This window comes from Simochromis diagramma, unplaced genomic scaffold (genome assembly GCF_900408965.1).
Source record: "Simochromis diagramma unplaced genomic scaffold, fSimDia1.1 OVJJ01000603.1, whole genome shotgun sequence".
In the NCBI taxonomy this organism is placed as follows: domain Eukaryota; kingdom Metazoa; phylum Chordata; class Actinopteri; order Cichliformes; family Cichlidae; genus Simochromis; species Simochromis diagramma.
In genome coordinates, this window is record NW_024387414.1 from 4,518,200 (window position 1) to 4,590,288 (window position 72,089).

A 72,089-nucleotide genomic window follows, 5' to 3' on the forward strand; every position below is an offset into this window, starting at 1 on the left:
ACATTTAGAGTGAATGCCATACTGTCAGTGAGGCTCCATTCCACTTGGGCAAAGCCCCTCACAGGCTCTCGTCTGCTACTTTGTACAACACAGAGAGTAAAATAATAGTTGTAGCAATGGGGAGGAATGAGACACACTAATTTAGTGTTAAGGTAAAAGTCTTTACTAGAATAAGAAGCATAATTTGGCAAGCGGGATGGAAAAGAATAAATCTCACCGTGTCGAAAGTGGCAAAGTGGAATTTTTTCCTTATGAATTTTAAACAAGGAACTAGAAGAATTCATATACTTAACGTATTCGAGAACTTCTTTTCACTCAAGAACCCCTCGAATGGAGCCTCATAGAAAGTATTTGAGGACGTTTACTGCAGTTTCGCCATTTATCTGAAACTTGCTCACCTGTTCGACTGCATGTGCGTGAGTAAACCAAAGGAAAGGCAGACCCATCAAAGCGTGCTGTGTGAGGCTACAACTATACTTCAAGGCCAAGTATACTCAATCAGAAATAGTACCACCTGTTTAATTTTGGAATTTGTTGGGCTATGTCTGACAAATCTTACAACTCTGTGATAACTCAGCATTTACGCCTAACGGTTTATTGGATTCTTTGTTATGACAGCGTTGTCAAGTTAGGGTGAATGCTTACATTTCCTTTCAGTATTAGTATTAACCACTGAGAATAGCTGTCAAAGAAATGGAAATCAAGTTGCGGTAAAAACAAAGCAGTGGGCAATTCAAAATTGTGACCCAATAATGGAAGTGGAAGTTTAGGTTTTCACAGTTCATTGTAATGAGCCAAGACACACTACCCCAGATAATTCAATCAAAACCATAAGAGTTAACCTCACAGTGGTTTATAGCAGAAAACTGTAGAGGCCGCTACATGAAACACCTGACAAAATGAACAAAAGTATTACATTTTAAGATAATCAATCTTGTGCTTTTGTGAATCTAATTAAAATGTGATTTTTAAAATGTATTTATTTATAAAATTTTTGCACCACTGAACATCCTAAAGTGGTCGTTCCTAAAGTGAGATTAGAGAGTTAACAAAACTATAAGAGTTAATGAGACTGTTACAGATTATTTGACTTCATAACTTTGGTGCCAACAGATAAAAAACAAATAAACAGTGTCTCAATTAAGATAGCCAGGATATGGCACAAGTCCATTAATGAGAATGCAGAGGCGCAGCAAAACAGTCTAACAACAGCATCTGAAACTTATTTTTCAGTATGTGCCCTCAGGTGAGTTTAATAACTCATCTTTAAATCACACCTCATAATTGGTTGAATATTACTGTTGATATTTTCCTACCTTCTGGGAAAGCTGCTGCTGCTGTTTGTGTGCCTGTTTCCCAAACCACCTGTGACCAATGACCTGGCGTCACCAGAAGCTGAAACGATATTATATTCTTTTTGTTTGTGGATCACTGAGTAATGTAACTTTTATTAGTTGTGTTTCTTGGGGTTGCAGTGATGCGACAGAGGACCAAGGGTGCTCTGTCTTTGCAGGAAGCACTAATTATCCCTCTAAGAGATAATAACTGTATTTATCGTCTGAGGTGTTCATTTTCTGAAGGGTTATTTATCAAATACCATGCGGGATTAGAAAATCAATTCCAAGTGTCACAAATTAATTTGCAGCCATCATCTCACTCGTTCCCATGAGACAGCAGGCAGCAGAAACACCTTACTAATGTCGAGAATGCTGTGGCATTGATTTATTTTTCCATATCTTCCATATCTAATGAAGAATGCTTGTGCGAGCAGTGACAGAAGAATCACCCTGTACCTGTGTGCAATCGGTGCTGCCGTAATAGTTTATCACTCAGTCAGCTTTGGGGGACACGCAGATGATTATTAACATGTTGTCTCCCATCAAGCACATTCCAAAGTTGAAGCAGGTTGAGCAATGAATTACAGCCAGAATGTTTATATGTTTGCAGCCAAGTACAGTGTGAATGTTTTCCCTCGTAATGCTCCTCATTAGATTAATCTGATGCGATATTCTGGCATTTTCCACTGAATCACAGCCAAATGAATTCTGACTCGCACCACAGCTTTTCTGTCATATGACTGAATCCTCCAAGGTTCAGTTAATGTCTTTGCAGTCATAAAATTCAGCAAGCTAGCAGTTGGTTCCTTTCTGTTGTGGCTTGTATGGTTTCCATAGATAATTTAATTAGAGGAATAAAAAACAATATATTAAATATACACATCCATCTAAACCAAAGCTTTAAAATTTGATGGCATATTAAATTATGTGTATACTAAAATTACTTGGCGAAAAACTTGATGTTTTACTATAATTAATAATAGTATAAACTCAGCTTTTTCCTGATGCATAATCATCATGAATACATTTTTCATCAGATGTGCCCCTTACTTATATGTGTGATTTTAAATGTGTATTGATCCCTATATAAAATAGCTTTGTCTTACTTACTTACCACTTTAACACAGTTAAACATGCTTCCATTTCCCTCGGATTGATATTATCTAGCCCTCAAACATTATTGAATTTGTTTGTGGTCGCATCTGTTTGTTGCCTGCAGAGCAAACATCAAAATGTGTTCTATGTGTTTGTCGTTTCTGATTCGTAGATAAAAGAGACCCCCCCAGTCCAGAGTTGAATGGATAATCTGTTTATATTACTGCTCGAGGCAGTTTCTTTGAATTAGTGCTTTACTTAATAAACACAGCCAAGTGGAGGGAAAGTGCTGCTTTCTTCCTTTACTATGTTAGTGAGTTGAAAAGACAGCATCACTCAAATGATCGCTTGAAGAATGGATTCACAGAGGGAACAAACCCCTTTAAATCAAAAGAAAATTTGAATTTAGCAGAGAATGTACGCTGGAAAACTAACGGCAATCACAGAACTGTACACAGCTGACAACAAACAAAAACACTGCATTTATTAAACTAGTAGCATTTTGCTCGTTTTTCCACAAAGAATGGCTCTTTTGAGTGAGCGTTTGACAGATGCCCTCTTTTCTAAGCCACTGGCATAGCTACAGCTTGCAGGCTTCATCTATTCGATAGCACAGCCATGCCAAGACTCTGGCATATAGCCTCACACTGCATCTGAGATAGCCTTTGTGATTTTTCAGTTTATGTGACATGAATACGAAATATCATGTACACCCAACAGAGGACAGCTGAATAGGATGTAAGGTTGTCTTGCTTGTACAGGGATAACAACAGACCAGTGGGAAACTATGCGTATTTTTAAATTTGAGGTCCCACTGCTGGCTTTTCCTGTCAAAGCCAGAAGAGAAAAGTGCTATCCAACTACTCACCCCCCTCTAAAGCACACATACACACACGTGTGTGTCGGAGAAAGAGCTGTGCAGCTTTCAGGGCTCAGCATGAGAGCATTTGATATTCATAGAAGGGAAGAGGAGGAGAAAGTGAAACAACAGTGGGGGCACTGCCTTACGCGTGATATTACATTGTAATTATGATTTGGATGCAGACACTGTGAAAGCACTGAGGGCGAACTGCAAATGGACAAAAATGTATGCACACATACACACACAGACACAAACTTTGGAACACATACAGCGCAAAAGGTGCAGTAATGGCACACACTCTTTGGGTGGAACCACTCGAAACTTCAAACTGCCCATGTCCACATCATTGGAGGAGTAATGTGGAGCGGGTGGAGTACGTTACATTTGGCACTTGTTTTTGAAAGCAAGGAGATGAGGTCCGTGAGCGAGCTCCATATAACCATCGACAGAGCTGTTCTGATTGGTTTGTTTACCATCAATATTTGCAGATGTCAATCTGGGCGCCTTTGAGAAAATGGATTTTTTCAGCATGAAGTAGAATGTTCAGAGAAATCGTTGGTGTTAGGACGGCATGAATCTAAGACTAAGAAAAAAATTGTTTCATATATATATATATTTATTGTGTGTATATAATATACACATGTATGTGTGTATGTGTGATGTAGATACGTGCTGGCAGACAGACAGGCAGGCAGGAAAGACAAACAGAGAGAGAGAGCGATTATAAGCTACCCAATAATATCCTGAATGAGTTCTCTCAAAAATGATTGATTTGGAGTATTTTGTGTTGCACGCTGGAAGCAGGCCAGCAAATTTTCAAATTTGATTTACAAAACCCATTTTCAAATGAAAAACAAAGAGTGAGACAGGTAGCAGAAGAAGAAGCCACAGCTGAAAAGAGAGATTTTGCATCATAGTATACAAAAGAAACAAACATATATGTAAAAATTGCAAATGCACTAAGATATATTTTTATCTTAGTGCATTTGCAATTGTATTAGTAAAGGTTTAGAGGAGAAAGAGAGAAAGAAGGTGCTGTCAGGCTCCTATGCTGGCACATCTACGCTGCCTCTTTTATCAAAGATAAGTAGTATTGATTTACTTTGAGGCTGTAAAAAGTATTCGTCTTAAGAGCTGACATTTAATAATCTCCACCTAATCCATGTTTTGCTGGGAGCCTCTTGAGATGCTGGTGAGTCCTCTATTGTTCTGTTTTCTTCTGCACCTACTATATACATAATGATGGAGGCTGATGGTTCAACTCTCCACTGGCTCCTTGCTATACATGCCAAAAATGTGAGATTCAGTGTTTAGCAAATTAAAGGTAAAGGAATCCAGCAACCATGGGGTAAACTGACTGGGTGTGGATTGATAGGATGCTTTTATTTATGTGTATGTGTGTGTGTTTATCTGTTAAAGTAAAGGTGCCATTGCATTGCAAATCAAATCAACCAATCGACCGACCAATCAATCAATCAATCGATCGATCGATCGATCACTAAAGCATATACTTGCACAGCATGTACAAAAATGTATAAAAGCAAAAATAAATAAATGAAAAAATAAATATGTAGGTTTAAAGAAACAAAAAACTTAACCACGAGTGTGACGCTTATTTTGAGCGACGAAAAATAATAAAATATAATTTTATTTTTATATTTCAAAATCACAATAATCTTCCAGTTTAGAACTACAAGTTTAAAAAGAACTAACACAAAAAATACACTTCAGCTAAATACTTGTCATTTATTTTCCCAAACCACACGGAGCCGCAGTATAAGGATTAAAGAGCAGCATTCGGCTCCGGAGCCGCAGGTTGCCGACCCCTGGACTAGGCCTTTCCATAAATCCTTATTTTTTTCTTTGCGAGACATTCTTTGGCGGATTTTCCCCAGTGCTTCGAATCATTATCCGACTCAAAGATTCGCTTCTGGTTCAACTTAAACTTTCAAATTTATACATTTCTCCTGGCCTATAGTGAAATCTATTCATCTAAAGTTTTGCAGAAATCAACTGTGGAAATGCCTGAAAGCCTTAGACAGTATCTCTTGACTTCTTATCAGTGCTGATTGGAATCTTTTAAGGTTTTCTGTTTTTGAAGAAAACCATCCTGTCAAACTTTTCCTTGTTCAGACATGACTTTTGATAAGAAATTAATTTGCCCTTAGCACTATACACTTTTTCTGATGCCAACCTTTTGGCTTGTATACACAAGAATTTGTGACCTGACTTATTCCAGGAAATTTTCCTCTTTGATGGTGGAAGTCGTTGATACCATTATTAGCCCTGTTTCCAAGGAATCGTTTCTAGGAAAGTGGATAAATTAGAGGTAGTGGAGTCTAAGGAGTTTGGAAAGAAAAGCATCTGGACTTCTTTAGGTTGCTTGAAAACGTTTCACCTCTCATCCGAGAAGCTTCTTCAGTTCTAGGGTCAAATGGTGGAGAGTCCTTCTCGGATGAGAGGTGAAACGTCTTCAAGCAACCTAAAGAAGTCCAGATGCTTTTCTTTCCAAACTCCTTAGACTACGATGACCTGGATGACTGAGAACCTTCACAGACATGGAGGTAGTGGAGTGTTCTTGAATTACATGCCAAATGACCACTGTCTTTTTTAACAGTTGTTGACTCTACCTCTGCTGCTCTTGTGCCGCTATCAGTGGCACACAACACGAACACTATCTCTTCCAAAAACACACAGATGAAAGCTGCAATATAATGTAATTTTGGGCAGTTTGATTGTTTTACTTTTTTTATTTGAATTTGATCGCGTGCCAGTCGGTGTAATCAAAATACGCTATACTTATACTTTATACTGAATGCAGCTTCTTGTATTCACTACACTATGTGTAACAATCTTTCCAGCAGCTTATGCTATTTCAGATTTCACTCTCATTTCAACGTGTACAGATTCTCTGCACTCTGCACTCTGTCTTGGTAAAAACTATGATCTTGTGATTTTCAGCACTGGCATTAGCTGCTTATATATGCTTCACCAGAGAAGGCATCTTGTAAACTCTTGATATTTCATTTCTATCATTGAAAATAAGATTGAAAATAACATTATAATAAGAAAATAACATTGAAAAAAAGAATAATTATTTGCTAGAAGTTATCAGCACATCTCAAAGTGTTTTCAAACAATATTATTTCAAAGAAACTTCAGCATGTCTGCACTTTAGCATATTCACGATGTAATAAAGTCTTGAATTCTTCATTACTTTTTAATTTTCCAAGGTCAATAGAGAAAGGACTGCTAGAGAACAACTGGACATATATGGAGTAAAATAAATCATCATATTTTGTAAAAAAACAAATGAAAAAAGAAAAGAAAAAGAAATCCTGACTACCCAATAGCCTCAATCCTTAGACTTATTTAAAGTCTTTGAATCTACCCTGCTGATGCTCTCCCAGGCATTCACTGCAGACACCTTCAGCTGCTGTTTGTTGTGGCTTCATTCTTTCTTTAGACTGGTCTTTAGAAAGTGGAAGTGGAGCTTAGCTGGCTCATGATAGTCCACCTTCACCGTGAAAAGCTCTTCAGTTGCTTTGGCTGTAAATTCAGGACCATAGTCCTCTAACACACCTAAATGCCTAGATCCACATTCATAAAGCATTCTTGACTCACTGTGTAATCAGAGAGATGCTTCTCTTTGTGAAGCAAATACCTGTGCATCTCAGTCTAAAGCATGTTAGTAGTGAAAATTTGTCATTTTCACTGCTTATGTTAGAAAAGAAAAACACTCTTGATTTTGGTTAACCAACTTCTAACAGCTGTGGTATCCTCTTTACTCCAACTATGATTCACTTTAAAAGGTAAACCCAAAGTTTTCAGTCAGATCGGAGTTTAAAGAAATCATTTTAAAGAATAGCATGACATACTGTAGTCTACAAGGTAGAAATGATAGATGGCAGGTAGTCCAATTACTTTTAAAACTTTGCAAACTGGACAGCTCTTACAAGACATAAACCTTTAATTCAATGTGATACTTTGACTTTTTATTTCATACGTAGTCTTTCATTTTTATATGTAATGTGCTTGACATGTAAAGTTAAACATAGAAACAGACACGGAATCCAATTATCTTGTATCACTGGGAATGCTGTCAGGGTTAGACAGATTTTCTTCAGCTGTTTTTTCTTGCATATAAATCAGTTTTCTGCTACTGTTAACATTTAAGCATTTCAAACAATACTGAATGTTTATCTTATTTATTGACTTGGAATTTTAGATTAAACTAAAGTCTAAAGTAAAGCCAGAATTCAAGACAAAACTATAAATGTAAAGCAAGCATCACGTTGATCAGCAAAGAATGAAAGACGGAAAAAGCTCTGCAGTCCTGCAATCCTGCTGTCATCTGACCCCAGATGATAAAGGCTGAACGAGGTGTGTTTCCTTTTAGATTTGCAGACATGTCACGAGAAATGGAACATCAAAATCAAACAGGTTCAGAGAGCTTGCACGCTGATACATTTGCCCCCATATCGTGTGTACTAATGAGGTCATTAACATTTCGATCACATTTCATTTCATGTCATGATTAAAATACAAATGGGATCAAACTTGATTGATTTCTTGTTAATAAATTCACCACAGAGGCCAATCTAACAGTTTGATTTTGCAGCTTGAAAACCCTGCAGTTTTCCATGCTCTGGTGTCTGAATTTGGTGAAAAAAATACATTGTTGTGTTTGATAAGCAAACTAACACTATCATACAGATTGTCACTGCAAGCGGACATAAAAAAGATTGCTGCTTTCATTGAGATAGTGCCTCCTCTCCACCAACATGAAAGTGTTAAAGAGTCCAAAGTGTTCTTCATTGTGTGTTTGTGCACAATAGGGCACAACTGAAAGGCTCAAAGAATGGTTTCTCGGTGGGGACTGTAAATTTCGAGTCCAACTTCTGTCCATTAGCGAAGCTATGCTTTTTCCCAGCTGCCCCGGCTGCCCGGTGTCTCAGTGGAGGTGCTCTGAAACACAACACACCAAATGAGATGTGACTTGTGCTGCCATACTGTTCTATTTATACTGAATGGGGCGACATTGAGGAAGAGATGCAAAAAAGTGCTCACCTGCTGCTTGATGAGGTCTGGTGGCTCTCCAAGCCCAAGGAGGAGGCTGTGTAATTTTCACCATCACATCTAAGGGTGTAAGGGAGACCTCACCCCCCTCAGTCCCTCCCTTCTCTGCTCAGCCGGCATCGCCCACCTTCCTCCCAAAGGCAAAGAAAAACAGCAGATAATTACCTGGTGTGAAATTTCCTCACAGTTAGGGTACCCACCATGATGTGGGGGTGTTACAGAACTCATATTTGACTGTGGTTTTGAGGACATGCAACAAGGCTACTGTGTTGATGTGGGTGTTGAAGGTGCCCTCCTTGGGGTAATCGAGTAATTCAAAATTTTCCTTTTTTCTTTCCATTTTCAAAACAACAGCCCAGAACATGTTTTGACTCTGAACCGAAGTTAAAACAATACAACTTTTAATTTCAAGATCACAAGAATGAACTAATTTGTTATTTTTGTTTTAATTGTATTTTATTTTTCAAACTGCTGGTTCATTTAAGACTTAAGGAAGGCTGTTTTTTTTTCATTGTTTTTATCAGTGTAAAAACAACCTAACCAGCACTAGCATTTATTTATTTGTTTGCCATCACTTTCCATGAAATATCATTGTCTGCAGTTGTCAGTGTGTGAATAAACTATTCCTATTATATAATTTCTCAGATTTTCTTTTCTTTCCAGGTTTCCTCTTGCTTTCGTTTCAGTCAAATGTCCATTATATAAATAATAAAAATAGTGATTATTGTTAATTTGACTTTTTTTTTTTTTACTAAAACATATACCATCTGGGTTTTTTCTTTTTCTTTCTGTCTTTGCTTTTTTGTTATAGAGCTTAGACAACTTTTACCAATAAATAGTTTTGTAAAACTTGATAAAGTTAATGTTCCTGTTAAATGTCATGACCATGTATTCTCTGAAACATTTGTGTACAAATAAGACTAGAAATTCAAATTCAAATTTGACATAATATACCTGAAATAATTTCAGTGGCAAACTATGTGGTAGGATTTAAAATAGACACCTGAGTAATGCTGGAACACCTGCAATAATAAAATGTTTCAAACACTGAGAGCTTCATTATGAATTCATTATGTGGCCTTAATTTTAAAACAATGGGAGATTACAATGATTTGACAAAAAATAAAATAGATACACTAAAGTATCCACTGACATTGACATTAACTTCAGAAAGCAGCAGTCAAAAAGAACCACAGCCATTTGGGATGTGATCACACCAGCTGCAGAGCCTTTTAACATGTTGTCGTTGCAACCCTTGAGACTGATTTGTGAGTTGAACTACATACCTGTGAAGATTTGTCTCTACATCTTGCACTGTTGTGATACTTTTGTGATAAAATCTGTCCATAGACAGACAGAGAGACAGAAAGACAGGTAATTTACCAAAGCTATATCAAAGTTCTCTTTAACTGCCTTTGTGGTAGTTCCTGCTAGAGTATGAGTCTTCAGAAGAACAGTTTAACACAGTGGCACACACAGACACACAGACACAGATCAGCAGTGCTTGGCAGTAGAAATGTTAGCTATTGAAAAAGTCAATGATGGGGTTTTGAGTCCATTTCCATGTATATGTGGTTGCTTAGCTCCTCTAGCAAGCATTGGTTCTCCAACACATTCTCATACATAGTGTCAAATACTGGTGTTGCATTCATTGGACACAAGGTGTCCAATGATGAGTGGACGCGTTGTGTCTTTTTTTTACTTTTACTTTCACTTGATGGTTAGTTTTAGGCCCCAAATACTAATGAATTAGGTCACCCTGAATCTTTCCTTAGTTATGCTGCAATAGGCTGCTGGGAAATTCCCATGATGCATTGAGTGTTTCTTCTTCAGTCTCATTTCTCGCTCACTATGTGTTAATAGGCCTCTCTGCATTAAATCATACTTGTTATTTATCTCTGGCTCTCATCCACAGCATGTGGTTTATCCTGTCTTCCTTCTCTCTCCCCAGATGGCCCCGCCCCTCCCTGAGCCTGGTTCTGTCGGAGGTTTCTTCCTGTGAAAAGGGAGTTTTTCCTTCCCACTGTTGCCAGAGCGCTTGCTCATAGGGAGGGGGTCATATGATTGTTGGGTTTTTCTCTGTATGTATTATTGTAGGGTCTACCTTACAATATAAAGTGCCTTGAGGCAACTTTATATATAAAATTGAAATGAATTCCAAGAACACAACAAATACACAGGATAAAAAAAATCAGTTTGCGCTTCCTCCCAAAGAGATAGCATGAATACTTTGAATAGCCTATGGGTTATTAAAATAGAAATCTTCTTATTGTTACTCCTTTGTTGCCTCAGTTTATTTCCTTTGCTTGCTACAGATTGGGTAAGTAGCTTGATTAGCGTGTCTTATTGTTAAGAATCAGAGTAAAGAATTCCATTAAACTGGCTTTTTAACGGATTCTTCGGTGTCTACTTCAGAGAAGTAAAATACACGCAATTCTTGATATGCTTCACTTCACCTTTTTGTGAAAAGAATATTTTACATTTCTGTGTTAAAATTAGTTTACAAAGCCGCTCTAGCAGGGATTCTCTACTGCCATGAATTATTGATTTCAGTGGGAATTTTCTCTCCATGCCATGAAGCATTATGAATATGTGAAGCTCTTGTCAGATGATGGTAAACTCCTCCTCCCGCATGTGAAAAATCCTGGTCGGCAAAGGTTCCATCACTCAGGCCTCATTTAGCCCATGCCCCTGTTAGCTTCAATAAATGCCAGAAATGGGAAGGAAGGGGAAAGAAGTGAAAGGGGGGAGTGTTGTTTAAGAGCGGGTCTGCAGTAGGATTAATGATCAGAGCTGCAAACTTGGCTTTTGCTTGCATCAGGTAATCAATGGCGTTGAGCGAGGCAGACGTGCCGGCCGGCGGAGAGGCTCGTCGAGCGCCGCAAGAGCCGAGACTAACCTCCTCTCATTTCTCAACAAGACAGAGAGCACCTCGCTGCCAAGCAGACAAGGTGAAACACTGTGGGGACCCGAGTTGAATGGCAAGGGCTTTTATGCAGTTTAATGATTTTATTAATCTGATGAGTCAAATGCTTGTGTTCAAGCCCCTGTAATATGTCATTTGTCTTAAGTGGCTGTTTTCACCAACTGGTTTTGCCCTTGACTGGGATTAGGTAGATATTAGAAATAGTGAACAAACAGGAAAATAATAAATGATACTTCAAGGTTGGTGCAGAAATAAAAAAAAACTGCTTTGTTACAAAGAAAACAGAACTGTGAAACAGCAGCACTTTTTTCTAAAAAAAGGATAGGGGTTATCCAGTAAAACTGAAGTACATTTATAAATACGCCAGCTCTGTTCTGCCTTCAGTGAGTTATTACAAAGCATTTTCTCTTCTGGGTTTCAAAGACGTAAGGCTTTGATTGACATGTTGGTTTGTTCCTGGTGTTTAATTGTATTTTCAAACATCTCGCGGGATCATAAGGTTGACTAGTTGTTGTGTTTATCATGTTTTGCTGCTTTCTTGCTTCCCTTTGATCTGACTTTTTATGCTCTTGAATAAATGCCTGCTTTTATTTTGCAAATGCACATTGCTTTATAATTGAGGATGAAATGGGCCTGTGCCACTGTAAGGCTTTTTTCCTTCATCATTAGTACCCACTGCCATTATGAGACACATCAAATCTGAAGGAAAGGGTCACCATGCTGACATTTTTAAGCTGCACGGTAATTCTTTTGAGAAATCTTTTAATGGAGTAAAATGTGCGATTGTGTGATGACTTTTGTGTATGCAGTGTTTTTCTTTTATCTGGACATTTAGTGTTTAATAAAGCTTGGTTGATTCATGGATTGAGTCACTGTTGGATGTTACTGTAATATAAATCATGTTTTAGTCTTCAGGAAAGACACAGTTGACTCCTGCTGTTATTTGAAACAAAGAACATGCATTAACCCTTGACAAACATGAATGACTTGTGTATATAGGTCCTTCTGCAGGTTTGAGGGGTGCATGGACTGCCTCCAGCACGGATATATAGCCAGGAACTTTCAAGTCTAACACACCAAAGCTCTCAGAATGACCTCTCCTGTCTACTCTACCAGCTTTTGTATTTTACCACATTAACTGTTAGCCATATAAACCACGGACACCCTTTGTATTAACTCAATCTATACTAAATTATGCTCGCTTATTACAATGCAGGTGTTTACTTTATGAAATGCAGATGTTATTTTATTATGGTCCATACTGTGACATTATGGTGCTTTAGTGATTTTTTCATAAAAATAAAGCACAGGCAGAAGCTGCTGGAGTCTTAATGCCATAAGTTAATAGCTTTATGTAGCATATTGCTTATTCTAAGGATATTTGTGCCCTTTGCACTTATTTAGTCTGAAAAGTGTGCACAAATCTAACAGACATGTTTATGTTTGCAAATTACTTCAATATTTCAAGACACTGAACTTTAATATTTCACAATAGTAAACACATGTGAGTTTTGATCCACAGTCTCTTGAGATTGTGCCTTACATTGCAAGACAGCACAAAAGGTGGTTCATTGCTGAGGCATAGTGGATCGATACAGAGTCATCAAACAAGAATGATTCACTACAGCTTTCTCGCTCACTATAATCTTTCGAATTGTTCATTTTCCCTCATTGCTTTCAAAGCTGCAATATAACATACTGGAAGGCTCCAATCTTAAAAATTGTCATTTTTACTCTTTATGTTGTTCAAGCTTTGTTAAATCTATAACTGTCAAGATTTGGCAGATGTATGCAGCCGGAGCAGATAAAGTCAGTCTAACAAAATCCTTTTAACCTTAACATGTTCTTATCATACAGCCAACTGTCTAAAAGGTGGGTCAGATTGGTGATGTAGCAGCCATTAGCTTGAGTGGGATGACCTTACAAAGGAAATCTGTCACAAACAAAGTTCTCTCAAGTATCCAGCCTCCAAAAACGCATGATCAATCGAGCTGAGTCAAGTGTTTTTACGAGTGAGATTCTCAGTCAAGAATGTCAGTCTGTGATTATACCTCCATCTATCATTGTGATGGGACTAAGTATTGGCTCTTTGTGACAGACTCTGAGGAATAGGACTCGACTTCAAGACAGACTTCACAGACTCACTAGATCAGCAGTCTGGAGCATTCACGAGAGACGACAGGCGCTCAGCTTTTTCCTTATCCTCTCAACAACCACTTAATTTATAGTCCAGGGCTTCCTTTTCTTAGAGTTTTGTTGCTGCTGTTTCTGTCCATCTTTGCCTTGAACTTCCAGTGCCCTTTCTTCCAAAGCCTGAGTGGTGATAAAATTAAGAACTGGATTACCTGAAACTGTACAGATCGATACAGAAGCATTAAATGATCTCTGTGAGAGAGAACTTACGCTATGTGTCAATGTACTTAAAAAATGATGGCATGAGATTTAAACTGTCTATATATATATATATATATGCACATACAAAAAAGGCACACAAAACTTACCTCAAAGTCCTCATGAATTTTCAATCCTTTTAGTTATTCTATGAAGCTACCTTTTTTCTTAACTTTGTCTTTCTCTGTGGAAGACCACAAAACAGCTTTCTGAAGAGGTGGGCAAGCAAATCCCCGCTGAAGAATTGACGCTCATCAAATAGACTGGTCTCAGTAGTCTATTTTTACAATTAGAAGTTAGTGAAGCTATTTATATCGGCAGCTGATGTCTATTTTCCTTTAATTTGTTGTAATTTGGAAGGAATCGACTTAATGCCTCGTCCGACAAGAACACATTTTACTGATATGGATTGTTTTAAGGCAAGCTTAATTGATGCTGAGTGTTGTAGCAGAATTCTCAATGAAAAAGCGATGAAACAACTGAAAGCTTGACAACCTACTTGGGTACCACTTTTCTTCTTCATGTTATTGGAGACTCTGATTTCAGAGACACAGCCTGTGCTTGGCTTTGGTTATTTTCTTGTCTTTTAAACTTGTTTCGATAAAACTAACAGTGGTCAGAGGTCAGAGGCCAGTACAGTGGAACAGCAACAAGGTTCCTGGTTCAAATCCTGGCAGGGGTTTTGCATATTCTCCTTGGAAATGTGCAGGTTTCCTCTGTGTAGCCCCACAGTCTAGGTATATTGGTCATTGTTCAATCAGTAATTATTTATTACAGTAATTTATTAAAGTCTGTTTATATATTCTGAATAGATCTGCAGGTCAAATTTGGTATAGATTCTTGCTATGAGGGCCTCGGTTGCCCTGGATTGAAACTGGCCCAAACCATACTATGAAAGCATGAAATGTGAACAGTAGTTAAGGGTCCAATCAGCCTACACTGTCTGTCATTCCAGACAGGTGTGTGCTTGTCAAATCACTATTTGCATGGTGACTTCATTTGAATAATAGTCAAGGAAAAAAGGCTGAATACTTCACTTTTGTCTGATTAAATTACATGTTTCACTGAATCTTAATTGCTTTTTTGTGAACCTGCTTATGTGATCTGATTTGCAATTTTCAGTGGGAATGGTATTGTATTACTTTAATATCAAGGAAAGTCAGACAGGGCAACAAGCTTTCCACAGTTTTGCTCTTGGACTTTTAATGGCATTAAATACAGTTCAAAGGATTCAAGGATTATTATTATCAAAAAAGACAAGTTAAATTATTCTCTCTTTTTTTAAGACATTAATGTGTTAGGTTTTTAAAAGTCAGGTTACCAAAACTGTGGGAAAAAAATCGTATTTTCCACTTCACTACAGACTACAAAAAGCTCTTTGCTTTTTTCACATACAGGAGACTAAATCCCAGGTGAAGGTCTATGAATATATGGGCACCTCTCCAGTGATCATCTGCTGTAAGATTGGCGCTTAAAATGCATGATCAGCTGTAATTAATCGAACAAAGTGATTAATCACATTTAGTTCCTTTTCTTTTTGCATGCAACCTGTCATAATCAATTATTTGTGGAATAAATTGTGACTCTGGAGATAGGGGTGGCAGAAGTGGAGCGGGGAGCCTGATGAAGACTGATGACAGCCCTAAACATGGGACATGACAGTAGGAACATGGTGGAGATTGAATCCGTAACCCTCCGAGCACATCATAAATTATCTCACTCAGAATAAAATGATTGATTTGCATCGCTTCTTGTTGCACCTGGAATTGCTGTCCTTCACAGGAACAAACCAGGTGGGTGAGCACTACATTCGCTATCATAAGCTATGAAAGAAAACACTAGATGTGTTATTTAAAGCCTGTCTGCAGAAATCCCTTTCTCTCTCTTTTTTTATCCTTGAGGACATTAGGTAAACACGTCTAGACACAGGGAGCAGCCTGTCACAGAATATATGGACGTGCATGTAAGTCATAGAAATTTGCAGATGCATATAGCTTCAGATTAACAACAGATTAACAGTGAGTTTCAGTCACAAACACTGAAAAAAAGTTTTGCACTCAGTAAAAGGCAAGTTCACAGAGCGATACTCTCCTGAAGTGACAGGTAGCTGATATGACACTAAAACTATAAGACTAATTAATAGCTAAATGAAATAAATGATGTGAACGTGTATTCTTTACTTTGTAAAGAACATTCAAGCCAGTGTAATTATTGTAATGTATTATTTCTATGTTGCTTAACAAAAATGAACAAGTATGTGCAGCTATGTGAGGCACTTATACAGTATATGGATGCTAAAACTGTAACACTCCACCCTCTCGTCCAAATATGGTCTAATATTAAAAACAAAAAAAGTGGTCAAGATGTAGAATATAAAAATTAAATATTCAGCATTGTATTATATGGCAATGTGTAAGCCTCACTTGCTTGTATTTAAACATTGCTAGTTATTTTACTGATCTGTTACTGTAATGTGGTCGTAATAGATGTGTTGTGTTTTTTCACTAATGTTAATGATGGCCGTAACTGTTCATTATGAGATCTAGAATACAGTGCACAATTTAGCATTTGACATTGATCGCTTTTAATCAAGTCCTCATTTAGATGTTGTGATAAAAAACGACTTCTACCACAGGTGACATAAAAGATTTGAATTTTAACCACAAAGTAAAAGCAACAGTTTTTTTTTTGAGTAGAAGTAAGAAGTTGTATCAATTATGTTTCATTGGAATTGTGTTTAGTTAGTGATGCTCAACAGGCCCAATGGTGTACCCCGTCTCTCATCTTGTGACAGCTGAGAGAGTCTCCAACAATGAACTGGACAAAGAGAAGAAAATAGATGGATATTCATGCACGTGTTATCGTGTTTGCTTAACGCTGTCTTGATTTTGGTAGTGCACAGTCCTTCATTCGATACTTTCATCTTCAGAAAAGGAAAACACAAACACTCCTTGTCTCCAAGCAAGAGGAAATGAAGGTCTAGATAAGCCCAGACAGAAGCCTTGACTTGGCACAGCCATCATAGCAGGTCAACACTCAAGGCGCTACACAGTCAAGACTGTCATCTGGTATCAGTACCTGCGTCTCTCTCAAACACATCAAACAAGCTCTCACACTAACCGAGACCATCCAGACCATATCGCGCGCACACACACACACACACACACACACACACACACACACACACACACACACTGATCTATTGATACACATATACATAGACTATATGCACACACACACACACAAAACTCACCAGGGCTACACAGAATTGTTGGGGCTAAAAAATCCAGGGGGTTGATGGGTAGTTATGGCAGGTGACAGAGTGTGCTTCACGCTCAGACAAATGGAGTCTGGCAGCTTCCCCTCAGAAAGACTTCAGGCTGTTTTTTCCCCCTTTTTCTTTTTTTATTACTGCCTGACTGACTGCTTCTGCCTTTTACCAAACATCTATTGTTTACCTCTGTTCTGTTCAGTCTCACCTCAGATGACAAGCCATCCATAGAGGGCCACTTCCCTTTCATTCGCTCCCTCTTTTCTTCCTTTCTTTCATCTTCTCTGTTTCCTTCCTTTCCTTTTGCACTGTGGCTTTTCAAGCCTTTTTGCCACCGTAATAAATGAGTTTTAAACTGACATGTTGTCGGCCTTTCTCCCATGGAAGTTCACCGTTTTATAATTAGGTCTGGCAAACCTCACTGCAAACTTGGAGTAATAATCACATGACGGGGAATAATACCTGTCCGCTCAGCTAACTACAGCATGTGTTTAGATTGAGATTTAAAAAAAAAAAAACTACCCGGAATATCAAACAGGAATGAGATACATTACAATAGTGACAGATGGCATTTGGATACAGAATAACTAAAGCATGCACTGATATTGTGAGCCTCTGAATATATATAAAAATCAATGTCGCCTTACACATCCGACATTTACTGTACATGAGCCAGCCTCTGCCTACATAAGATTTAGTCTGATTTCTCTCAAACCTGACATTAAAATACATCTCTGCTGTCCAGGCTGAAATTGCATTGATTTTTCTCTTGGTAAAATTAGATTGCCAGGCACATCACTTCCTCTCACAATATTTACATCCGAAATAAGTCTAGTGTCTGTAAGATTGCGCTATATGTTGTTATCCCTCACATTTCAAAGCAAGGAACATTTTGTCTTTCACTTTCTAATTGCATTAATGTAATTTATATGAGCTAAAAGCACAACTCGCTTTAATGACAAACTCTCTGATGAATTAATTAAGAAGTCTAGAAATGTGAGTCACATTTTCTAAAACCATTGCAAATTAAGACACTCATAAATTAGTGAAGAGAAGCCTTCTTTTCTGGTAACATCACATTAAATTCATGATAATGGGCACATGTGTGTGCTTTTTATGAGGATTTTGCCACACAGCTATAACTGAATACTAATCTGAATAGGAAAATAGATTCATGCTATTAAAATGTCATTTGGTTTTGGATTGTGCCGAAGTCTCAATCATAGATGAAGAACAGGCTTCATTAGCATTTGCCCCCCTTTTTTATTTAGGGAAAATGCAGCAAATGTGGTGTAGCTCTTTCTTTCTTTCTTTCTTTCTTTCTTTCTTTCTAATACTACAGACAGAACAATGATTGGGACATTACAATGTCATATTTTAATAAAATGTAAGTTAACTCATAGAGTAAACTACAACTTCTGTGATAATCTTGACGCCTTTTTGAGATGTTTGTTGTTTTTCGGAATGCATTGGCTAGTTTGTTCATTCTGAGGTTAATGGGCAATTTTGGGGGTGCTTCCAATGTATGTATCTCTGGATGGTACAGAAGGAATATATAATTTGGGCTCATTGTTTATGCATATGGACATACTTTAAAAGAAAAAAACAAAAACAAAACACTAACAACCAAATAACTTCCAGTATCAAAGATTTAGTCCCTTTGTCTTCTCTCTCTCTTCTCACTTTATCGAGATTATGTTTGAATGGAGCATAACTTAACCATTTGGCTGCACTGGATAGGCGTAGCAACAAACCATGAACCAGTAACATGGAATTTACTGGTGCAATTATCATTTGCATTGCCTCACCTTAAAACTCACCAGATGTACTGTAAAGGATGTGCTGTTAATCTTTCAGATACAGAGGATATTCAGCGTTCTCATAGAGACTGAGTGTCAGTGGGGTGGAGCTGTTTTGGCAGTGCTGGGAGAACAAACAACACATTAAGCCATGGAAGGTCATAAAATTTGGGCTAATCATTGTAAAGGACCTTTGCCTGTAGCCTGATGTAATTTCTGATGACTTTTTTATGTTCTTCTTTCAGTTTCCACATCCTTATTTTTCTCCATATTTATTTATTGAATTGAATTTACTGCATTGGCTCAGCAATCAGTCCAAAATATACTCTGTCTTTTGCCTTGTGGAAGCTGGGAAAGCCTCCAACTTTGAAAGTGGGATAAGTTGCCAAGATGGATGGATGGATTTTTCTTGGATCAATTATCAAGAGTTGATGAAGAACATGTCCATGCATTATAAAATAATAATGATGATGATAATAATGATAATAATAACCCTTTTTTATTTTAACTGTCATGAGCAGAGAACAGGCTTAAACCATACAGTGTGTCCCTTTTAAGTTGTGTACATGCATGTTTAATAAATAGCTCATGAAATTCAAATGTGACAAATTAGTTTGCATTCAGACCTGATGTCCACTTATGAGAGTGTACCTACTCTTAGAAAGCATAAGCAATAAAGTAAAAGATTGATTGTTGCTTTGAAACAAATGCCCTTATCAGTATTTCATTTTAAAATATTGGACCTGGGGTTTCATACAGCACAGGGGATATTAGGTGCACATAGATTCTGTAACCATTCCCAAGTTTGGGATTTTGAGCCTCCATCAGAGATTATCTGGATCCCACAGCAGGCTTATGACAGATTAGTTGGTAGATTGATTGATTTAATTTACTGGCTGTAGATGAATCTGTCTTACACATACAGGTGCTTCAGTGTGACCGAATCTCTGTCTCTGGTTCTAACAGAGGCAAAAATACATTTAGAAGGCAGCGCAGCAATACATTATTAAGTCCTGTGATGGTCATTGAACATAATGTCACTGAACTTTGACAAGTTTATTGATTCATAGTAAGCCTTTGTACAAACAAGCCATTGTTTGGGTTGTCAGCATATCAATACATGTAAGCAAGTGATTTTATTGGCATCCCCTGACATTCTTGATCTTGTAGTTTCACTTTCACCCACAAATCCTTCTAACAGCAAAGTCATCCTTATGAGAAATACTGTGAACATTTGTGTCTGTTTAGCTTCTGTTATAACTGAAGTGTATTTGTTCTATTATTGACCAATGCTGATTGGAACTGGCAGTGCTTGTGGCAAATGGCTTGTCATGCTTGACTGTTTGTTAGAGTGGAGGGAATCAGTCACATTAATGATTCTGGTAAGCTATAAGCCATTGTCTGTCAATCAACCAATCACAGCCCGCATTCTGACAGCACATTTTTCTGCTCCGAGGTGGTAAAATAATGAATATTTAAACTTACATTAATGGATTTCTTAACCACTTGGGGAACCGCAACAAGCTGAAAACATAGTACTGACATGTTATCACCTCTTTAGGGTTGTAAAGCAGATTCGAAACAACATTAATATTTACTTGGCATGCATTGCACCTGCACGTCATTGTGTCTGATTTAAAGGAACAGTTAAACTGTAATGTGCACATTGTATTTGATCTCTTATTTCAGTAAGAGCTCACAAGGAAAAAAATATTACTATTATTAGATTTTAAATTGGTCAAAGGTTACAAATAATAACAAAGAGGTAAAGGTGAGATGAAAAATAGACAACTGTGGGGTAAGGCATCTGTGTCATGCTCAGTATAATGAATAGAATTATTGATGGGCAATGATCCATCACTAATTCCATTATTGATGGATCATTGCCCAAACTGCAGGTTTTGCTTTCTTTTGATTGTCATGTTGATCAGAAAAAATACCCACCAAATGATTTTTAGAAATATGTGCATACATTTTGGAGGCGGTCACTTGAAATAACTGAAATAACACATTTCATGTTTTCAGTATAAAAGGTAAGACAACGTACTAACCAGGGAAATGCACCAGGGTTCTTTGTAACTAAGAATGTCAAAATAATTTCAGGAGTTAATTGGAACTGAAACGAGGATACACTATTGATCACCTTATTCCCAAAATGCATTAAACAGACTGTGAGTGTGTATGATAGTTAGAAAGCATCCATCTTAAAGGTGTTGAATAAAGTGGTAGAAAAGAGTGCCTGTACCTTGTAGTAAAAGGACTCTTGAGTGCTCATTTAGAGTAGAAAAGCACTATAGCAGTAAAAGTACATTTGACCTTATTTGTAATAGTAGTAAATGTGTTTGTCTGGCTGCAGTGTGATCCTGGGCAGGTGCCTGCTATTGGAGAGGGGTTGGAAGGAGAAATGTGATACCGTGACTGAAACAATGCACTGAAGAAGACTAAACTGCTCCACAAAGTTCAGAGCTTATCAGTGACAGTTTTTTGTGGCACTTCTCATGTGAATACATCATTGTTTTTTTTTTATTCATGGTTCATGTAAAATTGATTAGTGCAACTATCTTGGACAACTTTTCTTGAGTTGCTGTAGTCCCAGATGGACCTCGGCTTTTGATCATCAGCTTAGTCTTACTTTGTCTTTTCATACTTTGTAGAAAAATATTTCTTCATTGCTTTGTTTGGACTAGTGCCAGGTCTGCCTGCTGACTAGACGAGTATTTTAAGACTTTACCCAGGCTGTCTTAGCAGAAGCACACCATTTTTTTAAGTCTTCTGAGAAAACATCATAGACCACTGGCTATCACTTTTCTTAGTAAGGTGAAAATGAACCTTACCCATATATGAACATTGCATATAAGGATTTTGGACTAAAACCCTTTGAGTGTACTGATCACAGACCATGGGACTTGGAAAATGGTATAGACCCTGAAAACAATTTCTATACCCATAAGCATGATCAAAAATGTGAGTATTATACAAATGAGCAGTTTAATCGAAATATAATAACGGATAATGTAATATCAATCATACATTTTAATAGTAGAAGCCTCAACTCAAATCATTCAAAAAATCCTGGACTGTCTAGCACAGTTTTCTAAGAAATTCACTGTCATTGCAGTTTCAGAGATTTGGTTAGATGGGGATCAAAACTTAGTGAAGATTGGTGGTATTGCATCAATAGAAATAAAAAAAAGGGGAAGGGGTGTTGCCTTGTATACTGATAATAATTACAAATGTAGAATCATGAGCGAATTGTCACTAGCACTGGATAACATAATGGAGTGCATAACTATTGAAATAGAAGCTGAAAAGTCAAAGAATCTGCAAATCAACTGTATCTACAGGACCCCTGGATCTTGTATAAAAATGTTCACAGAGGAAATGCTGAAGATGTACAATCCCATTAACAACAAGAAAATGAAATTTATTTGTGGTGATTTCAATATAGATTTGTTGAATCCAACTGTGAACAGTGCCATCACTGATTTCATCCATACAATGTACAGCATTAGTCTTTATCCCTTAATCTGCCGTCCAACAAGAATAACCTCACATAGTGCTACACTTATCGATAATATTTTCACTAATGTTGCTGACAGGAATGTTGTAAGTGGATTAACAGTAAATGACTTAAGTGACCATCTACCAGTTTTTGAAACAGTACAGAGCTACACCAGGATTAACAGATGTGAACCTAATAAGAAATTAATTAACATAAAACACAAGAAGCGATTTTGCCGCCTCATGAAAGCTCAACACCCAAGACTGGAGTAACATCTATGTTCAAGATGTTGACGTGGCATATGAAAACTTCTTATCAATAATATTAACTCTTTACAATAAACACTGTCCCCTGGTGAATAAAACAAAGAAAACTGAAAACTGAGAAGAAAACCATGGCTAACAAAGAAGTTGTAAAAATTGTAAAAACTGGGCACCCTCCTAAAACTAAAACTATTAATGTAGCAAACTCCATGTTTATGAGGGGAGTAGATGAAGAGGAAATTATGGATGTAGTTACATCCTTTAGCTCAAATGACTCAAAATCAAATGACTGTGATGGCATTGCTATGGACTTAATTAAAGATATTATTGGATGTATTATGAAACCATTTACCTACATTTGTAATCTGTCATTACAAAGTGGTTTATTTCCTGATAAGATGAAAATTACATTGGTAGTTCCAATATATAAAGCTGGAGATAAACATCTTCTCACAAACTATCGGCCCATCTCTCTACTACCGCAGTTCTCTAAGATACTGGAAAAAAATATTTTACAATATATTATATAACTATATCACAAAAAACAATGTACTATATGAACAGTAGTATGGATTTAAACCCAAAAGGACCACGACACATACCTTAATGGAGTTTATAGATACAGTAACAACTGGTATTGAAAACAAAGAATATGGTGTCTGAGTTTTTTTAGATTTAAAGAAAGCATTTGATACCATTGATCACAACCTTTTACTTAACAAACTATGTACATATGGGGTCAGAGGGTTGGCATTATCATGGGTTAACAGTTACCTTAAAAAGCTTAAAAAAAAAACCCAAATAAATGCCATAAAGTCAGAATTGAAACCCATTGTGTGTGGGGTTCCCCAAGGATCAGTTTTAGGGCCGCTGCTTTTCATATTGTACATTAATGAGATATGTGCAATTTCAATGTCTTTGAAAATACTATTATTTGCGGATGATACAAACTTACTGTGCTGTGGAAGTAACTTGGAAAAACTTCTGAATGAACAAGAAAATGAATTAAATAATCTGAAGACCTGGTTTGACCATAATAAATTAACGTTGAACCTGAGTAAAACAAAATTCATAATATTTGACAATCACACATATTCTTCCAATAGTAAACTGACAATAAATAACACTGAATTAGACAGAGTATCTGAAATAAAATTCCTTGGTGTGATAATACATCACAAACTATCCTGGATTCCCCACATTACTCATATCAAAGGCAAAATATCGAAGTCTCTGGCAATTCTCTACAAGGTTAAGGATCTCATAAATCAAACGTCATTATAGACTGTCTATTGTTCTACTGCCGTACATGACATGCTGTGAGGAAGTGTGGGGAAACACGTATAAAACACACACCCATTCAATATACACTCTGCAAAAAAGAGCAATAAGGATAATAAATAAAGCTACTTCAAGAAAACCATCAAATCCACTTTTTATTAAATTAAATATTCTCAAATTTAAAGATTTGGTTGACCTCAGAACTGCACAAACAATGTTCAAAGCAGCAAATAAATCATTGACCCACAACATTCAGAATAAGACCAAATACTCATGACCTGAGAGGAATCCTTGTGTTCAGCAAGCCAGTAGTAAAATATCACAGCATTACAGTCAGAGGAGCTCGTGTGTGCAACACCTGTACACATGAAGTCAAGAAAAGTACATCAATAAAAAAATTCATAAGATTTTTCAAAAATAATAAATTGCATGAATATAGGAAATCTTCCTCTCAGTGACTGAGTTGTCTCATTGTGTCCTCATTTTTTATAGATCAAGGACAGAGAACCCCAGGCTTAAGTGTTCATTAAGGTGTTTTTCACAGAGATATAAAATAAGCTCAGAGATTAAGCGGGTGTTAAACACTGCGTGCTTCGTTTATGTAAAAATGTAGTTTGTTGTTGTTTTGGTTTACGTGCAGAAAATGGTTTTATTTGTTTATGTTCAATGTGTTAGACTTGTACATAGTTAAACATATCATGGATCAAATAATGTTGAATTCTGGATCTGGATTTGTAAGCAATGAAATTTGAAATAAGGGGGTAGGAACAGGAAAAGTGTAAACTTCATCCTACTCATTTTCGAGCACACAAATTCTGTAGACATAGATATATACATGAAAACCTGATGATTTTTAAGTGTTGTTTTTGTTCTCTTGTTATTTCAGTTATATTTGCGTGTTCGAAATAAAATTCTATCTATCTATCTATCTATCTATCTAAATAGAGGCATTTTCCAATAAAATTGAAGGCAAGATCATTTTTAAGGTCCATCCATCCATCCATTCGCTACCGCTTATCCTTTTCAGGGTCGCGGGGGGTGCTGGAGCCAATCCCATTTTTAAGGTATAGATTCATATGTTTGAACACAACATGCCATTACTCAAATGCAAACTAGTGTGTCTGGCCATGAGATACTAAGACCTGCTGCTGGAAACATAAAAAACAAAAACATAAAAGTATAGAGTTTTAACAGATATCATGCTGGATTAAATAACTTCATCATTCATGACTTATAACATTCATTTACAATGACCAGCGAGCAGTGTGAGAGTCAGGGATCAAACATGAGTTTAATACATTACTCTTCTTGGAAGTTTTCTTTTTTAGGTTTATTGCTTTGTTTAGTCCTTGGCCACATAACAGTACATGAATGCTTTCCAGACAGTTAGATGATAAAAATATAGATTCACTCAAGCAAGTGGATAGTCATCACATTCTCATCTCAGAGTGTCACACTGCTTTTCTGCCACATCGAGACATCGATAAGATACACACAAAGTTATCTTCTTATCGTCTTCTACTTTGTGCTCAAAAGTCTTTTTGGCATGTCAGGCAGTAACAAAGGTTCTTCCGTTCTTCAGTCTGAGGCCAGTTTTAGGAATGCTGGTTCAGCTGTGGATTGAGGTTCTATGCTACCAAAGCCAATGGTATCTTAGGTGATCCTTCTTTGCATTCTCCCTCAGGTGTACAGTGTAGACTCAGACTCACAGTGTAGACCCAGTACAAAACTGGACCCAAGTGCGGGACGAAGTGCGGAGGCAGGATAGTTGAATTAAAGTAGTGGTTTTATTTATCACAAGGAAAACAAGCAGAGACAAACCTAGGAATTTGGCATGGCGTGATATACAATGGGCTTGGTGGGGGGAATGCTAGTGTGGGGCAGGAACAAAACCTAGAACCTTGGCTTAACACACAATATAGTACAGGGCAGGTGATCCTAGTACAGCAACCGGAGGCACTTTACTTAAACAGAGGCTGATGCGGTGCTCGCTGATCTTACTAGAGGGAGAGAGAGAGGAAAGGACTTAGTGGGTGCATGGGTTGGTGCTGGAGCAATAGTGATTGCTGGAATGGAATGGCTTACTTGGGCAGGAGGCTGAGGCTCAGCAGTGGAAGGCAGAGGTCCGAGGGGATGGCAGAAGGGCAGGCAGGTGGTGTGGTTGATGATGCTCTTAGCCTAGCTGAGAATCCTGCATGGGTTTGTGTCCAGAGTCTAGCAGGTGAACCTACTAAAGCTACAGGATTAGGTTAATGCAACCTTTGTTTTTCTTTGCTCTTTGTGTTGTTATGTGATTTAAATATGTGTGCAAAATATTCTGCGAAGGTCAGGCTGAAAGAGGTGTCTTACAGGTAAACAGAGGCAGGTTCATTAATGTCACTTAATATGCACATAAAAACAGGTCAAATCAGCCAAATCTCTATGGGAACCTTTGTTATCCACATCTGTGACTTAACTTTAGCTGTTATGTGCACACTGAAAAACACACATACAGACACAGATTTAAAATTTTCATTTGCTTTCTAATGAAAATTATGTAAAATACACTGGAAGAAAACAGTTTAAAAAGTAGTGTTACTCAAAATGTTACTGTATTATTTAGCCACAAAAAGCAGTTTTTACATCTTGTTGTTTTCAAGTGATATTGAGCAATAGTTATCTGAAGATCTTAAAAAGTTGGAGAGGCAAAGAAAAGCAAATGAACAGTCAAAGTCAGAAAAAAAAATCTTAAGCCATTCTTAAAGAAGAAAAACCAAGAGAAAAAGATGAGGTATGCCAAATTACAAAGTACTGTATTGAAAATTAGTGGCAAAACAAGAAAAGACTGTATAATTTCATGCTGTTATTATTCATTGTTCTGGAGTGATGAATCCAAATTTGAAATATGTGGTTTACATCATTGCCAGTATGTTCCTAAGAGGTCAGGAGGTAACAGCTTAACTTCCCAGCATTACAATCCTTCCAAACATACAGCCAATGCAGTAAAAACAAAAGCTGATAAGAAAAACACACAATGAAACATTTTCATGGATTGACCCCTCCAGAGAAAAACACTCTAAACATTATTAAAACAGGAATGAAAGATAGGCAGCCAACATGAAAAGAAGCGCTTTGGTGTCATTTAAGCCCAGAGAACTGTTCCTGAAAGAAATTACAAAAACGCCTGAGTTCATGTTGTGGTGAAGGATAAATGTGGCCATACAAGATATCGAATTTCACTTGAAATTCCATGTATTTACATGTAAGACTGCACAAGTTTCAACCAATTGCTGTGCCTATGTTCCATTTTCCTTACAAATTATATAGAAATGAGTGGTGACTAAAGGCTTTTGTACAGTAGTGTAGAATGACAAATGGCAAAACCTTCTTTTTAAGAAAACAAATGAATCACACAGTTTGTCTGTGAAGGTTCTCAGTCATCCAGGTTATTGTAGTCAAAGGAGCTTGCAACTGAAGAAGCTTCTCGGATGAGAAGTGAAACATCTTCAAGCAACTTAAAGAAGTCCAGACGCTTTTCTTTGCAAGCTCCTTTGACAATCACGCAGTTTCTTTTTTTCAAATTACCAGCAAAAGTTGTAATTTTGAGTGTTTGTCACTGTTGTTTACTATTATTGTTGCTATTATTATATTTTTTAAAAAGTATCTCAAATGCAGACTCACATCTGTATTTAACTAGTTTAATGCTCAGATGTAGAATGTCTTTTCTATGTTGCATTCTGAGCATTCAAAGAAAGGGGCATCGTGTTCTACTTCAACTTTAGCTTGTCACTGAGCAACACTGTTGGCAGCTGATGTAGGGATAGGGGCATGAAACATTATCATTACATATTTTTCCTGTCAGCAAAAAATAAGTAATGATAATGTTTGGTTTTTCTTTTTTTTTCTCGTTCTTTGGAGGTGCTATTTCTCATTCAATCTTATTTTTTTTCTTCTTTTAACTGTAAAACTGGTACAAGATTGGACATATTCTGGAAAGAAAGGGAGCCTAGCTACTCTGTTTTTTGCTACAGAGAAACCTTGGAATCACAAATCACAAGGAAAGTGCTGCTACATCAAATGTGAGGTGTCAAATGGTTGGCTCATTTACCTTTTCCTATTTATAACACCCTAGTGATTTCCCAACAAGTCCACAGTGACAGTGCGCCAAAGCTGTATCTTGTCTACCTGGCTGGCCAATTGCACATCCAAGCAAGCCACCTGCTGACAGTAGAAATGTTTCTAAACTGAGGCCTTTTCATCCCAGGGACAGCTAGAGAAAGTCCTCTGTATACATATATAAATAAATAAATATATATATACACATTTTTCCCTTATTTGGATTACTGTGACTCTGTTCCTCTCTGCAGTTTCTGAGAAATGTTTCTTCCCCCTTACAACTCCTCCAAAATGCTGCAGCAATGCTTGAAGGAGAAATGATCTCCACTGCAGCTACCTGTGAGTTTCAGAATTGATTTTTTAAGATTCTACTTTCATGGCTCAGCTGGCTATGTCCTGTGGCTATCACAATCCTTGAAGTCCTGTGCAAGCTAGAGCACAGTTTGAGATCCTCGGGCTTGGTCCTTCTGATTGTTCCAAGGTCTTGATTGAAAAGAATACCTTTTGATTTTCTTTAAACTAAATATGTCAGTAGTATAGAAAAAGGTCTGATGTTCATATCCTGTTGGAAACACGTATACAAGTGCAGCTGAAAATATTTGACTTCAAAATAGGAGTGGCCCTGGACACTGTTAATCCTTACTTCCGTGTATATCTTCAAGAGTGTAGGAAAATTTGGTTATAGAGGCTCATTAAAATTCTTGCCAGCTATTTTGGACAAAACAAGCTTTCTTCAGCTCTTTTGTTCCGTTAGTCATTCAGAAATAGTGCATTAATTTCACTTTCAGTGTTGAACACTGCACTGAACCAGAGGTCCACATAAGGTCAGAGCAAAGCAAGACTTGTCCAGAGATAACATTTTGTCCTCTGCCCAGGTGGTTCGAGAATTTTTCCTTAAAATCAAGTTTTTTACTTCATTACATTTATGTGATTTTTTTAAATGTACATGGACGTTTTTTGTTTCTGCATCAAGCATGGAAAAGGTCACCTTAAGCCAAAAGGAAGAAACATTTTCTTGATATTCCTGATCTGCTTTTAATTCGTCATTGACGTCCAGTGTTCCTGTAACACTGTCAACAAATGCACTCTCATACAACACTAAACAGGTGACACAAAGGTGATACTCCAGACAGACTGTAGAAGGACACTCTGTTAGGGGCTCATAACTCTTGCTTTCATATGACCTGCTGGGTGTTGCTTTTCAGGTCATTTGTCCACACTAAGTAACCAAGTTACTTATGTTCCAAACCTGTGACCCTATTGTGCACACGTAAAACAGGATTACAAACTTTATTTATGTAATCTAGGAATCATCAAGTTACTAGACTTACAAAACAAAACCACATTACAAACAAGTAAGTACAAAAATAGAGGTTAATGTCAATTGCAGTATATATAGTTGCAGTGAACAAATACAGCACATGGTTAGTTTATCTTTGCTGAGGTGATATTAACTGTACTACATCTTTCCGGCATTAGACTTGGCTTAAAATGTGATTATTTTATTAATGTTGTGGAGTCATCTCTGCACAATCAAAATGAGTTCATAGACTCAGAACCAGTTTTAACAGCATCTAGCCTTCTCTCTGCATCCAGTTCCATCAGCTGTGCTCTGAATTAATGGCAGTGTTGCAGCAGTAGCACAATCAAAGTGCTGATGATAAAAGCAGATATATCTTAGCTGATCACATTTCAGCCTCCATCAGTACTTTAAAACAGATTTTGACAGGACAAAGAAGCCAGCCTGTTAAAGTATTGGCATAAAACCGAGCAGTCCTATTTATGATTATTACAAAAAAAGTAACTCAACATGTAATTTTAGTTAAGAAAGTTCAAAGTTTTAAATTACTACCTAGAAACCTAAATCTACCCCACATCAATCTATTGCCAGTGTGATCTGAGCATTTAATAGAGTTTAAGTATATAGCAAAGGCTATTGGCTTTAGAGCTTGATTTATTTGCTAATGTTTAACCATTCCTGTATGTTATAGTATGAATGTGCAATGAGGTACATTTCTATTAATTAAGCTATTAAATATTCATTTTAATTTGCCACATTTTGCTACAATACATCACTCATGTTAAGTGCAGGCTCTGAGAAGCAATCAGCATGAAGGAAACATCATAATAATATTGTTGGTTGACTGTAGGGAGTGTGGTTTAGGAACGCATCATCCAAGATGACTTAAGGACTGTTTTATCCCGACATAATACTCTTAGATACGATTTATCTACTTATCGGTTAATCCCATCACATTTATTGACTGAGGGTTACAGTGGGCTAACGAGATTCCAACACAAACACAGACATGCAAAGAACCATAAATGCACACTCGCACACAGACAAACAAAAGTCTCTTATTCTGTCATCTTATTGCATAGGTTTCTTGGAGCGAACTGAATTCCCACGTGGCTCGATTGTATCCCTGCAGCGAAAGGGGAGCAGGGAGCTTTTATCGGCCACTGTTGCTGGTGACAATTAATGTCACTGATGTGATGTGTTCCAGCTCTCGGGCGGGGACACGGAGGAAGGATGGGTTAGAGGTGAGTATAGCCCGGATCTATAGACTGAGAGGAGGTGGCGGTGGTGGCAAAGGGATGCATGCCTGTTGGCTGAGAAACTGTGGAACAATGCCAAGTTCTCCATTAGGGAGCCCTGCAAGGTCACTCCAGTATTCAGTCGTTGTGCCAAGCGACCCAAGCTCTTTGCTCTGTCCTATCGGGAGGGGGAAGTGGAGAGGGGGTGGGAGACGGGGAGAGCAACAGATAGTGAGAGACACAGGGCGAGCAAGGGAGCAGGAAGAAGTGTGGGCCAGAGTCCAACCCATCTGGGATGCGCTCCACAGACAGTCGGTGCCAGAGGTCACTGACAAAGCCGACCCCATCTTTGTAGAATGTCTGAAGGTTCCCTGCGAGAAAATGAGTTTTAGGAGGGAATAAAAAATGCCAGCAGACTGTTCAAGATCCTTAATCAGAGCAAAGGTCCACAAGAAAACAAGGGTGTTGACTCGCAGAAATACTAATGTTCCCCCTCCTTGCAAGAGTTTTTATGGCACCTTGCCAAAAGAGGGGTGAGACGGGGTGCGGCTGGTGGCATTATAAAAAGACGGGACAGTAACTCTTTTGCCCTTGAGAGAGAAAAAACGAGTAAAATGCTTAGTTTTATTTCTTTTCTCTTCTTCAGCTTCTGTGCCGACAGAATGTTAACTTTTGTTCCTGTGGGAAGACTAATCTCTGCTTGCTAATATGCCGAGTGCTTTTCAAATTAAGAAGCGAGGGAGGACCACTTCACAATAAACAGCGTTTTTGTTTACCACTTTAAAGTACCACTTGGTTGTCGCTTATGGTGTAGATTGTCTTGTGAAGAAGCCTGCGCAGTGCAATAGAAGTCTGAAGTCTGTTTAGAGAAAACTGACTGGAGCTCATTAAGGGTATACATATGTATATATATAATGTGTGTGTGTGTGTGTGTGTGTGTACATGTGTGGATGTGTGAGACTATGTGAGGTATTATGTACCTGTATGCATGAGGGTTTTTCAGTCTAGCATTCATCCTGGCTGCTCTCCCCCTCAGCAATACTGGCTTTAGAGCTTTTAAATTGTAATGTGATAGGGTTCACCTGCAAAGCTACCACAATGAATTATTAAGCTCTCCACTATGGATGAGTGAGTCTCATTATAGCTCCCCTCAGTACTGCAGGAAGATAAGCATGGCTGATTATTCCTGGGTTCCCTTTTGCCTTTGCTTTCTAGAGTGCCTGGAAAAGGAAGAATTCGGCAGTACAGCTGGAGTGAGATAAGATTTCGAATGTGTATTCAGATGTTCTTTCACGCTCTGGGAACTGGATGCAGTAGAAAAGGTATGGCGGCATGGTTCGACATCTCTCTCTCTCTATTTCTCTCTCTCGCTCACACACACACACACGCTCTCGCTCCCTCTCCGTCTCTCTCTCTCTCGCTTTATCCCCAAGCCAACAGTACAGGCTGTATGGTGATAACTTTTCAAAGTGAACAAAGGCATCAAAAGGATGGAGGAGACCCGGGGATTATTTAAATACTAGGTGCATTAGAAGCCCCGGTGTGCTTTCCATCCCTTAAGTCATCAACAAAACCTGCTCCACTTTTCTCACTCTGGCTGAGGAACATGTATACTACTGACAAAAGAAAAGAAAGACGAGGATAAAGAAGACGCTCTGGCAACCTGGCTTAAAAGTATTATGTTGTGTTATGCTTGCGAATAACAGTGAAAAGACACTCTGTCCATGTCACGATAAGATAAGTGATGATAACTGGGTACATTTGCAGAATACTGATGTCTACGGAAACAAAAAGTTTTTATTTCCAGATTTTACTTTTAATGAAGTTGGTCTAAGCTAAACAACTAACTAAAAATGTGAACGTGTAAACAAATCTGTCGTCTCGCTTGATTTTCTGTTCCATGCGGCCATGAGACAGCTGCAGCATAGACTGCAAGTGGTGTCCCTCCACAAAGCTCAAAGTGCAAAACATTTTTTTTTAAATTGTGCAAATGCCAGTAAAGGCTGAACAGAGCTTTCAAGTTTCCTATCAGCCTTTGATCAACTGATATCATAACCTGTCACCATATAGCAGGCAGGCTTTCATTGGTTTGGCATGTTTTCTGCCCCTGGTGCTTCGATGAGTGGCGTATCATTAGTGCTGGCTGTCATCACTGTACCCCAAGTCAGCACTACAGGCTCAGATTCATTTGGTAACAACGCATGCATTTTGAAGCGGCAGACAGAAAAGTAGTACTGTCAAAGCAAAACCTTTACAAATTGAGTAAAATGTGCAACCTCTGTCCTGATTAACTGCATAAAATGGATCACTACAGACACAACTTTTGTTTTACTTTGTGAAAAGCTGCTATGATGTAGATAACAGGCTGCTAAGTGTAGTGATGCCTGCACAACACAACCAAAATGAATTTTAGCCAGATGAGCAAATTCAGTGTAGCAGAACATTTACACAAAGAAATTGACATCTGAGTTTAGCATAATTATCTTAAAACTAAAAAAACAAGATTATCAAAGAGTTTAGTAAATTTCACCTCAGGTGACTGTTATCTGTTTCTAATTATGTTTAAAGGTGTAATAAAACTGTTGAAATGAAAGATAAATGACTTGTTTTCAGAAGCAAGCAACTCAATACAGCACCTCAAAAGGCATTAACGGCAGTAATACTCTTCACTCCTCAATCGATGCTGAGCAAAATTAATATTGGAGAGTAAATCTTTCATTTTCTTGATTGATTACCATCATTAAGAGCATTGATCAGCAGCAAGAAGAAAAAACAGTGAGTGGGTGGGGGAGCAGCTTGTAGCTTTTTATCTGCCTCAGACAACATTAAAGAGGAAAACAGAGGCTCATCCTCTCCTCACAGCTCTGTCTGGAACATAGATGTCAGAGAGAAATTTGCAACCATCAAGGGAATGTTTTTGTTCTGACCTCCTCTAGCTAAATGAACGCTTGTCCTTGATCATGGGAAATGGATGCATAAAATGTATAAAAAAAGGAGAGATGCGTGCAAAGTCTTCAAGGTTAATTTACTCTTAACTCTTATTAAGTGTTCGTCTGTTGGGGCTTCATTAGGGTGACATGCTAGTTGTGGCTGAGGACGAGATTAACCTTGCACGGGAGGGGCAGGCGGGCTTTCTTTTTCCATCTTCCATCTATCCTCATACTGGCTCTATCGCCGTGGGGAGGCTGACGCACGTGCTCGGTAAACATCTGTAGCGCATGAGGCATCTGGCATAACAAGGACAAGAAGGTAGCAACAGCAGCACCGAGGCAATGCGGACTCAGTGTCGCTAGCACAGATTAATGTAATAAGCTGGTGAATAAAAACACCAACCTCACGTTAAACGTCACTCTCACCTTTCAAAAAAGTAAAAACAAACAAACAAACAAAATCACGGAGCTCACGGGCACGTCACTGCAACCCCTCCTGGCTTCTGCTCCGCGGCTGTTGAGTGACCCCTCATCTGGGGCTCTCCTCAGCTCTTTCTGGGATAGTGACACGGCTGCCCCTCCGTTGGTCTTCCTTGGTCTCTTGTGCTCTGAGGGCCTCTGGATGTCTGGAGCCTGGATCTCCTCCATACCTGCTTCATGCCCTGGAGGACGGGGCTGTGGCTCCCCACACCCTCTAGCAGATCATTACATGAAGGAACCTTTTAAATACAAGCGCGCTCATGCTCACACAAACAAACTACACCCATTTTGGCTCCTACCTCAAAGCACACTGTGCGCTGTCGATCTTACGTGCTGCACAATACTATTCCATATTTAGTGTTTACTGTTATATTCACATAGATCATCGCAATGATGTTGTTTATTATATTGCTCTCTTTTTTTTTGCTTGTTTTCTCTTTTTTCTTTCTCAACAGGTGATCCAGGTGATTGATAGATGTATTTTTTTGTCTGTTTGTTTTGTTGGTTTTTGTTTTTTGCCCTTTATCACCGTTCCTCTTCACCGCTGTTTTTCTTTCCCTTTCTTTTCCCCAGTCAAGTCTGTCCCGTGTTTAGTACGTTAAAATAAAATAAACGAACAAAAATCACACATACAGATATGCTCACCTGAAACTTTATTCGGTAAACCTGTTCAGCTGATTATTAATACAAATATATAATCAGCCAATGACATGTCAGCAACTCCACATTTAGACATTAGACATTTCGAGCATTTAGACATGGCTAAAAGTTCATACAAAGTATCAGAATCAGGACGAAAACTTTGATTCAAGAAACTCCTGACATTTTTCTGCACAACAGTAAGTCAAATAACCACTTGTTACAACCCAGATACGCAGAAGAGAATCTGAATACACAACATGGCCAACTTGAAGCAGACGCGATGCACTGACAGAAGACCACACGGAGTGCCACTCCTGCCAGCTAAGATCAGAAAATGGACAGTTTTCATCAAAAATAGCAGCTTGGAAAAATGTTTCCTGTTTCCAGTGAGTCTCGATTTTTGCTGTGATGTTCGGACAGTGAGAGAATTTTGCATAAACAACATGAAAGCATGGATCCATCCTGCCACTGCCTCAGCTCAGGCTGGTGGCAGTGGTGTAGTAGTGGAAGATATTTTCGTGGCACACTTTCAACCCCTTAGTAGCAAATGAGGATCATTTAAATGCCAGGTCCCCATTTCCATCCCTTTTGTGACCACAGCATACCCATCGTGTGATGGCTGCTTCCAGCAGGATAGCACACCATGTCACAAAGCTCAGATCATCTCAAACTGGTGTTTTGAACTTGACAGTGAGTTCACTGTGCTCAAATGGCCACCAGAGTCACCAGATCGCAATCCAGCGCATTTGGGATCTGGTAGAATGGGATTTTTCCGTCATGGCTCCAACAATGTAACCAACAAATTTGCAGCAACTGTGTGATGTCATCAAGTCACTATGAATCAAAATCTCTGAGGAATATTTGCAGCACTTTGCTGAATCTATACCATGAAGAATTAAGGCGGTTCAATTATATACTAGGACAGTTCACAAGCACAGCTAACTGTTCATTGATCTGTCCCGTATTATTTATCCTAAAGGGAGATTTTTTTTTAAAGGCAATACACTTAAGTTGTTATTTTTATAATCCGATAAAACTTATTCCTTAGAATTAGTCACCTCTTATAACCTCACTGACACTGTCACTGAGTGTGACAGGAATACAGTATAAAATATATTTCATTTAAATAATTGAGTCCAAACATTGCAAACTAAATACAAAACATTCCCCAAAACAAACAAACAAACAAAAAACAACTGGAATAATTAACTGTAGAAATGGATTAAGAATAAAAAGCTGACCTCGACTGAGGCACTTGCTGAGACCGAGACCGAGTGGAGGTTGGCACTCAAAGAATGGTAATTAGAAATTAATGAGAGAATTCCAAGATCCAAATAGACAATCGTCTGCTTCATAGTATCATAACTAGACAACATATGAGCCACTCATGCTGTTTGTTTTTTTCACTGACCCACAAAGTAGAATTTAACACCGTTCTGTAATATACTTTATATTCTTCTTCTTGACTTAGACTTTGAGGTCTAAGTCATTAACCAGTGACTAAATTGGAAAGTCTTTTTTATTTTTTCTCAGAAATATAGAGAGTTAATTATTAACTTTAGTTAGTTCACTGTTGTTATTTTGTATCAAATCTGAGTTATGATTTTATACGTGCAGTTTTGTCCCAATCCCAGTGAAACTTATGACCCTGTCCTTTCATTTCCGTATGGGCTTGGTCGTGTTAGCATGAAATAGTTTCCAGAGTAGTATAGAGGGGGGAATTCCTCGTAGGACTTTTGTTAAAGCCTTGTTTTCCTAGACACAGCAGTTTAAAAGCATGTCCCTGCAAAAGTGTAAATGTACGTAAAATAAAGGAAATAAATCCATAGAAAAACCAGCAAAATGTAATAACAATAATATTTTACCTTTCAGTTTGATCCTATCACAGTATGAAAGGTTTAATTCAGTTCATATTTAGTGATTAATATTATTTTTTTTTAGTTAAATGATAACAGTGGAATTTCTTTAAAGTTACAAAAGACAACTATATTTTTTTCAGCTCAAATAATTCAACCATTTTTCCAGTTTTTGTGACTAATCATGGTAATATTCACAAAATATTTGTGAAAATGATTTTTTTGCCAAAATCGAGCAGCCTTATCTGAAAGCTTTTAAAGCTGTTTAAAAGAATCCCTGGTAAACCTGTGCAGAGTAATGAAAGTTATTCAATGGGTAATCTAGCTAATTACATTTGCTGATGAGCAATTAGTGTAATAATGTAATTACCTTTTCATTATGGTATAAAATATAATGAGTGAAAAATTAGATATTTTGAGCAACTTGTCCAACAAATGTTGTTGCGGAGGACCAGCAAGAGCCTCGCAGTGTTTTAAATGAGCTGAAAACTCTCAACTGGTTCCAGGTGTGACTGTTTTTCTGGCTATATGTGCCTCCTGCCCTGTGTATGTTGGGGAAGTAGATGAAAATAATGAACAGATAATGTGCTCACTAACGATCACGAGCGCTGTCTCATCATCTGCTGGTCTGATAAAACCCAAAGCAAAAAAAAAAAGCTAGACCCACACAGAGCAGCACCTGAAAGTTTCGACTGTTTCATAAAAACTACCTGACATGAGCAGTAATCTCCATTACCAATATTTGTATTCATCTGAATGTTTAGGGCATTGTTGCCTCATTTTGTAAACAGAAATGTGTTTATGGGTTGTTATTCCTTCAAGACTAATTAAATCTACCAGCAGACAAGCTTGACATTAAACACTTTCCACAATAGAAAAAAACAAACATTATCAGCACACAGTCATGACCTTTCTAGTGTTTGTTTTTCTCAGAGCTGTAACATAATTGTTGAATCTCTCAAGTTTTCTAGGACTTTGAGAAAGCTGGACATGCTGCAGTAAACCGACCGGTTAAAGAGTAGATGATATTTTTTAGAAAATCCTAAATTTACTAGATTTGTGTCTAGATTTCATTTAAGTTTACAAAAGCCTATTAAAAGGTTATTAAAATAAATAAATAAATAAATATATAAAAACAATCTGACCTTCAAAATTTCCAAAATTTTACATAGTCTTTCACCGTTGTTTGAAATGAATAAAATGAACCATCCGCAGTTTTTGAGACCTGGCATCAATCCAGATGCGGGGTGCCAAAAACAACACCCAACCCAGGCAAAGGTGCTGATGCTTCAAAGTGTCAAGCTAAATCCTCACTAATGTAGTTTGAGGTTATGGCTTGGTTTCAGAGTAGGTCACAATTAGATTAGCGAAATCCTGCCTTTGTTTATCACCATGAACTCCTAGTTTGCACCGTGCCTACTGTACGAGTGGCACATACTGTATCTGAGAAAAACGAGATTCTGCAACCTTCCCCATCATCAGTCTTTCTGCGCCTACATTCTGCAGGAATATGATCTGCATTTTACTGTAATAAAGATATAATTGACCTGTGCACAGCAGGAGACGCAAAGAAATGGGATTGATGTCCCACAAAGAAAATTTTCCTCCTTTTGGGTGAGGGTGGTGGTGCTTCTGACTCAGGCTAAATACTTATTCATCCCTTCTATCCCACACCCCACCACAGACCCTGCCGCTCTCTATTCCCACCTCCCGATTTTCATGTCACCATCAATTATTTTCCTCTGCGCTCTTCTGGAAATAAGAAAAATCTCAGCTGCAAGAGACCGAACACACAGTCAGACGTACAGAAGGCATCCCAGTCTAAAAAAATGATTGCTTTCTGCAAGGCAACGACTTGCTGTGCACACTTTTCAGTTAATGTGTTTTTCAGTTCATGTTGATTGTTACTGCCCATTTTTTTAGAAATATTTTACTTTTAATTGCATAAAATAATCTGTCTTTATTTTTTACAATTTTATTGTTCATCTTAATGAAGTTGTTTATTGTTGCTTTTTGTCTGTATTACTGCCCTAAGTCTCATCCTGTACTTTTCACTGAGGAGGTGAGATGTCGTCTTACTCAAATAAAATGGGAACCTGAAATGTTAGCGTTACCATAATAGTTGAAAATTGTGTGCTTCAAAGAGCTCTGGCCATGCATCCACTAATGGCATCTATGGAAATCCATAAATAAAGAATACACAGAATGTACAAGATGTGTTTAATATGGTTATTGTTTTTACACCACTAGAGGAAAAATGTAAATGCAATTACTTTGTCATTAAATGCTTATGTGGCATATCATTTATGTTTTCACCCTTGCACACCCACAGCTGTGCCCTTAAACAATAATTTGTATTTGCAGAACAGTGTAGGATGACAATAATCTAATTGCTTAATCTAATGCTGAGTGCCTGTGCATGTTTAAACTGTGATTATATGAGAAAGCTTTAATTGAAGGAAACCTGGATGCTGAGAACACAGTGGTGCTGTGCTGGACACAGACATCTGTTGGACTGGTATAAGTACAAATATGAGAACTCTGAATACCAACATGTTCAAGTTTCTTACTTACTTACTAGAAACTTTGCCAGAAACTAAGTCATACATTCTGTTCTTGAACTACTTGTATTTATAGAACAGAGTACTAACTGCTTTTAACACAACGTAGGAGTTAAAATATGGTATTGAACTATAGCTTTATTATTTTCTGTAGCAAGAAATAATAAACATTTAAAGTCAGATGCTCGTTATGTAAAGATCTATCACAAAAAAAAATACTGAAAAATAATAATGAAAAAAGTTATGGAACACCTGTTTAAGGTGGATATATGCTGGGATTAAAAACTGACAAAGCACTTTTATGGTTTAAACAGCATATGCTTGTTTAATTCAGAGTGCGCCAGCCACATTTGTATGCATCTATAGCCTACTGCACACAATCTTGCATGTATTGATGCTGCAATCGGGCTAGACTGTGGGTGCCTCTTAATGGAATTAATGGTCTCTTCTACTGTTTACCTTTCAACAAATCTAATTTAATCTATGCGTCCTTACAGGTGTGAAAAACCTAACTACAATGTCATCCAGTGTTAAAGACATACTTTTCTTTCTTATTCTCATTTAAAATGTCTAGCGTTTAATAAATAATTATCTGAATCTTACACCCAAAGTTTTAATCTGATGTAAAATGTATAGAAGTCCATTACTGTATATAGTAACTATTAAGTCTAATATGCCCAAGGTAAGCTATAGTACTTTTTCCTTTGGGAAGGTACCATCTGTGCAGTCTGCAGTTCTGTTGAAGAAAGATGCTGAATCTATTTAATTATTCTTGAAAAATAATTGATTTCTGTGCATTTTTTTTCCCACACTGCATCAAATTAAAGTTGATTACGTCAATTAAGCATCATGAGGTGGGGGGTGGTTCCCTTTTTTTTAATTTATTTTTTTCTGGGAGTTTGCAACCCTATTAGTTAGGTTGCTTACTCTTTAAAATACCAGAATAGGGAGGATGGAGTAGGTTTAAGTTTATTAGATTGCTGTATTGCTGAACTATGAAATATTTTGGGTGCAGTGTATTTTTTACATACAGGCATAACAGAATAGCTTTAGTGTTTTTTTTTTAACTTGAGTTTGAACTTATACAAAATGCAGCAAGATATAAAAAAAAACAGTTTTATTGATTAAAAAACACACTATATCGGATTCATATTGGTATCGGCCGATATCCAAATTTATGATATCGGTATCGGTATCGGACATAAAAAAGTGGTATCGTGCCATCTCTAATTTTTATGTAAAATAATTTAAAAGTGAAGAGCTATAACCCAACCTGTTTCAAAGATTCATTTGTGAAGACCTTGTGAAGAGAGAATTAATCAATTAATTAACCTTACACAAGGTCTGTCACGAAATCATTCCTGTTTTGCTGGAATAATATCTTTAGCTAGATAGCTAAAAGTGATCAATGATGTCTCCACTTCAGTGGCATCCATTAACAGGTAACAGAGCACTTCTGTCATTAATAAAAAATCAAAAGTTATTACCTTAGGTAAGACGATAGAGCTGCTTCTCTCCGAGAATTTATGGTCAGTTAGGAAACTAATAAATACAAACCCACATCATCATTCCCTCACTATTTTCTCCTGTTTTTCATTTATGAAAGCAAACAGAGAAATATAACCTTCCTTATAAAGGCCTTCCTCTATTCAAATACATTTAAAGAGGAAATAGATTTCCTTCCTTCAATCTGAAGGCAATTTATATTTGAATTTTAAGGTATTGTCCTTATTTATGATATTCCATAATGGTGTCATGCTTCTGATCATTTCCATTTGAAACAGGATGCTGTGGCAAGATTTTAATTCAAGAAAGGCTGTTCAAAATTGAGCAGGTGGCACCAGAACCAATACAGACAGTGACTCAGTACTTTGCTTATAATCCTAAGCTTACAAAAGAAGAAGAAGAAGACAATAAAAAGAGAGAGTGAAAAAAAACAAACCAGAAAACTCAGACACGTGCTCCATACCATCATACACGTTGTTGTTCTTAGTTTCTTGGTGTCTGTGTTGGGGTAAACCATGAAAGTAATCAACATTGTTTTTTAGGTTTCTAAAAAAACAGTAGTGTAAAGAATGGAAATATAAATCACAGTAAGTTCGATGCACAGTGAGACATAGGATTGCGGCAAACAAGATTTGAATCTTATTAGTCATCTGAAAAAAACTTAAAACCCCCAAAACAGTGAAGGTGAGAATTCTCCAGTGAGGGAATATGTGTCACACAGCTGTGGGTAGTGCGACTGCACAAAAGCAGACACTTACAACAAGTGACTCACTCCCATAACGCAGGTGCCACTTTAATCATTAATATGCATTTGGCAAGTGATTAAATGTACAGCAGATAAAATGTGACACATCGTAATGAATGGAAATTTTAAAGCATGTATTCAAGTTCAATTAATCATTTAAGATGACCACACTGTCAGGTTTATCAGACTGTTGCATGGAAACCAGAATAAAGAAAAGCGAAGATGGTGGAATAGCACGTTTTTAACACACCTGGCCAGGTATTGTAGATCTGTGTTGGTGATTACATCATAATTTAAATATATAAAAAAGTGCAACAAAAGGTTTGCCAAGAATAAAATTAATGAATAAATGGGCAGGGCAACACGGGGGAGCATTGTTGTCTCACAGCAAAAAGGTCCTGGGTTGAAATCCACCATCTGGCCTGGGTCTGACTGTGTGCTGTCTATGTTCTCCCTCTGTCTGTATGGGTTCTGTCCGGGTACTCTGGGAATGGATGTCTGTTTCTCTCTGGCCCTGCGACAGGCTGGTGACTTGCCTGGGGTTTACCCCACCTCTCCCCCTGTGGCAACTAGCATAGGCTCCAGTCCCCCTGTGACCGTGAATTGCATAAGCGGAAGAAAATGAATAAACAGATGGAATAAATGCCCCACAAAACAAAACAATTGACTTTTATATCCATAGTGTAGCCCTAAATGTATCAATTTGCTGACCTGGGGACATAACACAGAGGACTGGTACCTCCCAAAATTGTACTGCAGTTTTGGCATTGATTTCACCAAGGTTGGAGAGGAAACAACCTGGATTTGTAGTGTGTGGTAATTAGGTTGTCTCAAATTTTGTCTTTGAGATGTTGTCTTTACAATTTTCACTTGACTTCTACTATATGTAACATTTCCCATTTCCCATCTGTTGGACACCAGTGTTTTGATTCATTCATGTAAATCTTTTTGCACCTTCCTTAAACCTGTTCTAACTACCACATGAGTGTTCTTTAATTAAGGTGGGGAATTTAGATAATATCAAAGGAGCAGTCCATCACATAACATTACTCTTTATAGACTCTCCTGTGATTACCAAACCTTTCTAGTCCTCTGTGTTTTCCCTCTGTGACAAACCACACCCATCTGGAATCTAATTAAGAAAAAAGGCAATGGGAAATTGTATTTCAGCCACGTACGCCTACCTGTTACATTTACTTGAAAGAGTGCATTAGATGTATTTTGTAATGCCACCTTTGTGACAAGGTGGGCTTGCTTAAGATGCAAAAGGCCTGAATGTCACATTTGTTCATTGATTTTTGAATCTCACACAAGAAAAATGTTGTGTCTGGTGGTGGAGAATAGGGGCAGGATGGGTATGACTGTCATTTGACCTAGGAAGTCTATTTTAGATATGTGTGATATCAGCTTTCAACAGATGAGTATCTGTTGAATAAAAAAGGTCACGGGCAAACTCGCATTTAAGATTGAATGTGCACTCGGGGCGCAAACAAACCCAAAACAAACTCAGCATTGCAACTCAGCGTGTACATTTTTGAGAAAAGAAGAGATCAATCAATCTCAAACATCAATATCCGTTTGCATCCCTTTAGCCGCACACGTTTTCCAACTAATGAAATCTGTGCATGGCTCCCCTGTTATCGATTTCAGAGAGGCCCTAATTTGCCGCTTGAGATCAGGCAGCTCTCTTACTCTCCTCTCTCTCTTCTATCTCTTACACTTTCCTCGCGCTCTCTTCCTCACCACTTTTCTCCTTTCCTCACTCTTATACAAGCACGCACACTCACACACATTTTGGTATGTGTAACAGTCATGCCTTGGGCAGCATATTGAGCAGTGGCTGCAGTAGAAGGGAAATCCTGTAGGGCAAACTGTTTAGAGCAATATCTGAAGTCGTTAGATATGATTAATAATGTGCTGAGAGGAGCCATAAGCTATCAAACAGCTCATCAGAAGCACATATCACCTGGTAACTACAGACTCACATTTTCAAATACATTTATATCTGCCATTTCGGACTGAAGATGCTTATCAAAAGTGCTTTACAACACTGTGAGTGCATGAACTTTTAGCGTGGGAGGCTTAAAAATGAATCTTTAAAAACAGGTCTCTCTCGTGTATGGCTTAAAATATAAAAATGTTAAATGCCTTCATGTTATTTTAATCCGCAGATCTGTCCTGGTGCCATACACTTAAAATCGATTAGCAATGGTAATTGATAGACACCGACAGATAAAAGCATTAAAAAGAGCCTGATTGTAGGAAAACACATACTTTTGCTATGCTGCCATGTTGTGGGAGTCTTTTATGGAGAATGAGGGAGACAAATTAAACTGAGAAGACTAATTGATTGCTTATTTATGAATGATGCTATGTTTTCTCACACAGTCTACAAAGACTTTATCTATCTATCTATCTATCTATCTATCTATCTATCTATCTATCTTAGATCTTTGTAGACAGTGTGAGAAAACATAGCATCATTCATAAATAAGCAATCAATTAGTCTTCTCAGTTTAATTTGTCTCCCTCATTCTCCATAAAAGACTCCCACAACATGGCAGCATAGCAAAAGTATGTGTTTTCCTACAACCAGGCTCTTTTTAATGCCTTTATCTATCTATTTTTATAGATAGATAGATAGATAGATAGATAGATAGATAGATAGATAGATAGATAGATAGATCCGGAAATAGCATGAGACAACTGTAGTGTGCTAGAGGATCAGAGAGCACTGTTGACTTTAATTAAGGTGGTATTAAAAGCATTACGGGTGTAAGTTTAAGTCCTTGAAAGACAGCTAAATAGTACAGTGACATCAGGGAGTGCCAGATGCTCACTAAATATTCCTTGGAAGCAGACCCCCTGCCTGCACTGCAGTGGGTGGTCTCCAAATAAGACACTGAATGCAAATTGAACCAAGACAAGTGCAATATCTGTGCAATGTGTCATCCTTTGGCTAGGGCTGGTTTGCAAACACACTGTGGATCGTGGCCAGCCCTTTGACGCTCACGCATGTCAGTGACTCTGTCATGACAGTTGAAGCTTTAAGTTAGACAATAAAAAGACTATTTTCCCTAACATTTTCACTTTAATCTTTACTATTATTTCGATTGAATTTTAACTAGCAACATGACATTTTTCAGTAACAAGCAACAATTAACATGTCATCTCCCAAAAATGCTATGGTATGTTTGGAGCCAACTCTACAAAACCACTGTGAGTAACAAACTGCCAGCAGACTTTATAATCAGCACGGTACTGTGGGCAGTTTTTTTTTTTTTTTTTTTTTTTTTACCACTGAAGCTACAAAACATTATTTAATGTTTAAACAGAGTTTTATTTTGTGTGTGTGTGTGTGCGTGTGCGTGTGTGTACCCTGAGCCTACATAAAATAAACAACTTTTGGAGATTTACACTGACTGCTCTTGGTTTATAGGGAATATATACAGACAGTTAATTATAAATCTAACATCCAATTCTTGAGTAAAATAACTGGATTTTTAATGAGTAAATGCTCTATTATTTATTAACACTGAATTGAGTATAGACTGGACACAATAGAATTAATATTTTAAATATGTCTATGTATACCAAGCTCTTTTTATAGTGCAGTATACACCTTGCAAAAGGTTTATGGTATGGAATGACACATTATCTGAAAATCCATAATGACTTGTCTGTTATCATAGCCTCTATTTGCTTAATCGTTTTTCAAGTTCATGGTGGGACTAGAGCTGATCCCAGCTGTCACAGAGCAAGAGGTAAGGTATACCCTGGACAGGTTACCAGTCTATCACAGGGCTAACACATACGTTTACAGTCACAACTGCTGCCAATCTAAACTCACCAATTAACCCAACGTGCATATCTTTGGAGTGTACCTCGAAAGAACCTATGCAGACGCAATGAGAACATGCAAATTCCATACAGGTCGAAGCCAGCAAGTGGATTTGAACACAAAACCTTCTGCTTCAAGGCACCAGTACTAATCACTGAACTTCATTTCTAAATCAGGCTATAGGTAATCAGGTAATTGCAATTCCATATGTTTTTTATGCTTCAAGTAAAGCCTCTAAACAATCCAAAAGTGCCAAAAAGATGTTAGCCAGAAAAACAAAACGACTATAGACTTTGTCAGAGGAACTGAAGAATCAGAGTTTGCACCTCAGTGTATCTGTAATGGATCCCTTGGTGCCTCCAGTGGCTTGTTTCTGACTGTCATCCCCATTCCCAGTCCTTTGCATGAGTGTGTGTGTGTGTGTGTGCATGTGTGACACACCTGTGTTCCATCAGCTCATCTTCCACTCGGGTTTTAAGGTATTGCTTCAGCCACCCAATCTTCACCAGATTCCCATCTCTCTCTTTCTTTGCCACTAATACAGGCATCCATATGTCATTCGATTCAACTCACTTACCAGAACTCATCTACATCCTCTCCAGTGTGACAGCCTGTCCTCTCATGGGGTCTATTCCAAGTATTCCGTTTGGATAGGGAAATTAACCCGTGAGACACTACATGAAGTTACTTGACCTGAGGATTGCCTCGCCTGCCTAATATATTCTTGTTTTTGTAATAAAACCCCTGAAACATGAATATATTAGGCAGTCTTGAAACCTATTAGCTTTTAGTGAAAATTATAGCAGTGTCACTCAAATAAACACCATAGAATGTTACCCACTGTTACCTAGCAAAGGTACCCACTGTTAAAATGGAAACATTGGTTAAAGCTGCTTTCTTGTTCCATTCAGCTGTCAAAATCAGCAGGATTAGTTCCAGTATATGTGCATGTGGATTAAAAGGTGAGCAGGCAGATCTAAAACAAAACAAACGCACAACAGCTGTATTATTATTGTAATTTCTCAATGAACTTTGTTAGATTAAAAACTCACACTGTTAAATAAGCAAACCATATGAAGGGAAAAAAAATCATTTTAGCACACTTATTAGAGAACTCCCCGATCTCCATTAGCAAGTTCTTACTTTATATGCTATTTTGACTAGCACTATGGTAAAGACAGGTTGTTCCGCAGCTTATTACTTTCCAGGAACTGTTAGACTTTTTTTCTGCATTGCACAAAAGTTCATCTGGTTTCCTGTGTTACAGCTCCACATGTAAATGCAGTAATTTATATATAACTGAGCCATAGAGTAGACCCATGGCTTTGTATTCTTGTTTAGAGCATAAAAGCAATTCTCATAGAATTCAATTTCATTTAAATCCACACAAAGAAATCTGGACAATAGAAGCTAATTTGGTCTTAATGGAAAACCGTTCACTTCCTTTCCCTCTCACCGTCTTTGTCACTCTGTGTGTTATTTTCTCCTCGCACCTCTCACTTTCTTTGTGTCTTTCTCTTGGGTGTTTTGTAAACATTGTTGTTACTGTAACTGCCATTTTGCTCTATTAGTTGTTTTCCTACAGTGTTCATATTCCCCTATTTTGCAGAGCTCAAGTGCTATTAAAGGAAATGAACACTCACAGCGCAGTGTGTTCCTTTATAAAACACTCTGAATTGTTTTGAAAGTGGAAGACGAGTATGACTCAGTCTGGAGTGTGATGCATTTCTCTTCTGACACACACAACATGGGGGAGGAGAAAAAGTGGCAGACCTCCTAAAAGTCAGAGAACAGAGAAAATCGTGTTGGGGAAAAATAGCTATTGGCCTCCAGTGCACTGTACATTTTGGTGGGTCAGGTGTTAATGATGTGTTAATTCATTGCCCAACATTTGCTTGCTGTTCTCTAAAAATTACCATCATTGTGAACAAGCATGGTTGCACGTCTGTTGTGTGAAGATAGGAGTATTGGAACATGTAGGTGTGGTGTGTGGGAGAGTGCAACAGCAGGCAGCGACAGACGGTTGAACCTTTGGTGTAAGACTACATCAGCCCTGATGGCTGGTCCTCTGGCTCAGGGCAATCTGACATTTCATGAGAGACGCTTGAAACAGCTGGATTTTATTTTTTGTTTGTTTAAGTAAAGCAGGTGAACAACTAAATTGTCATCGTTTACACCAAAATGTCCCTGTTTCTGGTAATAGTGAATGCACCAAACCTTGGCCTTCACTTACACTGTCAGACTTGCTCCGATCATGATTTGGTGCATTTGTTGAAACATCTTCATCACTCGAGACTTTATGATGGCTTCACTGCCAGCGATTTTCTTCTTTTTAAGTGAGATTTATCACTACAGTGCACATTGCTGACATGCCCGCTGCCACTGTAGTGCGGTGCCACATAAGACCACAAACATAATCACACTGCTTCTTTCCAACAAGATGAAACACTGTCAGCTCCGCAGAGTGTTGTAACAGACTGACTAACAGGACAATATCTGGTAAAGTTGAGTCAGATGATCTTTTTTCTCACCTCACGGAGCTCTGGCTTCTTAAAAAGGTGAGTTCTGCCTCTGATTATTCAAACATGTCTAAGCCTCTTGTCTCAGTGTGCATCTTTTAGTATTTCTCAAAAGTGGCCTTTATCACAGATAGGGAGTCAAACTGGCCACTGAATGTAGGCAAGAATTGAACTTATTTTCACTGGCTTAAAAAACTGTTTGGATAAAGGAGGCAATTGGCTCTTTGTGTTTCATCACTTCAGCCCAGCCTGCACCCTGACACTTCACAGTATAGCTCTCCCATAGTTTTTGACAACCAATTTTCACCTATCACATTTCATGTTACTCTGTATTAAAGAATCCTAGAGGCCACCGGGATGGTGATGTGGTATGCACTTCAGTAAATTGCCTTTGTTGACAACACCTTGCATATACATTCTAAAGGCCCTAAAACCTATTTTCACAATCAGCGTGTTACAATCTGTCAGAATTAGAAATGTTCAGGTTATCAAATGATAATGATCTGGTTCTTTGTGTTTGTGTAGTTACTTTTCTCAGAAGTAGCAGGGATTAGCTGGACAAAGGAGATGTCATTTTTCTTCTGGTACCAATTGAAATTAAAATGTGAACATTTTATTAAAAAGGTAATGAGATCTGGTAGATTGCAGACCACTTTCAGTGAGTTCTGATCATATCACACTATACAGTACTTTTTCCTGAAGTTGTACTTTTGTCGCAGTTCACTTAGTTGTGAGTATATATATGATATGAAGCCACTGTTTTCATTGCCTAATAAATTCAACACAATTCCATTTTCAACATGGTAGTAACCGTTTCAGGGACATCCTTTTCTGTTTTAACATCATCACAGATCCATGCTCACTGGGAGATAAAGAAAATATTCCCAAGTTTGATGTGGCTGAAAAGCAGACAGGCCTCCAAAAAGTCTTGACCTCAACTGCATCAAAGACCTTCAGAATAAACTGGAACTTAGTGAGTCAGACCTTATCACTCAAGATCAGTGGGTGACCTTACTAAAGTTGCTGAATGTAGAAGAACTGTACCAGTATATTCAGATATGGAGGCATAAGGTTCAAATTCACCTCTGGGCAGGGGGCATTTACTGTAATCTGCTGAAAAATAGGTGCAGATACATATCAGTGCCCATTTTGCAGAGAAAACTTGCAACCAATCATGCTACATTCTTTCATATATTCCATGGTGTTTAATATATGCATGGACATTTTTGTACTTTAACTTTATACTTCATAAAATGAACCAAGCCTGGGGACCCTGAAGAAAAATGTCACTTCTTTTCCAGCTTTTTCACAACCATAACTCCGGAGCTTCCTTCATGGATAGGTTTAAAATGGAGAGTACAGTTAAAACCCTAGCAGCTAGCTAAACAGGCACAGATAACTACAAATATGAAAGGAACAGACCAAAGAACATTATTAAACTTCAACAATAGCAAATAAAACTGTCTGACTATGACAATTCAGAAAGTTATGATCTGGAAAATATCCAGAAAAAAAAAAATTACACAATTAAATATTGTAAATGTTGTATTTAAAGATGTATTATATATTATATCTTGTTGTCCATATACCTGTGGAATAATGTTTATATACCAGTGTTTTGCATCCGACGCAGCAGCTCTATATCCTACAGGTTGCAACTTGTATTTGTGATGATGCGGACACAAGTCCAGGCCTTTGTGCTCCTACATCTGCTACTGTAGTTACACCTCTGCTTTCTGCCTTTGCGGTGTCACATGGCATAGGTGAGTTCCAGATGAGAAGACTTGGAAACAGGATAGCGCACCTGGCCAACAGAGAATGTGAAGAGAATATGTAAATGAGCGGCAGAGGTTATTTGGTATTTGTGAGATGAATGAAATTCTCCCCTCTCTTTTCCTCATTTCCCCTCTCACATTTGTATGACTAGACTAGTTAAGTCCCTGTCACTCAAGCTGCCAAGGTCCATGGGGCACCAGAGCGAGAAGCCGAGTAATATGAGAAAAAGTGAGAGAGAAAGAGAGGGAGAGAAGGTGAGAGAAATTGGGCCAGGGATGATTGCAAATTGTCTGTCTAATGGCTGCCACCCAGGAAGCCATTTCAGGTGACTTGTTATCCGTCATGAGAGAGGCAGACCTGCCAGGATCCCTCTTCTCACTCTCTTTCTCAGTGGGCCACCATTGCCTAAGAGCTTTAGGCTATCACCAGTGACCTCACATCTTAAAACTCCTCTGTCTCCAATTTTAGATGCCTTTTCTCTTCTCTTCTCGTCTCCCTCTCTATGGCTTTCTCTGTGTCTCTCCCTCTCCCACTTTGCCTCGTCCTCCCTGCAGTGCGTCTCTCTGGCTTCTGCTCAGCAGCTGTTGTTTAGTGATAGATCAGTGAAGCAAAAAATGATGCCGAGTATAAAAAATAGATCTTAAAGCAAAGCACAGCCTCCCTTTTCTGACTACCTATTGTTCTGCATTAGCAGCAAGACTTTAGGGATTCATTCAGAGGTAATCATTTGTTACTCAGGGGCACTGTGTCTTTCAAGCACCAATGATGAAGTCACCTCTGAAAGGGCCACAGATGAGAGAGAAATCATTTGCTGTCTAACCACAGTGGCTAACCATTGATTAGTGATCCTGCAATGAGAAAACTTAACATCTAAAAGTAATTTTTTAAGGCTTTTAATCTCTTCCTGAAAGTCAGTTTTGGTGTTTCTTTTTTATTACAACAATTTATATGGTTTTAAAGATTCAATATAGCTATATGCTGTTACCATGGCAAAAAAAACACTCACCCCTCCACTGCTTCAGATTGACATGAGAGAGGAAATTGACATGCAAACCAAGTGTGCTGAAAGTTAATCTGTATGTGCACCATATCACGTGGATCAGAGCTTGGAGGCAGCTAGCATTAAAAGGAACCTGTCAAGCTAAGTGTGCTTCTCAACCTTTCTGCCATTACTCTGACATGTTTTGTGACCCGTGAATTGAAGTCTTGTCAAGACCTAGTCATTTTACCAGCTCTCAACACGGACGGGAGGACTCCCAGTAAATGTGCTTCTCCTAAAACAATATTTTCGGCCTTCTCTGCACGGCAGGTGGCACTGATTGGCTCCTGCACATATCCCTCACTTGTCATTGGTCCCAGTGATGGCTCAAGAACTGTCCAGGGACATCTGGCTTTAGCCACTGGTCCTGCCAATAACCAAGTGTTGAAGCATGAAGCAAGTACTCATTCAACTTGCATGTCAACATAATCAGCTGATCTATCTCTCTCTGGAGTGCTCTTATTAATTGTGCTTTAGTGTTCAGAATGTAGTCATACATTGTGTGTCTGGATTTTTAGACTGGATTTAAACTTCAGCCCATTTTACACCAGCAACTGTTTCTGTCTCCAACAAACTGATCACGTGCTAAGTGACAATAGAAGTTGGAAATTTGTACTGTATATTCAGGTGACCACTGAATAGCTGTGTCAGGCAAGAGAATGGAAATGTTCTGATGGTTATTGTATTATTTTTTTCTTGTAGTTTCTGCAATATGCATCTGTGAAGTTATTAACTTACTTCAGAAGTAAGTTAATATTACTAAGTAAGTAAGTTAGAACTGATATGTAGTTTGAATATTATGAAATTAACACAATTCTAATGGTAGCTTATAATATTTTTGTCGGTCCACAATTTTCAGTGTACACCTGAAAATGCAGAGCTCATATAGCCATACCTATGGCCAAGTTAGAATCACTAAGTAACCTAAAAGCATTTCTTTGGATTGTGTGGAGAAATCAGAGTACAGAAGAACTCACTCAGGCATGAGGAAAACATGCAGAGAACATGCATTTTGTGAAAAGTGCTTTTACACTTTTCACAACCAATTTTACCTCAAAAGAAAATCAAACTTTTCATGTAATGAAGACCATATTACATGTTATAGCTAGTACAAATAATAATGTTACAATTATCAAGCATCATGGAAACTTTGAAAGTCTCTCATATCAGGATTATTCTCTTATTTTTGTAATCTTATTGTGATTACATTTACCATATATGTGCAGATATTTGGATGCAAACATTTGCACAGTCTCGCATAAAACTCCTATAAACATCTGTTCGTCCTAGCTATGACTAAAAGCAATTAAAAGCAAACTCTCAAAACAAAATTCAGGTAGAATAAAAAAAAGACTTCAAACCCTACATTCCACAAAGCTATTGATGCATCAGATGGAGACAACACCACATAATCAGTCGTCACCTAAAGATCTTTTTCAAGCCAGCCATTCTGTGTCAGCTCTCCAAAGATAGTTGGATAGCATGTTTTGATGCTTCTGGCTCTCTGGGTGACTGTCCTGTGGAGCCTGATTGCCTTACAGCCCCCGCTCTGTGGAGAAAATGAGGTTGTGGCAGGCCACTCGGGCCTCTCTAAGGCACAGAGCCATTGCAGTCGAAGTGGAGCCCTGACCCCCAGCAGATTTCTAATGGATTTTAGGCGTCACAGGCAAACACACAGCTGGACTCCAAACAAACTCATCAGAGCACCCCAGATTTGTGGCTCCCCCATCGACCCACGCACCCACCCACACATTCCTACCTCCCACACACTTTTTGTACTTGTGACAAGCAGTCACTGTCTGAGAAACTGGGATCCACTGCAACTACTTCTACTTCTCAACAATATTAAAACTGTACTAAATTTACTTAATTTCAATAAAAAAAATCAACTATTGTGCTTTTCTGAGTATTTCTTCCTTTTTTCTTCTTGATGAATTCCCTGGGAGTAACCACAAATTGATTTCCGTGTTTTATGACTTACTTTTCCAGGGTTTCCCTCTTTTTCTGTCTCTTCTGTCCCTGTGTGGTTGCTCATTTGTGTGCAGCCTTATTTTTGTGAAATCCTGTTATATTAAGTCACATCACACAATAGTTTATTTCAACTTACAAAGTCAGAAAACAGGAAGGTGACCAACTAAAAATCACGTAATAATGAAAGGAGCAATCAGTCTCAATTTTTCATATTGTGATTTAAAATGATGAGCAAATACGCTAATAACATTCAATATTCAAATATATAACACATGCACATCTCTCCAAGTATCCTGAATGGAATGACACAAAAAACCCTGCATTGTCACTGTTCGATGAAGTAGGTGATCCAGTGTTTTTGGGACTTTGCCATACATGGGAAAGTCATGAGTGCATGTCCCTGGCAAAGTGGTTCTTGCCTTGGCAAGGTCTTAGCTTTTGTCTCATGGAAGTCATGGGTATTGATTCACGCTTGAGGTGTCCCTCTGTGGAGATTGGCTTGCTGCGCTAGCATTATCTTGGGTGGCAGTGTATTCATAGTGTAGTGAACAATGGAGCTGAGGGACGAGGCAGCTAAATTGTTCTGAATGACTTTCATAAGCAGAGGCCTGTGGGTTGTAGGAGAGAGCAGACAATAAACTTTAGAGGATATTGAGGGCAAGGGGACGTCTTCATACTCAAACTTCTTCCAAGTTACTTTCTAGTACAGCAGCTTACTATGGTGTTTTATTTTAGCAGATTAAAATGCCTTTTGGGGAATTGTTACATGCTGATTCAGGATAGCTCGATGTTGAAAAGAGACAAATGATCTTGTTAGTGTGCAAAAAATACTGTCCATCAATCAAAGAAATGTTGGTCCAGGGGGAAAAATAAAATAAAATAAAATATTATGTGGGGTCTCAGATGGAAAGTGGACAGTTAAAAGACACATTTAACTTGTTCTATAATGATTTCACATCATTATTTGAATGTTATCCTGCAGGGCAAAGTTTTTGCTGGCTTGTTTAACTGAAATGCTGGATAGTTTTCAAATGAGATACAAAATTACCAGATACTTCTGTATAGCAAAACAACAAGTAGAGTAAGGCACTGCATGTAATTACACTTCTCAAAACTATGTCATACCAGGATATCAGTGGTGTGCCATTAACTAACATTAGTAACAACTTATATGAGGTTTGTTGCCAAGCTAAAAAATATATTAAAAATAATGTATTAATGATGCTCTGTTGCTCTTGTGCTATAGTTTTTTTTCTCCTCCAGGGCTCAAAACAAGTCACATGACTGAAACTGTTAAATATCTTAATCCATATCTGAGAACTTTCTATGCTTTTGTCATCTATATTTTTTAACAACTGTCTATCTGATCTTTTCAAACATGTTGTTCCGAAAGTTTGGGGGAATTTCTGATCATTTGGCTTCAACCACACGTGCCTTTACAGTGGCTGCTACAACTAAATGCCAAACACACAACCTCAAACTCCCACAAATATTGGCGGACAAGTGAAATGTATTTTTTTTTTGTTTTTATCTTTAATTTCTGTCACGTGCACGCACACCCCCCCCCCACACACCTACACACCCACACACACATTTAGTGATTGAATCCTCATATATGTACTCTTTTTTTAAAACGACAATTTTATAACCACCATTTAATGAATTTGTGACTTTGAAACATCTCCATAATAGTAAATAAACAAATGGCAACAGTTTAAGGGCTGACTTTAAAACTTTTTTTTTAATGGATTTTTGAGGGGGAAAAATACAGCACTCTTAACTAAGACATCAAAACTTTACAAAATGTAACCTTCTGTGTAATATGCTTTGCTGAGTTGCTTCTGGTGATGATAACACCATCTTGATTAAACCAAGAACTGCCTTTATCTAAATCACTGCTCAAGTTTCAAACCTTCATCAGTGTATCAGTAAGACAGTTTCCTCCTTTCCCCCCCACATTTTATTATTTTAACTTGTACAATAAATAAAATCAATGGAGCTTGACTTAGCTTCAAGTGTCTTGGCTTCCATTATTTCCCCAGTCGTAAGCCTCATACACTCATTATTTGAAGTCATTGCACGAGATTAATTTTGTCTTCTTTCCTCCTCCATAACCTAAACTGACCTTCTGGCAAGCCCAACACGACATCCAGAGAATGATGATGACACTAAAGACACTATTCCTCACAGATGATATTCCAGTGATTTCCATCTTATTAACATGTCTTCATCTCTGGAACATAGCTTGTAGGCTGCCCACGGCAAGAAGATATCTGAATAAATCCAGCCCACATGCAAAAGAAAAAAAAGTTTTTAAAAAGTCAAAAGTGCTGTTTTAGATAACAGCATGGTTACATAATTACAAATTAAATATTAAGCCATCCATCTTCCATCTGTCAGCTGGTACGTGTTAAAAGTAGTATATGTTATGAAGGAAACAATGCTAAATTCACATGTTGTCAGTTATAACTAGACTTCATTTTAACACAATACAAATAATGTATTAATTACTTAAAAAAACATATACATCTGCATGATACTAACACAAGTATTTTAAATCTTACAGTTAAAAAGAAGTGAGAAAATGCAAAAGCAGAATCACCATAGAAACAGATGAACAGCTCAAGGTGAGCTTTTCTCAAAACACAGCAAGAGAAACAATACTTTGTGGAGGTGGCGAGCCAAGGCACATTCTGAAACATATGCATGCTTACCATATATCTCAGCTGACTGAACCCACTAGTTCAAGGTTTATGCTTCTGGACTAAGTCTCCCTTGCTGTAGGTTAAAACACTAATCCATAATGAAGTCTTTGTGCACTGTAATAAAGTACCTGAGTTGAGCTCTGGAAATGTGGAAATCATTTGTGTTAGCTTAGAACCTTTTGTGATTTGAGATGTTGTATCCACCAAATTTGTTTGCACTTTCTGTTCATAGCCCAAAGCAACAGATTTCAAAGTGCCTGCAGAGCACAGATAAAACCATGTAAAAACAGTGCTTTCATAGCGTATACAAATAATGGTTCTAATTGAAATGCTTGTTATGCTCTTGTCAAATCAGATAAGTATTTTCGTTCTCTTTTACAATGGTACAAGTTACAAAGATAAAATCAAACTGCAGGTAACAGTTTCTATATAATTATTTATTGACTATTAGAAACATGTAGAACATAATAAATAATAAACCTTGAATACTTCTAATTTTATCCTTTTTTTCTTTTCTTTTACAGCAATTTAATTTGTGCTTGTGCCACACTTTTTTTTATTAAGCACACAATGACCTTAACGGCAGCTACTTAGCTGGCTGGTCGTTTGTGAAGTATAATCACACTCCTGCTATTAATACAGATTTTAATAAATGATATTAGTATAACTTATCAGATCAAAGGAGCAACCTTATGTGATATCACTTCTTACAATGAACTGGTTCAGTTTAGGATTTTACTCTGGAAAGTCTTCAACATGATTGTCATCTCACATTCAACATACTCATAACCGTAAAGGAGAATTCAATTTTGCAAAAACTATTCTTAAATGCATTAAAAGACAGTTCCAGTGAAAATACTCTGAAGTGACTATTTTCAAATTCATTTGGGGTAAACTGATCAATAAAAGTACAGTTCTGTGCAAAGTTTCTAGAGTCACCATGTACGGTATATAAGGCAAAAGAAAGAGTTTGTATAATTCTAACGAGCTTGAAAGTCACTATTTGGTATGATCACCTTTATCCTTCAACTCTCTTAGGCAAGCGTTCTTATAATTTCTTTCAGTAATCTTCAGGAACAGTTCTGCAAGCTTCTTGAAGGATACCTCAAAGCTCTTCTTTTGATGTTGGCTGATCATCCATCATTATTACGATAATGTTGGGGTCTTTTCTTTAGGGAGGTCAATCCATGGCTGATAGTGTTCCATTGTGTGTTTTTCTATACATGTATAATTTTACTGCACTGATAGTGTGTTTGTCTCTGAAAAATGAAGCTGTTACCAATCAGATGCTTTCCACATGGTACATGGTGGATCTGCATTGATGTTAACAAGATGCCAAACATCACTGGCTGAAATGCAGCCCAAACTCTGACAGCACCTCCACCCTGCTGTACGTATTCTCTCTGTTTTATCTCTCTCATGACCCAGTCCACACATACTGATGACCATTTTAACTAATGCATTCAGTTCATTACATTAAATTTGGATACAACACTGTGTAAGATCTCTTGCCACTGATTTTCAGTCCAGGTCTTGTGTAATTTGCCAAACCTTATGCTATTCTGCCCATTTTCCTTCTTTAAGAATGAATTCTTGACAGCAACTCTTTCCTGAGACCATTTCTGATAAGGAGCAGTGAACAGTAGATGGATGAACTGAAGAGCCAGTTGCATGTCTTGGGTTTATTTTGTTCAGATTTCTCAAGGACATTACTTTCAGATGCCATTCATCTGGTGTACATAGTTTTTTCGGCCTGCCACTTTTTTGTCCGTCATTTATTCACTTTCCTCAAAATATTAAGTACACACTGCACAACATGTCAAGCTATAGCAAGAGTTAATATCTCTTTGGGATTCACTTTGTTGCTGCAAAAAAAATAAAATTATGCCTGTCAAACTGTGTTATTTTTCTCTATATTCAACTAAAGAAAAGGGAACAAATTATGTGTTTTAACAACAGGCTACCGTTAATAAGATAACATTGGGTATTTGCTCTGTTAACTGTAGAAAGGACACTGGTTCAGTTCCTTGTGTTAGATGCCTCTCTGATGCGTGACTGATTCTTTGTTGAAGTGCAACTGAGTGAAAAAGCAGCCATTGTCCAAAGAAAAACCTGGTGTACTATTGCTTAAGACGCTCTTTAAAACAATACAGGAAAGAAGGGCTCCTTGAAGGGGTTTTAGGACTGCACTGCACTGTACTGTATTCAAACTGCTTTGACTTTTCCATCGTTTCAAATTCATTTGATTGCATTTCATTAGGTGCATTGCCTTTCCACATACTAAATAAATGAATAAACACACAAAAACAAATAACTATAATATCCAACTAGTTAAATGCAGGAATTAAAGATTTGGTTTGGTTTTTGTTACAAAGCTCCAGTAAAAGGTTTTGTTGGCGGAGGTATTTCTGTATGTATTTGATCACGTATACCCATGGTGCTTCTAGATAGGTACTTTATTGATCCCAGGGAAAATTCCAGATTCTCTTCAACTCACATTAACACATATAAACATACTCTAACAGAAAGAATTGGCTACACCAAGCTACAAAATACAAAAAATAAATGAAAACATTGAAACATATGTGACATGAGCTTTGCAAATGATAGTCTAAGCTTCTAACCACAATACAATAAAGCAGAGCAGTGGTGAACTTCCTCAGCATGAGATTGCGTATGTTTATTTATGAAGATATTATTGCTCTAACTGCTAATTTAATTTAAAGTAGTGTTAGTAGGCTGAAGGTGATTGAAGCTATGCCAACTACCATAGGGTACACCCTGGACAGGTTGCTGGACCACCTTAGCACCTGTACCTTATTTTATTTTAGTGAAGTTGGTGCGTCTCCATGCATGACATCCAGGAGGTAAAATATTGCACTTCTTTAGGGCGTCTACACATTTAAATAGGACGCTTCAGTTCGAAAAACCATCAAACATTTCATAGATTTAATATGAACATAGAACATCCAAGTGCACTAAAAGTCCCACACTTAGCCACTAGCTACCGGACTTGGTCACCATCTATCAACTACTGTATCTATCCTATATTATCTATGTACTATCTATAAGATGCATATCTATGTTTAAACACTGAATGAATTTTTTTTAAATCCCAATGACAGCTGTGAGTGTCTCTGACTATTACAGGAGAACTAATCTGGCCTCAAAGCTGGCCTTTTGTAGTGAAACCTTCAACATCACGTTTAGAGGAATCTTGATGTTTTAGTTTAGTTTTAAAATGGAGTGAAGAATATTCAGCTATGCAGACACTGAGATGAGAGACACTGAATGTGGCCAGCATTAATGTGTAAATGTCTGTTTTTAAAGATACTGGGGTTTTAAAAAATAGTTTCAGGAGTTTTGTGTCTTTTTTTTTCTTCTTTGTATGATATTTGTATGCTTTCATCAATGTTATATTATTATTTAACAGTAATTTACCCCACTATCACACCCCTTTCTCCCTAATAACGGCTGACTGGATTCAGTAACTTCTGAAATGTCACTGCTGTTAATTCTTTTTGACATATTGCTTGAAAGAGGCTGTCTCATTAATGTCATTTAAGTACACATGAAAAATAGTCTGTTATTAAATTAGGCTTCTTAGGTAAGTTCTTAACGTATATAGTTTTGCTCTGCTTTGTTTTGGGGTTTTTTGTTGTTCTGTTTGTTTAATTTTGTTTGTTTCTGAGCTGTTTTCTGTTTGTTTGCTTTTTTTCTCGTTGCACAGAAACAAGTTCTACATCGAGAGACCTGAAAAATCCCGAACCCATCAAGTGAACTTTGATTCACATGACTTTATCTTAAGATTTAATGTCACTCCACTGGTCTGTCATGTGACGCTATCATTTGAGGAAAGAACTTCCAGTAATGTTCCTGTGGTCCACTCTTGTTTTATTGCTCTAAAATCTGCAGCTGGATTTAATATTTTATGATCCTGTTTTTAAATCAATAAAGGCCTTGGCCCTAGTTTATCTGTTGAGAAGCAATTCAGTCCCTGTACACAGATGCATTCATAGATGTATAAAAGTAAAAGTAGTAACCACAAAGGGACCAGTGTACTGTATGAAATATGACAAACTGTCAATTGAAGGTATAATTAAAACTGATTGTTATGATGTTTTTTTTTTGTGATTATAAAAAAATGTCTTATCATAGTGCCATATAATCACGTTTAATATATTCCTTTTTTTTTTTAATAACCAAGATGTGCTGTCCTTCTGGTTTAACTATTTTTTTTTTATTAACTACTGTGGAATTTCTGCTTTTTTTAAACACGATCCCATATTTTCAGAGGCTCAAAAGCAATTGAACAAACTTGCATAATTTTAAATATAATTATAAGATTGTCAATCCATCTAATCCCACATACATTCATCCATCCAATTTAAGGTTGCTGGGGCCTATCCCACACAGAGCGAATGGTGGGGTACCTGCTGGACAGGTCGCCGGCCTGTTGCAGGGTCAATTTATTTATTTATTTAATTAGTTAGTTATTGCCAGTGATCAAGGACAGCCTGAAATCTAGAACCCATGGACATCACCAAATGTGTTTCCCCCTGCCAGGCCTTTAGATCAACTACCTTTAGTTGCTGCTTGTTTCTGCATGTCCCAGGCTTCAGTTTGTCTTCAGTAATAGAAAATTATGCTTTGTTGGTTTGAGATGAAATGAATTATTTGCCAATGATGAATCTTCTTCTTCTTCTTTTTTTTTTTTTTTACCTTGAGAAACTCTTGGGTTGGTTTTACAGCATGCTCTGGGTAATAATGTATTTGAGCTATGGTGATGGTGGCTTCCTTCACTTGCACAGACATCTATTTCCAAGTTCAAGTCTTGGAACCAATTTGATATATATTATAGGTTTAGTGTGTCAGAAATCAAGGTAACTGGTTCATTATCCAATTCATTTTATTTTGGACCCTTTAAAATGTATAAAAATGCCCGTCATTCATCAACATGCAATGCCCTGTTAAACCCCTTGAAATAAAATGTCTGTACTGCATGCAACAGTTACATCTTAATTATTTGCAAGTTTGCATCTATTATATGGAGCCAAAAACTTAGGGGCCTAGCTTAATGTGCATTTGAGTTAGTAACATCGATCTTTTCAAGTCAGTTAAAATAATGTAGATGTGTTATCAATTCAATGTTTATTTTTAAGTGATTCTTATGGATCAGTAAAACTTATGGCAGTGACATTTTTAAAATCAATATATCACTGTCAAATCATGCTGCTCATTGTATCTTAGCATAATTACTCTGAACAAATGAGCCTATGGTTGACTAGCGTCTTTCTCTCAAGACGTCTTTTTGTCTTATGAGTCGATCTTTGTGGTTTGTGTTATATTTAATTCAAAATCATGTTTTTTTTAATTAAATCTATGCTTTAGGAATATTCTTGTGTTTATCTAATGTCGCATACTCTGGAAAAAAACAATATGGAGAAAAATGAAAAAAGTATCTCCCACAATTAATTAAACTAAATGGTAAAACCCAATCAATAAAATGCTCAGTATTAATTTACTTAATTTATTGTTCTACAATATCCAGTCTGGCAACACAGCATCCACCTTTAGCAACTATTATCATTTCATCACACCTTGAATTTAATACTAGGAAAAAGTAATGGCATTTTTTCCTTACTCCGACCTTCTGTGCCTTTAAAAAAAAAAAAAAAAAAAAAAAAAAAAAATATATATATATATATATATATATATATATATATATATATATATATTTATTATTATTATTTATTTTTCTTTTTTAACATTTTGCCTTAACTAAATATCACAAGATTGTGTCCCTAACAGCTTAAAAACTGTAATGAAAATAAAGCACTGATTAAAAAAATTTTTGGGTGAATGTTAAAAATATAGTTAGCCTTCTCATGAATAGAAACTGAATTTCAAAAAATCTTATTCTCTGGGTTTCTCTTTGCACAATTCATGTAATCTGAGTTCTTCTGGCCAGGCAAACTGCTGCTAATTCAAACTGCATGCATGGATGCATGGTACTTCTAGCTGTCCTGTCAAACAGCGTCAAGCAAAACACCCTGTCCAATTTCATATTTAAACATCTAAAACTATTTGATTTTAGTTCACTTGCCAAGCACTACTATCTAAAACCTATTATCTGCTAAGTAAAAGCAGCATTGATGCCATTGTTTGGAAAAATTCAGACCAATGCGACTGTGCAGTTTGTTCAGTTGTCTGCTCATTATTTTCTTTTTTACCAAAGAGGAAATGTTTTTTCCTTGATCCTCTTTTAATATACTTAAAACAGATATGAAAGCCTTGATTGTTTTTGCTATTATGACATCTAATTTGTTCTTTCGTAAGATTATTATTCACTCAAAAGCTTTGAAATTGATCAACTCTGATTTTTGTATGTTAAAAAATATTATTTGTACCAACTTTTATTTGAAGCTTTGATTTTTGTGTGTTTGTTTTTATGCTCTACAGCTGTGGGGGAATTAAATCTGTCTAATAGCTCTTTTATAAACAAGAATTCATTAAAAATTTAAATATGGAAACTTTCCTCAGGGTCTTGACTTTCTAGGTGAACAACATTTGACTATATTTGACATATTTTTTCAGTGAGCCTGGGGTTAGACTGCTTTTTTTCTCCTTGGCAGGTGTTTACACATGCAGATGTGCAGCCTTTACTAAACACATTCAAATATCAAAGGCTCTGTAACTCCTCAATGCATAATTAATGATAAGAATACAGTAGCTGTAATGGGTGTGTGGAGGTGTAGATCAGGCAGCCTTCACCAAAGCTACATGAAAGTTACATTAACATCATAGCAAGTAAAGATATGCTCCATTCTTAAGTGTAATTCCATATGTTTGCTTGTTTTTTCTTTTCTTTTTTTTTTAAGTTTAGCAGGTTAGGTTTATGTTCTGGCAACCTTGTGTCACGATACAGTCTCTGTATCACATGAAAACAATTCCAAACCCATCTTATGTGTTATTTTCATGTATATTTTTTATTTATGGGATTCCTTTAATCATTATTACTCATAGTAGAAAGTCATGGATGTGCACCGTCCTTTTCAGGAACTAAAAATAATAGTTGGATCTGTTCCCACCGGTAATTCATTAGGCATATTTTAAGGTCCTCTTCTCATGTTCTCTATTACTATAGATAAATGCAAATGAAAGTGACTTAATAATGTCTATTAGAACACATTAAAATATATCATCATATATATATAGACAAGAATTTAGTACAAATGGGTAGCTTGGCATGATGTCATTGCTGCTGTAAAAATGCAATGCAATTTACCCTACAACTAAAGCTGTATAAATACAATTAAAGATGATTGGAAGTACCCGTTACAGTCATTCAGCTAATGAGTGATATGACCTGATACTATTTGCTGTACTTGTCAGCGACACTGTTAATGGTGTATTGCAGCTAAATACTGCTTCATAGCATCCAAGTGCATTAGACATAGAGAATAGACAATTATAAGTTCACTTTTACTTTCATAGCAAGAAAAAGTTTCTCTAATGGCTGACTACTGCTATTGAAACAAATGGCCCAGATAAGATTGAACAGCTAAAAGAGTACAAATATATATATATATATATATATATATATATATATATATATATATATATATATATATATTCAGAGGACATCATTTCATTTTGACCCTATAGAAATTAATGTAAAATAACTTTTCTAAGAGATGATTGACAGTGAAATATATGGCGAACTGTTTGATAAAAGATGAATCATTACTGCAGAGCTGATAGGGTGGCTGGCTTTGCAGAGCAGTACGGGAACCTTGGATGAAATGAGCAAAGAGTCCAGAGTGTGGAGAACTAATCCAAGCAAATGAAACCCAGAGCAGAGCAGATGAATCGGACAGGTTTAAGGCCTGAGGAACAGAACTAAGAAGGGCTGTGGATTCATGCTTAATTCATTCATGCAAACATACTTCTGTGAAGTCCTCCAAAATCCTAACTGCACAGTGCTAGACATGGATGACGATGTGCATCAGTCAGATGCTTTTTTTGTTTAACAGGTGAGCTGGAAAAGGGAAGAGAGCGACTGTGGAGTTCATTAGCAATGGGATAAATGTAAAAAGAAAAAAAAAATAGCATCTAGAGTGGAGTCTTTTCATTGTTGTTCACACTTGGTTTCACTTCAGCTCTTTGTATATGTTGTGTTCTCATGCGGTGTGTTGGAACACTGACTAAACACTTAGTTATACACCAAACATCACGCCCTGGCTGATGTTTGATTATTAGTATTGAAATATGTTTTAATCAGGTTGGTACAGTTGTTGCTGGGTTAGGATATCTCAGTTGCACTGCCGTGCAGCATGTGACAATTAAAAGCCACACTTTAGCTTTTAGCAGTAGCTCATGGTCCTAGTTAAATTTACCCTTCATTTTAATTTGTTGTTGTACAGTTATTTTATTTTTAACTTTAATTTTTATATTTTATTCCTTCCTGGCTAAATTTACCCCTCATTTTAATTTTCATATTTATTTCCTATCCCATTCTTAGTCTTTTTTTCTTTAGGTCACGAGCAGTTGTCTAAGCATTTCACTGCATATTGTACTGTGTATGACTGTGTATGTGAAAAATAAAATTTGAATTTGATTTGAATTTGAATTTGGTCGAAGTAGTCATCCATTTTACCTGAATTCTTGAATCTCTCCCATCCTAATTATCTCCCTCCACCTATTTTTTTTTATCAAGTTAATTTTGCCTCCGTGTCGTCCTCACTCTGTTGTTGAGACTGCTGTATCTCTCCACAGCTGGTGCTAGCTACAGCAGCCTCCTGTGATTGTGAGGGCTTTATATTTATTGTTGCTGGTACTACTGTTGACGGTGCAGCTGCTGCAACAGCACCAACAGCCAACATGGTGGTTAATTTGACACATTTGCTGCATCTATTTCTGCTTTGTTCTTCTTTTTCTCTCTCAGCTTTTCAGCTCCACCTTTTTGCCATGTCTTTTACACTAAACTCTGTTCAACAAGGTGCAAGAGTAAGTTTCCAGAGACAACAAGGAAGGGCCCCATTGTGTTAAGAGATTTGATTGGGTGTTACAGTGACAATAAGGAAAATGAACAAATGGACTGCTGTGAGTGCTTGTGTGCTGGTGCGCAGAGGCCCTTCAACTGACCTATTGGCCCAAAAGTATGTCGTCCCACTGGGCAAATACCTGATATGCAGATTACCAGTCCACCCTTGATCCAAGACAGGCAGTCCATTGGTGCCTTGAAGACAGGGGGAGAAAATGCTTTATAATATATCAGTCCAGTACATTTCATAAGTTTTTAACTGGGCTGAGATATGTTGGCCAGAGCATATAATTCACACAATATTTATAATCAAACCATTCAGTGACCCCTCAAAGTTTGTAGATAGGGGCATTTCAGTAAGGAATGGATGTTTTATAGGAATATGATTCTTTTGTGTTCATTTAAAGAGACCCTTCACACTAAAGGGATGAGTGGAAAATAAAATAAAATAAAACACCATGATAATAATGCACATATCCATCAGATCCACTCACTGAACTAACTCCTACCTGAGAATTAACATAACTGTTCATAATAAGAGCAAATCAAATCAGAATATGTTATTAATCCTCAAGGACATTATGTGGTTACAGTTGCTCCAAGACAATAAGAACATTAACAGACTGAACTAAATTAAATAATACAATATATTAAAAGTTACAAGATATAAGAAATAGTAATGTATAAACTATACAAATAGCTCAATTATAAATATCCAGAATATTACAGAGGTTAAATATATATGACTGACATGTTGGCCTAAACTGCAAACTGTAAAACTAATTATTGCACTGTGTACTGTGCATTAGATGATGGAGTTGTACAGTATATGTACAATGAGTAGTAAATGAGTATATTAAAAGAATGAAACAAGTATTTCCCCCTCCTTAACCCTGGAATCTGCACAGACACACAGGCACAGTATGAAGTGACACAAAAACATTATCAAAGAGATTATTACAGTCATCATGTGCATGTTAATCCACTTGTATATGCTGTGTTAAGCCATGGTGGCTACACACTCTGGGTAGGACAGGAGCCATTCATAATTGATACCCAATGTTTACTGCAAGCCCAGGTGTGTTGCAGGAAATAACCACTGACCCAATTACAGCTTGCATCCAGCATGCTTTGGTTAATTTGTGTAAAAGCCATAATTGCTCTTGGTTTTATAATTCATGAACAAGGGCGTGCGGCACTGGCAGAGCACCAGCGCCTATTACTCAACCACCCATGAGTGTGTCCTTAGACTTCCTCTACACAGACAAATAGTAAACATTTGCTATTGTGTGTTTGTGTGTACACACACACACACACACACATTGGGACACACACAAAACAACAAACACAAAGCCTGCAAATGCACTTGGGCTAAATGGTTGCAGATGTTAATATTATGCGTGTGAAAGATTATGAACTTGAACTTGGTGAGTTGCCACTGGGAGATACTAAATTGCTTTGACTGTTGTTTTTTTCCCACAGGTGCTGCTGCCATTAGACAAGATTGGCAGCTGGTTGGGAGTCAACATGCTCACTGTTAACAGCACTGCCCATAAAAAGGAACTGCAGCACATGCTTGAGTCTGTCTATAGTTCCAGGATGGCACAGATCAAATTCACACTCACTATTTATTAGTGATTCTTTTTTCCCTGGTTTCCCCCATTCTTCTTGATTCACTAATGTCCTACCATATCTACATATTTAAAAAAAAAAACAACATCATGAATTTCAACAGTAAAAGAAAAATTGAAGTGATCATAATTCATGTCCACAATAAGGCAATAAGCTATTATGGCCATACCGGGTTGATATTATAAAGAGCCGCATGATGTAAACAAACTCACAACTCAATTTGTCCATTAAAAACAAAAGAAAAAAAACTGTTAACTAATTTCTGTTTCCTTAATGAGCTATGGTTAGTGTTAATATTAGTGGCTACATTGCATAGTTACAATCATAAGTTCAAAGGTATTCATCATCATCAGATGGCACACATCAGTATGAGTGTATGTTGTTGTACTAATTTTTAGGTGGTGCAGGTTAGAATGCTACAATTATACTACAGTTGCCAGCACCGTTCTTCGATACCGCCTTGCTTGGATGCCTTGCACTAGAATAAAACTGTCCATTTGTATTTCATAGTAAACAATGTTTTGCAAACTGCTGTAATCTATTTAGCATTTCAAAGTACACCTGGAAATCTAGTTAAAATGCCAGTATGACACTGTGTGGTGTTTGATTTTTTTTAACTTTCGTGGTTATTTGGTAATGACGTCGCTACTTGGAATAGCATCATATACTTCTATAGACATCAGCATGATGCTCATCTAATTTGCCTTGGTGCAAAAGCAGAAATAAACAGATAACTTAAAATGGCGGTACAGTATAGCATACCCTAATGCCTTTTAGTGCTGGTATTAACTAAGCAGAAAATCTGTCAAATAGCCAAGAATTACAGCATTCATGGATAATTTAAAAAGGGTAGGAAAGAGTGACGAATCACAGATGAATCTTGTTTCCAGGATGGTCATCTTGTCATTCCTTCTAGAAGTATTCCCCACAAAACATCTGCAGCAAAAGTTTTAATGCATTTTTCAGATTGACTTTTGAGCCTCCTTTGGCAGTGTCCACTTCTAGAAACATAAGTAGAACAGAGAACATCAGTATTGTGGTTTTCTTATGTGATATACCTTCATGCATGTGTGCGTTTTTCCCCAAAAATCAGTGTGAATATATTTTAAAAGTATCTTTCTGGGTATTCTTTTACCACGTTCTGCTGTCTGCCTTTAATGTTTTCTGTGATCTAAAGGATTTTAGATCACTGCCACAATGAGACTTTTCTGGGACATTTGGACAGAATAGGCAATCACTACTCACGTGGTTTTAGCTAGGTCGGGGGCTGATTATACATGGTATATCACAGTAAAAAAGCATGCACATGAAAATGATGAGGACAATAGTGGATGGAGGGTTGCGGAAGGAGAGGGAGGCTGAGGGAGAAATGTAGAGGAAATGTAAAAAGGATTTTAAAGACTCATTTGTCTGGCTCCTTAATGAGAGGAAGCGGAACAAAGACCCCGGCTAATATTCCGAGGGGTCTAATTAAAATTAGGTGTGATCCGATAGAGAAAGGAGCCACAGAGGTGATTTTAGTCACAGCCCAAAAGAGACCAGCTAATTAGGGAGAGTGATGGCCTTTACTTGGAAACCACTTGAGAGTCGCAGGGCACACACATTGTCCACGTCCCACTCGCATGGCATGGAGCTTGCTGCCATACTCTTTGCTACAGCTGGGAGAAAAAAAGGAGGACATCATGTGGGATGAGACAAGAACACTGGGCAAGAACAGGGTCGTACAGTCAGAGGAGGGATGTGGACTGTGACTGGACAACCCAGTAAAAATGAATTCCATTCCTGCATTTCTCACTCCCTCTCTCTCACACATGTACTTACTTGATTCCTGTTCTCCTTGGCCTTATTTGTGCAAGAGGGTGGGGGATTTTGACTCAAACTAGAATGTGTCCCCTGGCTGCTTGAAGAGGGTCTCACCCTTTTACCAGCTACATTACACAGAAACAACACTGATTCCTAAAATAAATTAATCAGAGTCATCTCGCCAAATTCCAGGGTAATTTCATTGCAGTCCTTGATCGGGATCCTCTCCAAGCTGTGGAGCCATGTCACTCTCATTGATGAAGAAACATCAATAGCTATTTGTCAATGTGAGCATTATGTATATGAGCTATCAGGTTCTCTTTGATTTTCCCCAACGGCTTGTACATGTTCATTTTACCTTTGACATTGAAGGAATACTGTCTTGTTGTTCTTTATGACACTGTGATAGCGCTTGCCCTAATCTTAATTGATGGCACTGTGGCTCATCTGCTAAAAGCAGCCTATATTTATCTGCTCGGACTATATATGCGCACTAATAGCAATTGCTTTCTGCCGCCTGTCCTTGGGAAGCTGCCAGGAAGACTGTGAGAGGGCAAGGAGTATCATCCTAATGTCTCAACGCTGTAGTGCACTCAATCATCCTGTTACTAATAAAGACACAAAAAGGCCACACGGGTACAAGCACACATTCACAAGAGGTTAAAAAATGTATCGTTCAGTTAAGACCCACAGACAGAGATGATGGGAATGAGTGAAAGACCTTGGCTCCACCTGAGACTCAAAGCATCTCTCTGCTTGCAGAAGCATTTTCACCAAATATGACCAATCGCTTTTCATACTACAGGCATGGAATTGTTAGAAGAAGTAATGCAAACATTCTTGTGTCTGTAAATAGAGCCATCAGCTTTGTTTAAAATAATAACTGACGTGGTGTGTTGGTAAATTACAGACCCACAGACCAGACTGCTACCTTGTTTGGCTCCTCATAGGATATAAAAACAGTTAAGAGTTTAAAATGCTGTAATTACCAAGCACATCTGAGGCAACCAAATAAAGACACATCAATCTTTCCTGTCATGCATTTTATAAGACTAAACTCTGGCCTGTCTAGCAAGGAGTAAACTGTTGAATAGTCTACCTCAGAATTTTATTTTATTTTTTTGCGTAAAAAAATTTAAAATATTTAAGTGTGATAAAAAACAACAACTGATAAATCAATTATGCTACTTAAATAAAAGATGTAACAATAGAAACAGCAATAAAATTAGCAACAAAATGCTAACTTGTTAGCGAAACACAAACAAATGTATTTCTGTTCAGGTCAAAGAATATTTTTACTTTGTCCAAACAATGATCCATAGTCAAGTCTTTTCATCTTTTCAGCCCTTGTGGAGCATCAGTGGAGTGGTCAAGGTAAGGTGAATTTAATGCATAATAAGCTTTTATCTGCACCAAAGTGGGAACTATGAATACAGAGTATTTGCTGATAAGACTTGTAGCTTTGATGCACAAACATTCAAGTTAAACTAGAAGTTAATCTTTTTTTATTATTTGGGGGCTCTAATGTATTCAGCAGAGACAGGTTTAGCAAACAAAAGAAAAATTTGATAAAATATGTAGAGTAGATGGCATAACTGAAAGTGTTGGATAGTTTAGCCTGAGCATTTAACAGATGTCCAGTTTTTTTTTGTAACCAAAAATGAAAAAAAAGAACAACACACAAGGAAGAAAACAGGTGGAGGGTAAACAGACAGACTGGGAGAGACAGGAGAGCGTAAAAACGAATGTGCCAATGTGCTACCAGAACACTGATGAAACTAACTGTAGCAGGGAAAGCAATTATGAAGGCTAAAAAATAAAGACAAAAAACAACCAAAAAAAGAAAAGGTTATAAAATAGAACAGGAAGGAACACAAAAAGCACAACCAGGTGACATACACAAGGAAACACAATAAACAAACAACCCTAACCCCCTAACCCTAACAAACAACTATGAAAAAATCCGATGCAGCAAGCAGGAAAGTGGCATGAATACAATATCATCTTTCAATTTGGCAAAATTGTTAAAAAAAATTGTTAGAAAAACTTTACAAAATAAAACAGTGAACTAAAACTTGATATTAAACTCTTAATAAAGCCGAGGAAACTTTCACATTGTTTCTGAATTTCCATTTGTCTGTTTTTGTTTAACGATTAAAAGGTAAGAAAGTTAAAAAAAAAAAAAAACACACCTGGCAATACCGCAGACCTTCCCAACACATTTTCCCTTCACTATTAAGTTATTTATTATCTTCAATAAATTGTCACTTCAAATCTGAAACAATTTGGTATTTGCTTAAAGGCTCACATTACTGTGTTACACTAAAACTGCTGAAATGGGACCTGATGTGCCCAATGGCAGAGATCTGACAGGCTGCGGGTGCCACAGCAGGTTTACAAAGACCTCCGATGAGAAATTGATCTGACAACCATTCAAGGGTAAATCATTTCCACAAGTTAATTACTTTGGAAGAGAAAAAAAAAATACCACGGCTGAAAGTCTGAGGCATCTGTGCAGAGTGCAAGAGCCAGGTCTGTACCGAGGGAACACCACTACTTACCAACTGATGGATCACACAAACTGCTCAGTGTCTGCTGCTGTTTATTGATTAATCTAACTTTGCATAAGAACCCCAAAATCTGGAGGATACAACATTCATGGACATTTCATATTCATATAAAGAAATGATGAAAGTCAAAACTCAGTTTTCTTTTTTGAATTTTTCACATCTGTGTATTAAGCTGCATGATGTTTAGTAATAAACTACTTGTTATTGATAGAAGACTAAACAAAATCATTATTATTTTTTTCCGCCCTATTCGATGTCTTTGCTTTTTAGTCGGCCAATTTACACATCGTCTCTGATTAGATTTGTGCATTTTATTAAAACCATGGGTGAACTCCAATCTCCTCTAAGTGACTTTAATCTGCTCATATTAGTCGATTTGTGCCATGTGTGAGTATAATGCTGTGAGAAGGGATGCATTTTTATGGATAAGTAGTCAATAACATCACCATATTACTGCCATAGTGCTCCTTGGCTGGGGTCCAACCTGTTAATACTATTACAACAATACTGGTAAAAGGCCTGTTGGCTTCACAAATTGAGCCACTGTAGGCTCGCTGGGATCTGATTGGATTTCCTCCAGTCCTGCGGCTGGGAACATGTGTTTCTGCGATCCCCAGAGCAGCTGTCAGTTTTCTGACGGCGATGTTTCTTTCCACCGGGGGAAAGAAAGAACAGAGAGAGAGAGAGAGACAGAGACAGAGAGAAGCACCCGTGGCTATTTACAAAACATTCATTGTTTTATCTGCACGAGGCAGTCAGAGGCCTTCCCAGTCCTCAACACCTCTCATTAATCAGTGACAAAGCCTTATTTAAGTGCTTGTTGTTTTGACCTATTCATGACTGACGTTGACATTTAAGAAATACCAGCAAAGAGCGCCGCGGTATCGGCAGGGTGGATGTGGAGGGAGGGTCTGCACGTAGCATTTTAGTGGGAAGCATAGCCATTAATATGTTTCTGCTCAGAAGAAGTTGTCAGCATGGCGACAGCCCCCTTCTCAGACTCATCAGTCAGCGGGTGAAGGGAGTTCACTCCGGGTTGATGAGCTCAATGGGTGATCACCTTTTGTAATGAGAACGACAGAGAGATAGCAAGGAGAGCAAAGCAGAGACAGCCAGACAGGGTGAATCACCTGTTTGGAGAGATAAAAGAAAAAATAGACAAGCTTAAAAAGAGACTAAATGAGAGGTGTGAAGAGGAGAGTGAGTAATCTGTTCAAAAACACACAGGAAGAAAAGTAATAGAAGAGTGAGGAAACCGAACTGTTGCAGACAGGATGACATGGGGGGCGGTGATGATGGCTATAATTATTTTGGTGATGATGTCGATGAGGTCGATATTCCAAAGGCAGCGGAGAAGTGGAAGTCCACGATGGATTCGGTTGACAAAAGGTCAGCCTCTCACAACTTCCCTTACTGACTTCTGTATGGCAGCACATCAGTCAGCATAGCTTCATCATTAACACGTTCCCTGTCAAGGCTTTATCACGGGTCAAGTTCAATGGCGCTCCTGGCAAATAAAAGTGCTTCATAACTCAGCTGCTTTATAAGCATGACTGGATGATTGACAGTGGCATAAGTGATGAGGTGACAGCAGAGATAGATGGAAAGAAAAGCAGAAAGAATTGGGAGAGAGAGGCAGACAGGCTAATAGCACAGTAACCTATACACCTAAAGAAAGCTCATCCAAAAGCAACCTAAAAACACACTAATGCAAAGATGTGAGTACATGTGAAACAGGTGCATGTTACCATTCTGGTCATGCTGTTCAGAAAACCTGGAGGTATGTGAGAAGAAAATGATGAATGTGGCTTTTGCACACCTTGTATGTAATGGTTTACTTATTAGAATTAAATAGTGTAAAATTATAATTTATGTATACAACATCTTAATAACAAAATGTAATAATGTTACCCATCCTAACTCAGTCTCTCCAACTAGATGTAACTATTTTATGTATAGATATTTAGATATTTGCATGTTTGTCGACTGGCTGTTAGGTTTTAATTCTTGCCATCCTGGTTTTAATAA